This window comes from Crocuta crocuta, unplaced genomic scaffold (genome assembly GCF_008692635.1).
Source record: "Crocuta crocuta isolate KB4526 unplaced genomic scaffold, BGI_CrCroc_1.0 scaffold1, whole genome shotgun sequence".
Classification (NCBI taxonomy): domain Eukaryota; kingdom Metazoa; phylum Chordata; class Mammalia; order Carnivora; family Hyaenidae; genus Crocuta; species Crocuta crocuta.
The window spans coordinates 2,027,744-2,099,832 of record NW_027527930.1 but is presented as its reverse complement, the minus strand read 5'-3'; the positions used below and the strand labels follow the sequence as shown (position 1 = coordinate 2,099,832).

General features: G+C 36.5%; 1 protein-coding gene across 1 annotated transcript; it reads left to right on the top strand.

Annotated features, from left to right (window-relative positions):
* The first annotated feature begins 21,994 nt into the window (after nt 1-21,994).
* LOC144220466 (transmembrane protease serine 11E-like) lies at nt 21,995-52,692 on the top strand. The gene is made up of 10 exons (XM_077750700.1): nt 21,995-22,101; nt 23,519-23,643; nt 28,421-28,542; nt 30,692-30,759; nt 33,584-33,747; nt 37,533-37,571; nt 39,451-39,628; nt 40,803-41,062; nt 41,648-41,790; nt 49,086-52,692. Exons 1-10 carry the CDS (start codon nt 21,995-21,997, stop codon nt 49,245-49,247), a joined length of 1,368 nt encoding a protein of 455 aa, XP_077606826.1. The 3' UTR covers nt 49,248-52,692.
* The last annotated feature ends 19,397 nt before the right edge of the window (nt 52,693-72,089 follow it).

Genomic DNA, 72,089 nt, shown 5'->3' with positions numbered 1-72,089 from the left:
ATTAAAAAACTTATAAAACTCAACACCAAAAAAAAAAAAAGAAAAACCAAAACCAACCAAACAAACAAATAAACATTAAAAAAAGAAAAAGAAAAAAATGATTTATTAAAAAATGGGCAGAGGACCTGAATAGATAGTTCTCCAAAGAAGACATACAAATGGCCAATAGACACATGAAGAGATGTTCAACATCACTGGTCATCAGAGAAATGCAAATCAAAGCCAAATGAGACATCATTATACATACTGTCAGAATGGCTAGAATAAAAAACATAAGAAATAACATGTGTTTGAGAATATGTAGAGAAAAAGGAATCCTTGTGCACTTCAGGTAGGAATGTAAATTGGTACAGCCATGGTGGAAAACAGTATGGAGATGTCTTAAAACTTAAAAATAGAAATAGTATATCATTTAATAATTCCACTATTTAGTCTTTACCAAGAGAAAATGAAACACTAGTTTGAAAAGATATGTACATCCTATGTTTATTGCAGCATTATTTACAATAGTTAAGATATGGAAGCAATGTGGCCATTTGAAATCTAGCCATTTGTAGCAACAAGGATGGAACTTGAGGATGTTATGCTGAGCTAAATAAGTCAGGCAGAGAAGGACAGATACCATATGTTTGCACGTATAGGTGGATTAGAGGAACTTAACAGAGGACCATGAGGGAGAAGAAGGGGAAAATAGTTGGGGAGAGGGAAGGAGGCAAACCATGAGAGACTCTTGAATGCTGAGGACAAACTGAGGGCTGATGGGGGTGGGAGAGAGGGGAAAGTGGGTGATGGGCATGGAGGAGGGCACTTGTTGGGATGAGCACTGTGTGTTATATGGAAACCAACTTGATAATAAACTATTTAAGAAAAAAAAAGATATGGAAGCAATGTAAGTGTTCATCAATAGATAAATGGATAAGGAAGATGTGGTCCACACACACACATGAATACTATGCAGCATACGAAAAGAATGAGATGTTGCCATTTACAACATGGATGGACCTAGAAGGAACTATGCTGAGTGAAATAAGTCAGAGTGAGAAAGACAAATACCATATGATTTCAGTCATATGTAGAATCTAAAAAACAAAACAAATGAATAAACAAACAAACAGCAGAATCAGACCTATAAATACAGAGAACAAACTTATGGTTGCCAGAGAAAAAGGGGGTGGGATGATGGGAAAAATCATCAGTAGCAGATGAAGGCTTCCAGTTATGGAATAAATAAGTCATAGGAATAAAAGGTACCCATTGAGAATATAGTCAATGATGTTGTAATAGCATTGCATGGTGACAGATAGTGGCTACACTTGTGGTGAGCATAGCATAATACACAGAGTTGTTGAATCACTAGGTTGTACCCTTGAAACTAATGTAATGTTGTGTGCCAACTATACTCAATTTTTTATACATTAAAAACTTTAAAATTTTTTAAAAAGTTTATAATAAATACCATCCCCTTTGCTGAGATGAAATAATTTAAAAATAATAATATTTTTAAAGGTTATGGTGTAATATAAATTTCCTGATGAGTATATTTTAAATTTTGCTTAAAAAAGAGAAACTATGGTATATCAATTTATTGAAATACTATTTAGCCTTAAAAACGGAGGAAAATCTGAAATATGTGACAACATGGATGGACCCTGAGAACATTATGCTAAGTGAAATAAGCAGTCACAAAAGGATAAATACTACATGATTCTAATGATACAAGGTATCTAAAATAGCCAAACCCACAGAATCAAGAGAATGGTGGTTTCCAGGGACTGAGGAGGAGACACAGGGAGTTTACTAATCAATGGGCATAAAGTTTCAGTTAAACAAGTTGATTAGCCTAGCGATCTGCTCTGCAATATTGTACCCACAGTCAACATAATGTATATTCAAAATTTTGTTAAAAGAGTAAGTTTCACATTAACTGTTCTTACCACAATAAAATAAAGATTTTTAAAAATTACATCAATCCTTTGTATTATAGTTCCCTTGTCTGCAAGATGGAGATAAAAATGATGCCTGCTTTATAGGCTTGTTGTGAAGATTAAAATATGGATGAAATGTCTGGAAGAGGATATGACACAGGTAAGCATTTCATAAATGTTACCTATTATTATTTTTTACTTGAAGATAAAAACCTGCTACCTAATTAAAGCAGTAGCCTCATATTAGGATACAAAAAGACTGGGTACAAAGAAATGCTCAATAAATAATTCAATCAACAAATATTTTTGAGTGTCATGTTTCCTGTGCTATCTAGGTCTAAGGATACAGCCAAAGACAATGACACAAAGATCTTAGTCTTAAGGGTTTTCATCTTAATGGTGGAAACTGTAAATAATTTTAACTATTAATAAATATTTTGAAGAAAAAGAAGGCAGGCTAACAGGATGAAGAGAGATGGGAGATATTAGTGACACAGACTGTTTTAGATGGAATTGTCAGGATTCCCTTGAGGAAATAATATTTGAGCATAGACATGAGTGAAGTGATAGAGTAAATGCTGGGAAAATCAATGAAAATTCTAGGAAGTGGGAACAGCAAGTATAAAAGCAATGAGGCAGCACACTTTCTATTTGCTCAGGGGTCAAGAGCAAATAGAAAGAGTGACATCTAGTATTTGGAGATAAGGTGGGAGTAGCCAAATAATTTTGGATTAAAAATAGATACCTGCAATTGATCAATAGAAATGATGGAACTGATTTAAAAAATATTCCAAGAAGCATAAAATTTATCCAAATTGGGGGCCACAATAAGATATGTTTTTTACAAAAATTTTTAATGTTTATTTATTTTTGAGAGACAGAGAGAGACAGAGCATGAGTCAGGGAGAAGCAGAGAGAGAAGGAGACACAGAATCTGAAGCAGGCTCCAAGCTCTGAGCTGTCAGCACAGAGCCCGACGCGAGATCATGACCTGAGCTGAAGCCAGACATTTAACCAACTGAGCCACCCCGGTGCTCCTACAATTAGATGTATTTGCAAGAAAGACTTTAGGATATTGAATAGAAGGAATTTTTTTTGTTGTTCACAACAAAAAAAGAACTAAGTAACAGCCTTCCTATGAGAAACTGGAAAGAGATACCAAAAATTGGGGCCAGACTCTGGCCCTCACCAAAAGTAGACACACTGTGAGGTGAAAGAACTTGTTCTCCTAACAGCACTCAACTCTCAACATGCATTAAGAGGAAACTAGGGGAGAGTGGTGAAAGTCAGCAAACTCTTGGACAGCACAGTGTTCATAGGAAAAGGTTATTCTTCTTTCTCTTCCCAATGATAAAAGCTCATTGGGAGAATCATATGTAAAGATCATGTGTATGTGCATGTACATGCAAGTGAGGAGATTGGCTTCTCCTTCCTCAGCTGGATGGATGATAAGCTATTGAACACACAAGTCTAACTGGAGCTTCTATGACAGTTGTGTGGTGAGAGTCTTCTTCCAGAATTTAAGAACTTGCCACCTGAATTTGGGGAGCCACTTGTGAGTCAAACATAGCTGCTCACTTCTAACTTCAGGTTTTTGAAGAAGAGTTCACTGGAGTAGCTCACACTAACAGGGTAGGAAGGGATTGCTGTCAAGAATTTGTTCCTAACAGGGATTAAATAGCCTCCTCTACCTAATGCTGCTATCCTGTGGTTCTTGAAGGTTCAGAAGGTGATCTCAATGGTTACCGTAGCAGCTTGAAGGAAAGGAAAAGGCAGGATAACTTCTTTTTCATTTATTTACTTTTGAGAGACAGAGACAGAACACAAGTAGGGGTGGGGCAGAGAGAGAATGAGACACAGAATCTGAAGCAGGCTTCAGGCTCTGAGCTGTCAGCACAGAGCCCCACATGGGGCTTGAACCCACAGACTTCGAGATCATGACCTGAGCCGACACTTAAGACTGAGCCACCCAGGCGCCCAATCTTGTGGAATTTTTAAAACATTGAAATGTAAATTTTCATCCAGCTCCTCAGTTTTGATAAAGCATTGATTCTGTGAACTGTCTTTTTGGTTTAACAAAGTAAATGTCAACTTCCCTCCAGCAGTAACATATAATATTAACTCTCCAGGCCTTTGTTAAGGCTATAAACTCAGACTATTTCCTTTTCTGTTCATTTAAAGGTTCTCTGAGAGGGATGCCTGGGTGGCTCAGTTGGTTAAGTGTCTTGATCTCAGCTTGATCTAAGCTGAAGTCATGATCACAGCGTTCGTGAGACGGAGCCCCCAGACAGGTTCTGTGCTGATAGTGTAGAGCCCGTTTGGGATTCTCCCTCTTCCTCTCTCTCTCCCCCTCCACTGCTCACTCACTCTTTCTTTCTCTAAAAATAAATAAATAAACTTAAGAAAAAAAGATTAAAAGTTTTCCAAGAGAAATGATATTTCAGAAAGTTCATCTAAGGAACATGGATATCTCTAATCTAGGTACTTTGAGTTCTACCCTTGGATCAAGCTAGGCCAGTGGAAGTATACATTCATGACCCATAAATATATCTCTTATAAAAATTCATCACTGACCTTAACTTCAAAGTTATGTTCTCAGTCTTCTTTGAATTTATTATAAAAAAATAGTTATATAATATTCTCTTCTAGTTCTTGATAAAAATATTGCTAACATTATTCAATGCATTGCTCAGTCTAGCCCTCTCTGGGAAATTTCTTCATCAACTTAGTGGCAGAAAAAAATCTCTCTGGATGTGCTTTTTTTCTTCCAAAGATGAGAATTGTAAAACTTTCTAAGTTTCCCTTGTTTTCCCTGTTGCCAGGAAGTTCAAAGCCGTTTTCAGCTCTATCAGAGCAAGTATGTTCAACAATATATAGAACATATTTGCATTTGTACTTTTTCTCGAATTTATCCCTATTTTTGCAATTTAGTGTCTATTTTGGGCAATGTCTACTTGTAGAGATGGAATATAGCTAATAGCTAAATAAATTTACTTCACATCCCAGAAAGAATTTGTTTAGAAGACTGAAAGCTGATCTCCCAACATGAAACCAATTAACCTTAAAAATGCTTTTCAAAGACTAGCTGCAAACAATTGTTTTAAAATGAAAATGGGTCCAAAAATCTTCATTCATTCACCAGTTTAACAACACTAACTAGTTTGTACTGTATATTCTAACAAATTAAACAATGAAAAGGTTGTTTTAGTGTGTTATTGTGTATTAATTGTAAAAACTCATGTCTGGTTTGTGTTGTAAAGCTTAGCAAAACCTCACATCAATACCCAGAAAAATTATCCCTAGCATCATGAATATAGTTCTGTCAGATGCAGGACATTGCATGGAGGAATTTATTTTTTCATTTTATAATGTTTTTTATTTGAAAGAATTTGCCTTCTTTGTGTATACTGTAATGTTATATTCTCTACGTATTTTACAGGGATCTAAAACATCTCTCATTTAAAATATTATCCCTTTAAATAAGCAATTTAAGGGAAAAAAAGATATTGTGAAACTAAACTTAAAAAAAAATCCTTTGGCTAAACACCTCTCAAACAAAAGGTTGATAATAAGATTAATCTGGATTAATAAGATTTCTTGCCTTCCTAACTACAGGACAAATTTCTTGTCCTTCCCCTTCCTCAAAAACACCTCAAAAAACACGTAGAAACCAAGCTAGAGATAAGGATTCTTCCCTGATGCAGTTATGGGACAGACCAGAAATTTCTTTGTCAAACAATTCCATCTCTGGTCATTTGTGTGTGTCTGCCTTAATGCCAGGAGTGCAATACTGGGTTAAAAGCAACCCCGGGCTCGCTGATGTCGACTTCTCCATTGAAAAAGTAGTGGATGAGATAGGCTGAGAAAGAACCATAGCTATATAGTGACACTCAAAAGAAAAGGCTTAGAGGCAAAAAAGGAAGGCTTTCACAGACAGGTACAGATGAGTTAATGAAAAACAAATCACATTTTGGCTAAGAAAATAAGACTGAGAAAGGAGAGTTGGTGATCCACCAGCATGTTTACATGATCTCTTTACTGAAATAGAGTCCAAAGGTTATTGTATTGATGTTCCTTGTTTTCTCAGCTTGAACAAATTCGGGTGAATGAGTACCTTCAAAACAATACATGATAGGAGGAAACGGATCCACAAATGACAATAGCTGTGTGTACTCTGATAACTCGCTCATTCACTGGTTTAACATTGGTCAATCTGTAATGCTAACCCAATAAATTGACCAATAAAAGGATTGCTTTAGCATTACGAAGACATGACCTAGGTATAACTTTGAGGGCTTCCCTAGATTAATTATATTATTATGCATAAACATCACTATATTATCAGGCATAAAAGAAGTTGACTCAAGCTAGGGGATATTTAAACAGTGATAAAAATCACCCATGACTAGCCACACTGGCACTAGACTTCTTCAGCATACTCATGCTTATGGCTATTAGATGCCTCATTGCTATGACATTGCTAAGTATAGGAAGGACTACGGAAAAGTTTGTTGGGTGGTAAAAATACCTGTGGTTCAAGCTGTTATTTTACTAGTTATGCAATATAACGTATCTACCGTGGGTTTCCAGGAGACTCAAGTCGACAAATATATTCCTCCTGACTCTGCCTCCACATTGCACAGAAGGACTCAGGGAAGACAGACTGCTCTGATCTCAGTCATGAAGAGGAGGATAACTCTTTGAATACATCTTCTTTATGCCGCACTTTAGGGCCAACGGATCACAAAATAAAATTTATGATTTTAGGAAAACAGCGATGAAGAATAAATATTTGAATAAAAAACTTTTGCCCTAAAATCTTTTTGTCCCCCTCTTAGAGATCAATTAACTTAAACATGATTGACTTTGCTTTTTTTCCCCTACAACTCTAAGAATAACTATTAAAAAATGCCTAAATACATGAAATGCCCCATTGTGTGGATAATTTAGTCTCATGTTTTATTCCTCCCTCTTTCTCTGTCATCCTTCAAATGTCTACTAAAGTATAAGCAATATGGGGCGCCTGGGTGGCTTAGTCGGTTAAGCGTCCGACTTTCGCTTAGGTCATGATCTCGCGGTTCGTGGGTTCGAGCCGCGCGTCGGGCTCTGTGCTGACTGTCGGCTCAGAGCCTGGAGCCTGTTTCAGTCTGTGACTCCCTCTCTCTCTGACCCTCCCCTGCTCACACTGTCTCTCTCTCTCTCTCCTAGAAATAAATTAAAAGAATAAAATAAAATAAAGTATAAGCAATATCATGAAAGTTGATGACACATACAAATGCTCTCTGAGTCGCCTGAATGAAAGTCATTACTATAGGAAGGGTGTACTTAGAATTATCTTTTGGTTGACATCCATTCATCCTCTATTCACGCATTCTTAATCTCTGGTTTTCTATAATTCTAGCATTTATCCATAGGGGTTTTTAAAAAATCAGGAAGCCCTCTCATTTTCTGTATCTACATCTTTAGATGTACATAACCCTAACTTTGCATGACCATCGGACCTTATAAAGAACTTATTTGAGTTTGGAATTTGGATTTTAGTAAAGAAAAAAGTCATGAGATTCTATTACCCAGGCGCCCCATCCAATCTTCCTTCTTTATGGTGATTTTTAGGACTGGTCACACATCTCCTCCTCCTTCTCCTCCTTCCTTCCATATATATTTTTGAGATCCCATACATGTTAGGAATGGGGTTACTGTCTATTAAGAATTCAGTCTAATGGAGTGGAGATACAAGTAAACAAAAAATTCTAGCTCAATACAGTAAGTGTTATGATACCATGAAAGCACAGGCAAGATACACCTAACCTCATTTATGGGGATTAGGGAAGGCAATTTAAAGATTATACCTGACACAAGTACACAGATATCTGTATTACATGTATGAACACACATTTTTTGATACATCATTTACTTTTCCGAAGCAAGACAGTAATGACTCAGTGCTGGCTGACATGCCTGTGTCCAGTATAATGAAAGACATAAACTCTCTCAATTTGGGGTTAATATTTATAAACTACTTGGCTTTTCTAGAAGAATGATGGCACATAGTTTTAAGGTATTCATGCTTTTCTAATCTCTATTATTTTTTCAACAGATGACTTACAGTCAATACCAAAGGAGGACTTTCATTACATGCATGGTAGAGTGGAAAACGTGTTAGATAAATTAAAAAATAATGCTGTTCCTCCTGAGTTGGTGTCATAAACAATGTGATTTTGACCAACTCATTTAACTTAATTAAATCTGTTTCTTCATTGAAAACATGAGGAGGCTGAGCAATATGATTTTAAAATTTCTTCCCAGATTTAAACATCTGAACTTCACAAAACCTCTGGTGCACATTAACACTTTTAAGCTATTATAATCTCAAGGCAGTAGCTTTTAAGTCCTCACTCTTAGAAAGTGCTTATAATTATTTATGTTCTATGCTCCCTATAGAATTGACTTAGTCCTGCTCCTCATACAAACAGTCCCCACCACACTCACCAAGACCCGTCAGACTGGTTCTATTTAGATCATTAGTGACTTGTTTCTTCACCTCAATCCAGCCCACAAAATTGCTGATATAGCCTGGATGCACACACTCGATCATCGACCTCAGTCTCCACAAGACTCTTCCCTGCTGGTCAGCAATGTATCGGTGAGTTCCCTTTTTCTTTGTCTTACATTAACTTGTAGTTCAAAATGCCATAAACCACACCTCAGAATGTGTAGATCTCTAATTTATTATTTGTTTAAGAAAATATTTTTGATTTTAACATGAAATTATGCTGAGAAATACGTTTCTCTTTTTTCTATATTAGTATTCCCTGGCATGTTAGGTTTCATCCCAAATATTTTTAAATATATTTTCAGATGGATTCAATAAAAGATAAATGTAGATGGGATTTGACAGCTGTCTTGTAGTTAGCTTGTTAGTTAGTTTCAAGAATAGAATGTGTTCTTAGCTGGGGCTTTGTTTTATTCAGAAAATATTTTTATTTTGAAAGGTTTACATGAGAAAAAAGAAATCTTAAATCACGGAGATCAAAATTACATTCATTTCTAGAAGTAAATAGTTTAAATTTTAAAAGTTATAGATGTTTTGAAAGGATAAGAGTAATATAAGGAGACAGTCTGATTAAATTATTAGGGTTGGATTTTAAAAATAAATCCAATGATATACTTGGCTATAATCACTCTAACAGATAAATCATAATTATTTTGAGGTTGTTTTCATTCAAAGTTAGAATCTAAACAGTAACAAAGTTTCTATGTACTAGTTTGGACTGAAAAATTTTTATCTTCAGATTAAGATTTTATTTTCTCTAAGTGATATATTGGCATGTCATTTTTTTAAAAATTCTACTTTTAGAAGAAAACAGTTTGGAAAAACGTCCAGTAGAATCTTAATAGGGAAAAACACTCAGGTTCTGTCATTGATAGAAAGTTCCACATACTTGTTATTAAAAGTTTAATACTCTTGTATACACATTAATGAAGTAACTAAGAGCTACAGACATAAATTGAATCAGACTTCAAGGCTCCCTACCATTTGCAAGTACTTCTCTATAATCCATGATGATTCTTCTCTCCTACACATTTTACTACATTATCTTTAAGAATATTACTGTAAAAAAGAGTGCTTTTATTTAAACATATAATCTATCAAACTCAAGATACTAAATAGATTTCAGGCTTTGTCTATGCTAGATAGGAGTGAGTCTAGAAATTCTGTAGAGGAGCTATAATGCAGGGGTATTGGAATGTATTTTTCTTAGTAGAGTCTCTAATTTGAAGGAAAAGATGTACCTATTTTTGGGTCCTACTTCAGAGCAGAGGGAAGATACCTCTCAGGTAAAAATAAAACAAACAAAAAACTCCTTCCTGATCTAAAATGGTAAAAAACGTGGAGTGTATCTCTGTCAGCCTAGGGGATGTTAAGAAAATGGGCTAGAATGCAAAGGGATTACATTTACTATGCACATTTGCACGAGGAAGTGCACCAACTGGAATACTTTGAAGAGAGAGGTGTAATTGAAATACATAGAAAATTTCTTTTTAAGGACATTCATTCATAGCTGGGAAAACAGAAAAAATTACTGGAGGGTTTTATCAAATGGCATGCTCCTTCCTCTTTAACTAAACATCTGAGAGCCTTCTCCCTCACTGCACCTGTTCTAAATGAGAACCACTATTTTAGAGCTTAAAGATAAGAAGAAATTTAAACCAGGTAAATATCATTTTTCATATGCTACCATTTCTCCCAAATTCTTATTTCATACTATTCTTTGAGCACAAAGGGAATAACAGACGGATTTTATAAAAACACACACAGAGAGCGGAAGGTTAAAGAAAAATTTACCAGGAATAAGTTCATAGGGAAGAGATTGGGAAGAAAAGAATGTATTAAATATAATTTAATAATTAAAGAATCTATTAAATATATTTATTGATGATGGGGATGTATGCTAACTGTAGTTACCTGCAATCACTAATAAAAATGAAAGATAAGCAGACTGAATTTATAGACAATATCTACACAAATTTAGATGCACAAAGACAAGATGAGTAATATTGAAATTAAAAAATGTACAACTTTAATTTTTACTCAGTAGGGTGACAACCACCTCTCAGTTTGTGTGTAGTCCATGGACCCCTTTCATTAGATTCAGTGGGTGCTTATTAAAAAATAGAAAAGCCTAATTCTCATCCTAGAAATTCTCATCAATCTCTGGTTGAGCCATAGGAATCACATTTTTTTAAAAGTTACACCGGGGGTGCCTGGATGGCTCAGTTGGTTAAGCTTCTGACTCCAGCTCAGGTCATGCTCTTGTGGTTTGTGGGTTCGAGCCCCGCATTGGGCTCTGTGCTGACAGCTTGGAGCCTGGAGCCTGCGTTGGATTCTGTGTCTCCCTCTCTCTCTGCCCCTCCCCTGCTCATGCTCTGTCTGTCTCTCTCTCTCTCTCTCAAAACTAAACAAACATTAAAAAATTAAAAAAAAAGTTACACCAGGTAACTCATATTCACATTTAACTTTGAGAAGTACTGATACAGTGTAAAGCTGTAAAAAAGAAGGGAACTTGTAAGGCAGAATGGAATTAAAGCACAAATGAAATAGGTCAGCTTTTAATAGAGGGTTAGCCCTTTGTTTTATTTAAATTGGTATAATTATATCATAATGGGAGGTGATCTCTCCCTAGTCACTTTTCCCTCTAAGGGAGAAGAGTACTCATTTATGCAATGTAGTGATGATTAAGGAAGAGAGGATCATTTTAGAAGGTATGGGAAACTGAAGGGTGGATACAGACATGATTTGAGTAGTTTGTCTTCAACAGGGAGGGTCTTAATATGGATCAAAAATATGTTTGTTTACAGAGAAACCTTAACATAAAACCAATCAAGCATATCCCCCTCCCCCACTGCCCATCCCAAATCATCCATAGATAGTGATATTGAAAGGTCACCAAATTGATGTTTAGGCCCGGAGTTGCTATGGGATCCTGAACAAAGAAAACCATCTGTTGAGCACTTATTATGTATTGTACATTTTGTAAAATACTATCTCATTCTATTTTGGAAATGCCTTGAGAAACACTTACTGAGGGACACCTGGGTGGCTCAGTTGGTTGAGCATCTTTCTTTGGCTCAGATCATGATCTCCCAGTTCATGGGTTACAGCCCTGCATGGGGCTCTGTGCTGACAGCTCAGAGCCTGGATCCTGCTTCGGATTCTGTGTCTCTTTCTCTGTCTCCGTCCCTCCTCACTTGAACTCTGTCTCTGTCTCTCTCTCAAAAACAAACAAACAAACAAACAAATAAACAAACCCAACACCCCCCCTCCCCTTATTGTGATTGCTCCTTTAAGAGATGAAATAAATGTGGCTCAGATTATCCGGGGTTAGTAAGTATTGAATTTAGAATTTGATCTTGGTCTTCTTGGCTCTAAAGTCTATGCTTTACTGCCATAACACATTGTCTATCATGTGAAGGGAGCTAAAAGAAGAGTCTTTGGAAAGTTTGCATTCTAACAGAGAAAAGGGAAAACATGCACACACTCACATATACAGCGCCGGAGAAAACGTGCATGTATGTGTAGGCATATATGGCTATACAATGTCCTAGGCAAAGAAACAGATTGTATGCAGATTGATATGAAATAATGTACACATATGCTTAAGGAAGAAAGGTGGTGGCATGTATTTTACTTTCATTGATACATTTTTAGAAACACTTGAAAGAATGCATGGACTGCCCTTATTTAATTTTCTTAAAGCTATCTTTGTATTTGAACTCAGTGAAAATGTGACCTAACTTTTCCACACTATCTCAAAGGTGATCAGTGACTGAGAGTATAATACCTCAATTACATCATCACTGTTTTCTAAAAACGATTACAACATTTGCTGTTGCATGAAAATCAAGTTCAATTCATGCAGCATATCATGGAAGGAACTCATCTGTCTGTAGTAACTCTGTCTCAGTGGCCCTTTGTTATTTTTCCATTGTTGTCTGCTTTCCTTCAAAAATATGCCATTGCTTCAATACAAAGAGGGGATGAATAGAAACATTCAAGAAAAAAAGCAACATCATGTGCTTCAATGTGAGCATTGAGATTTATGAGCACGCCTGATGGCTTTAGTAATTGAGAGCGGGGGTGAGTCGGGCAGCTGTGGGGCAGGTCTTCTAAGATGGAAGGTCATGAAAGGGTGCTCTGGCTGCCTTTCATGGCTTTGTCAGCATTAGGATTTAGAGGAACTGCATGAAGAACTTCTTAAAGCACGCTCCTTTGGACCTATTCTCATCAAAGACAGTGGGTGAGTATTAGGAAGAACGCCCTCACAGTTTTAAGCGTAATTTAATATGCTTGAAATGAGTGGATTAGAGAATAGGAAAGTTTTAAGAGGTTGAGGGAAAAAAACTGGGTTGCGGAGACATCAAGTTATGCCAGAACCTGCAAGCCCAAACTTCTCCCACTTACATACATGGCCTGTGTGCTCCAGCAATTTGTGAGATTTTTAGAATGGTAATTCTGAAGTATTAGAACTAAGGGGAATATGAAGTATCATACATCATCACTAAATTCTCTCTTGCAATCTTTTGTCTGAAAACGTCAGGTGATATCTCTTTTTTGAAGCTGTAAAAGCAGATACAGAAGAATTTAGCACTTTGTTTGAAGTCAAACTGTGAGTCAGTGAAGAACAAAATAATAATTGCTGTCATTTGTTTTTCCATGTCCTATGTGCCAACTACTGTTCTAAAACATCATGAGTATTTAATCTTTATAACAACCTATGATTATATTATTATACCCATTTTACAGATGAAGATATTGAGGCTCAGTTGGTAACACATTTGCTCAGAGGTAACACATGGCAGAACTGGGAGTTAACCTAGGTCTATCTGACTCTAAACCTATGCTCTTAACCACAATGTTGTACCCTCCTCAAGTCTCCGTATCTACCACAGTGGTTCTACTACAGGGATGATTTAACTGTCTCATTGTGTCAAAAGCTAAAAAAGCTAAATTTACAAGCAACAATGTTATTATTCAATGGGTAGTCTTCTCAGTTTTCCTCCTGGCAAATAGGAAGCATTGCTATCTGTGTTCTATAAAGTAGGGGATACAATGTTCAAAGATTAGGTAATTCGCATGTGGTTACAGGAATGAGTGAGTCAGTCAATACTAGAGATAGAATCTGTTTTTCCTGTTCACCAGTAAAGTGAATCCAATATTGTGAAGTAGAAGAGTTAGATTAACACAGGTGTCTACATGACCCAGGAAATACTACTGTTGTTATTATTATTACCATTTGTATATGTATAGAAATATATGGCCTTTTAAAAATTAGTTGTTCACTTTAAAAGCTTGTCAGGTTGCATTTAGCAAAATTCAGAGAGGGTACCTATAGCAGGGAAAATATGTGTATACTCTGTATAGGTGATTCCACCAGATATTTTCTTATTTGGTACTTATCAACTACCCTGTAAGGTAGATAATTTTAACAGTACCATGAATTTACAGGTAGGGAAACCAAAGATTAGGAAGACCAAGACTTCCAAATCTCCGAGGAAGTGATTGGTAGAGCTGGAGTTTAAACATACATCCTTATGAACTGAATTTCTTTTTACACGTAAGGCCGAAGCAAAGCCCTGATACACAGAGCAGAGTTGTTCTGGGTGAAGTGGCACTTAGACTCAGGAGCCTTACTTCCTCTGTCTTCTGCTTATCCCCTTAGGCATGTGTGAGACAACTTGAGGGCTTTTACAGCCCACTTTGAAAACAAATTAATTTCTCATTATTATGGTGGAAATAATGAAAGAGCCAACAGTTATTATGTGCCTGGTCTGAGGCCAATTGTTCTAGAGGTGTTATTTTGTCTAATCCTCAGAAGAATCCTATACTTAGGTCTATCATTAGCCCAATTTATAGGTGGGGAAATGCAGACCTAGAGAGAGTGAGTAATTTCAGAGCCACCTAGCTAGTAAGAGGCAGAGCCAGGACTAAATCCAAACTCATTGATGCCAATGAGTTTGATGCCAAAGCCCAGACATGGAAATGGAAATCATTTGTTTAAAGTCATAGAGCATAATCAAGAGTATCTTAAAATCAGCTGTTAGAGAATATTAGCTAAAAATATTTTATCATCTTTCCCGCATACAGAAACTATAAAAAAGTTAGTAATATGTTTCTTGACATTCTCTTTTCACAAAGATAATTACATAAAAGTGGCAATTTACCTTGATTGCAATTCATCTGTTTTGCAGATTGTAATAGCATCGGATTTAGCTATGTAGGAGTGACAAGAAATTTAGGGTAACAAAGGCTTATATAAAGTGGAATTAATATAAACAGGTCTGGGAGCAAACAGGTAAACCTGTGAGGAGATTAACAAAGTAATCAGGAATCTAAACTCCTGCTGTGGTGCTGTCCCATCAGCAATGAATAGATGTCCTCTAAATCACAGTCCAATATGATTGCCGAGCTCCAACTAGCATATATGCATTCTAGCTATGAAATGCACATCAGGATTCCACTCACTGGAATAGAGACTCGTTAGTCAGAACTTACCCACGTAGTGACTCCTATGGACAAGAGACACTATTCTATTTTCCAGATGGCCATGTGCTCAATCAAATACCAAAAATTCTATTATTAGAAGAAAATATTAGGGATAGACATTTACAAGTATCTACTACAGACATGTTAAGTTTGAACAATGAGAGGTGTATCCTATTGTGATGAACAGCAGGCAGTAGATACATGGGTCTAAAGTTAGCAAAGTGATATGAGCTACAGTTATGGATTTGGTAGCCATCAGCATATAGATACAAATTAAAGCCATGGGTGTTGGTAACTGAAAATATTTGATTCTTTTGGATAAAAAACACTTTCCTTATAATTTTATGATATTGATGTGGACAGCAACTTCTACCTTATTCTAATATGAATCTGAGCATATTTCATTATATATTATCATTAAAATGGCAATATATTAAGGTATTATTAAAATAAGTATATAAATCCTGTGCTCCATTCAAAAGTTAAGATCCAATACTTTCATATATTACAGGTCAGCGACTGAGGCAGGGAATTCATTAATCAAGAAGTCTCACATCTGTAAGAATATTTTAAACATTAAAGGAATCCATAATTTTCCAATTGTCCTTCATTGACAAATTAATTCAGACAGGGTTTTATTATAAAGAGGAGTTTCTAGACTACGGGAGGGATTCTTTGATTGTGGCTTACCATGTTTACCAGGGAAATAGCAACCTGGAGGACACCATAGAGTCTTAGCATGTGTTTTAACAGACACATTCCAATTTAAAGGCCATTACTGTTTTACATAAAATGAAATTTCATAGGTCTAGGGATTTTTAAACCAGCTTAGGAGGCAGGCAATAAATACGCCTTATGAGTTCCTCTTATAAAACTTGGGTTGTTTTCAAATCACTTGCAGTCCCTTACTTTGTTCCACTTACCTGGAATGTGGCAACCAGAGCAAATTATTAAATTTTAAATTGAAGCTACTTGTTTGATAAATGCTGAATTTTCATGATAAAAATATTAAGCATTTTTAAGTCACGTGAGACATGGAACACTAACTTTGGTGGAAATTAAAGAGCATTTAGATCAGTTAAGTCCCCGTTGTTTTTTTAACAAAGGAAGAAAATGAGAGCACGTGTAGCATGGTACAAGTTGGGGATTAAGGGATGCTGGGGCTTGTGTGATGTTGGATATGCTCTCAGGTTTTTCAGCTGAGAAACTTCAGACTTAGATGAAAGGACTTTATCCTTAGATTTTTTTTAAATTTATTTTTTTGAATGACGGAGATAGAGCTCTAGTGCAGGAGGGGCAGGGAGAGAAGGAGACACAGAATCAGAAGGAGGCACCAGGCTGAGCTGTGAGCACAAAGCCCAATGTGGGGCTCGAACTCATGAATCACAAGATCATGACCTGAGCTGAAGTCTGATGCTTAACTGACTGAGCCACTCTAGCATCCCAGAAAGGACATTATCCTTAAGCAAGAACCCTCAGGACTAAGATGCAGGTCACTGGTCTTATATAGTTCAGAGCTATTTCTATTTCATGCCAACTCTCATAGGAGGTATCTAAACAAAGTCATGAGAAAGGTTTGGTAGGAAGATATCTAATGTTGTAAAAAGTTTCTGAAAGTCTGTATATTAACAGCCTCAGAAGGGCCCAAAACTGAGGTTTCTCAACTATTTTTCTTCTCATACACCTCCTGTTAATTCCTATTTTCTTTTACACTTTAAAGTGTGAACAATTCCTACCACTAGCTACAGTGGCATCCCTTGTCAACATTTCTGTGGGAAACTTGCTTTTTGAGTTCCTTACTCAGATCATGCCAATTTATCATCCTGAAGTGGAAAGAGTTTGAGGAAAAGAAGGCAAATGTATTAATGGAATTAAAGATTAAAATAGCTCAATTTATAGGTTTATAAACCCATACCTAATTACTTATTAATATCTTTAAATTTTGTTGCACCACATCCACCTGTGATTATATATTTCTTGAGGTCAGGCAAAGTGTCAACCTGAATTTCAGTTTGTAGTTTCCTGTGCTGCACCATATCTGTCTCAGAACTTAACAAATACCTTGATGATCACACAATGGAGATCAGAGACATTCCTTACTGTTGAGTTGCCACTAATACTTGCCACTAATATAATACATGTATTTAGCAGAGTTTAATGATCACATATGTGATCTTTAAACTTCCTTTTAAATTAAGTGCCAGAAAAAACATTATCACTTGAGTTTTATGGTTGGTTAAATACAGGAATGGTTAAGCTATGGGTTTTGCCCAAGTTTACAGTTAATGAGTGGTAGGGTTTTCTGTCACATTGTTTATTCACAATGTCTGTTTAAAACTTCCTACTGTACTAAGTGCTGTATTTATTACTATACTAATACTATGTTTTTATGCCTATACTTTCAATAATCTTAAGATATTTTATCATGTGAAATCCCATTATGGAGCCATTTCAATAAAATTAAGGATGGATTGTTATATATTTTTAAAAATTATCATAGAGCTTGGAATGAATGATTTTACACTGCTCCCCTCCCCCCATCAAATTGCTTTTACTAAATAGTAATTGGTGTCATCTGCCAATCTGCTAAGAATGTTATAAGACTAATTTTTGTTTCAATGCTAGGAATATTGTGGAGATTATAATTTATTATATTACGTAGTATTTTTTGGGGGGTGAGGAAAATAGTTGTATTGCTACTGAATAATTGCTCAGTGTTTATCTTACGTTTGCCATGAAGAATGTACCTGAACATGGTTTGCTTGTTTGCTTTGTTTATTTTTATTTTTGAGTTGGCTGCTGGTCAGCTACAAATTTTGTGGCCTCACTCATGTTTTGCCTTCTTCCTGCATCTCTAAATTTAAAACTTTTAAAAATTGCTTATTTTTGAGAGAGAGGCGGGGGAGGGGCAGAGAGAGAGAGCGACAGAAGATCAGGCTCTACGCTGACATTTGAGAGCTCAATGCAGGGCTCAAGCTCACAAACTGTGAGATCATGACCTGAGCTCCAATTGGACACTTAACTGATTGAGCCACCTAGGCGCCCTTTTCATCTCTAAATTTAATACCATATATACTATATTATACCTATGTCTATATAACTATATCTATATCTATATCCAATGTCCTTTTCAGTTACCTTAAGCCAATCTAGAACAAGATGGAATATAAATAAAAACATTTATAATAAAAACAGTGAGCTTCTCACCATTTATCTTAGTGCTGTGAAAAGAAAATGGAAAATGTTTTCTGGTAATTAGACTACCACTTTGTTGTAATTGTAGCTTCTCTAGGAGGATTTTCCATAGTTATCATTCTTGAGAATGCACACATAATTCAGTCCAAACGTCTGGTTGATGTTGTTAGACACTTTCTAGACTTGTGTAACAGTTGACGGCACAGAAATATGTTATCTGTGATTTTATAAGAAGTAATTTGTATTTCTTTAAAAAAAGCAATAAAAACATATGACCTATGCACACATATACAAATGTTAATTCCACCCTGTATATTTTTATATTCTCATTCTACAAAGTATAAGAAAAAGTAAAGATCTCTCCAATGCCTATTAGTAGGGGTCTTCCACAGAGGAGAAAGCACCTGAGGTATTTGTGTGGATAGGACAATCAGGCACAACTCAATAAGCTAAAGAAATAAGTGGGTGCCAAAACATAATAAAGATTGAATAAATATTTACTAATTGATATTTGAAATCCTGAGTGCTGATTTAGAGGATTAGCAATGTCATAAGGTACCTAGTTGTTACTTTATTGTGGTATCTTCCTTTATGCTTTTCTTTTGATGTTGTAATATACAGACATTCAATAGCCCAAATAGCATGTTTCCTGAAATTAATGTCTCTCATTTGCATTTATCACTTTCTGTACTATGGTAATACTCTACAGTGGATAGATCAAATCACAGTTGGAAAATCCTAAGTTTTCATGTGAAGTAGAAATATTAACCACAAATATTTGTGTAATGGCTTGCTCATTATATAAAGTGTTTTATGGAAATCAGGTTTTACTTAAATAGTAATTATTCTTCACAATGTCTGACCTGTCTTTCCTTGTGTGTGAAATGCCAAGTATTCTCAGACTAAGGCAGACTAGAAGTGCTTTGAGAGAGAGTAAAACCTACACTAAGGTACTGACAAACAATCAGTTTAATTTGGTTTACTCAACTTCCATTCCCTCTGTGAACATATCTAGGTCAGAGAATACAGAGATAAGTAAGGCTCAGTCCCTATCCTCAAGGAGCTCAGAATAGATACTTCAACATGATGCTCAGGAGCAGAGACATAGACCTAACTGAGGTGGAGGGGACTATTTGAACTGCCTCTTAAATATACATGAGCTTTTATGATGCAAGCAGAGCATAAATTCTGTTACTCCACCTAGGAGGCAGCAGAAGCAGAGGCAAAGAGTCCAAAAGCTCATGGGAAAAAGGGGGACTGTCAGGCTAACTAAGGCCAATCTGGGTGGCTAGTAGTCTCAACCATTGGCTATATCACTTCTAGAGAGATAGCTTACTGAAATGGAGAGTGATTCAGAGATTGGAAAGACAGAAAAGAAACCTATTGTTAAGATGCAGGAAAAGTTTTAATGAGAATTCCAGAATAATGTCAGTGACAATGGGATTGCAGACAGATTACATTAAATTTGCCATGCGGATGAGACTGGAAAATGAAAAGATTATCCTATCTTCCCAACACAATTTGCATTGACTTGCAGGCTATTGCTTAAGTCAACCATCAGTAAATTATGGGCCACGAGCCGAATCTGGCCCACCACCTGTTTTTGCACAGTGCTTGAGCTAAGAATGCTTTTTATACTTACGTGGTTGAATACAAATCAAAAAAGGAAAAATATTCATGACAAGTGAAAATTAATATGAAATTCAAATTTCAGTGTACAGAAATAAAGTCTTATTGGAACACAGCCATGTTCATCTGTTTATAAATATTGTCGATGGCTGCTCTGGGGCTACAGGGGCAGAGCTGAGTAGTTGCAACAGAAAATGTGTGGCCCAGAAAGCCTAAAATACTTTCTATCTGGACCTTCACAGAAGAGTTTGCTGACCTGTGGTTTAAGTAGTTGATAATAATGCTTTGGAACCACCAGCTTTATAGATGCCGTGTTCATTCACATGTTCATTCAAAACATCTCAGCTGGACTGGGCTGGTTAAACATGCAGACTAAGAATATCAGTTCTGGTCACTGTTACAGAGAGTGAGCAAAGGGTTTGAGATCCATTGTTAATCAGTCTATGATGGTGGTGTTATGTGGGGGCTTGTTCTGATAAACTTTCCTTTGAAGCACCGTGAGCCCTGACTTACTCTCCAGTGCTTGCCATGAGGTTTATTTGCCTTAGTATCTTTTTTGTGGCCCTTGCCTTTTTTGTTGTTATCTCTGCTTTCCTCTTTTAGTACTATTCTAAAAATGACACATTAGGAAGTGATAATGGTAATACAACTCTGGACATATTATTTGTCTTTTGGCAATTTTAGGCTTATAAAAGTATACCCATATTTTGTCTGCTATATTCACTTGTCATATTCATTGTCTAATCACCCATGTCCTCAAACTGAAAAGAAAAATCATAGAAAAAAGGAAACTTGATACCACTGAAACTAATCGAATTTATCTGGTCTCTTAAGGTGATTTTACATGAATAGATTCAGATAAGTTTCAACAGGCAACAATAATGATTGGACAAGGATTTATGTACACGAGGAGTTAATTACATTAAGTCTATTTATTTTTCCATGTTACCTATTTTCTTTTGAGCATACTTCAACCACGCATAATTAGAAATAATTCAGTATTGAGTCTCTCGCTGAGAGAGCAACAAAAAAGTAATTAAGAAACAGAGTAAATCAGTTTGAAAAACAATGCCATACAGACTGGGAAGAGCAGAGATAATGTTTCAGATGACCAACATCTCAGCAATGTGGTCATTACCATTATTATTAATAATGAAAATAATGATAATAATAATAGTCCTTGCTGACTATTTCCTACTTGTAAACCCAAAGTAATAAAAAAAAAACTTTATCATTTTAACCTCTATATAGCTCATCACATTAGGTGGGGTCTGAAATTATTCTCTCTCATTTTGACATGGAGAAAATAAGAGAGAGAATTGAATCTATTGGTACAAGATTATAAAATAAATAAGTTGGTGGCAGGACTTAGAATCAGACTCTCTTAATTGTTTATTCAAAGTGTTTTTGATAGATTCCCTTTCCTCCTTGTGCTGTGCTGTCTCTGTTGTCTCCTTCAAAGTCACCAAAGACAGGGCATCACCAAAATCTTTGTGAATCATGGAGATCAAGACAGTACCTTGAGCACTATAGTGATGAGAAATCCATAAAAAGACATGTATAATCTTGTTAATTTAAAAAGCTCACTCTTTTGTTTAATTCAAAAACTATTATGTTTCTGGTTTTAAAAAATGAATGTATCATAACACAAAAAGTAAATAAAATGAAAGTTTCTCTCATATTTCTCCTATTCTACTTCTTGCTATTAGTAATTTTGTGTCTCTTGCTCTACATTTTGCTATGCACACACGTAGTTTCATTACTTAAAAAAAACGGAACATAGAATGCATGTTTTTCTACAACATTTTTTCATTAAAATATATCGATTATTTGAATGTTAATACTTCTAGATTTACCCCATCAATTTAATGGCTGCATTGTTTTACTTTTGTCTTGATTAAAATTTATCATAGAACAATGAGAACTTCTGCCATATTTCACAACTCTACCTAGCGATCACATATTTTTGATAGCTATAGCACATTTCCAACAATTACAAATTCATATTCTTCACCTGACATATTTTGACATTTGTTGAGAAGCCTTTCCTTCCCCAGATTCCCCCCAAAGTTTTGCTTACGTCTGCTGTATTCATCTCCTTTCTTCTGCAACAGATGAATAGCAAGCATTCAGAAATGAAGGTACAGGGATCAGTTTTTAGGTTTAGGAACATTTGCACATAAAAAATAACAACCTCCTCATGGCGCAGTCTTTTTATATTGCAGTAATTGCTGTTCTAGGATCAGGTGTTTGGATATTACTCAAGGGAGAACTGAAGATTGAAGAGACTGGGGAGAGGAAGATGAAGTTTCCTTGACTATAGTCCCAGAGGAAAGTCACAGGAACAAGGGAGGAGACCAAATAGAATCTCTGGAGCCTTTCCCTATATCTCAGTGTCTTCAGGAGGGGCAGATGTAGCCATGATGACAGTACTGACTTCTGTGACAATGTTCCCACAGAATAAAACATCGAGGCAGAGCCAGGGTGTGATGAAGTATGATAGGGACCAAAATGATATCACTTCCTCTTCCTACATAACTGGAAACAGAGTTCCCTTGATTCCTGTAAGCAAAAATTATTTATTGCAAAATGGTTTCCAGTTTGCAAGAAGTTTTCACATTCATGATATCATGCAGGATTCTACAATCAATCACGTGCTTTAGATAGAATAGCTACCTTGTCCCTTATTGATGAATGGGGAAATTAGTTCAGAGTTTAAATGATTTGTCCAAGTAGCATAGCTGCTAAGGAAAGAGATGGACTCAGAATCCTCCTTATTCTGATTGAACTTCCTGTGTTCCTCCAGGATAGCACCACACTTTGTCGCCAGTCCTCACGTACCAGACAGTGCTCTGGAGACAGGCACTCATGCCAATGATTCTACCACTATCTCAAGAAATTTAAAATAACAGCATCATATTCAAACTCCTTAGCCAACTCTGACTTATTATTTTATCTTCTCCAGCTTCGGAGTTTGCTTAGCAACTTTATAACACAAGGGAATAGCAACTATGCTTAAACAAAAACCTGGTTGACAAACAGTTTTCTGAAGGAAGAAAAGATGGGAGAGGTTGAGGGAATCTTATACACAAGGGATTTCTTGTAGGATTACTGAAGTTTAGAGTCAAACAGGTTCTTTGGAAGAGAGTTCTAAGTATCTTTCATATGTATCCTCAAAGTTTGTTTGGAAATAAATTAGAAAAATGGAAGGAGAATAGAATTAGAAATTCTATCTGAATTAGTATAGATCAAGCTGTAATATGTTTCATAGGCCATTTAAGATTCTAGAGTGGTAGAAATACGCTTTAAACATTTTCATAGCCCCTACAGTACCTAACTCAGTATTTTGAACCTAGCCAGCTCAGTAAATGATAGCTAACACTTAGATAGCACTTTCTACATGCCAACAGTTAGATAGCACTTTCTACATGCCAGGCACTGTGGTAGGCACTTTATATATAGCAATTCATATAATCCTTACAACAGTCCAATGAGATCTGTACTATCATTGTCATCTTCACATTATGAGTGAGGAAACAGGCACAGAGATGTCAAATTACTTGCCTAAGGTCAGGCAACCAGAGGCCAGGATTGGGACATGTTCTAAACCAAAATAGTACTCTACCACACGAGTGTCCTGAATTCCCCAGAAATGTCTGCTTTAACTAAGGAGCGGGCGTGGCACACACTGTGATATAACCCATTTATTTGCTTTCTTTCTCAGGCCAGCTGTGGCGAAGGTCAGGAAGAGAGCTTGTTTGCAGCCCTGGGTTATTGGCCTCATCACCTTTATATCCCTGATTGTCCTGGCAGTGTGCATTGGACTTATTGTTCATTACGTGAGATACAGTAAGTATGGGCTGCCCTGGCATCATGTGATTTACCCCAAATCAAATATTTCCTCATGTGCATTCCAGTTTTGATTTGCCTTAGGCCTATTCATTCATGACTACAACTCATTTGTATAGCTGGTACAAAGAATTCTTTACCTACCTGTCTCTTACTTAATCCTCACAAGCCAAGAAGGATTCTTTCATCTATCTTTGATGTAGCAATGCTTCCTCCTGGGAATAGCATGCTAGTTTTTGATATTCGTTAATAAGCGATAATCAAATATTAAATAGGGAAGACCATAGGAGAGCTTGAGTCCACTGTGTTGAGTTGTTTGAAGACATAGGGCAATCACCTTGATTTAAAATCATTCCAACTTATTGAAATCCTGAGAGCTCAATAAATTAATTACATAATCAAGGATCAGAGAGAAGTAGGCTCTATTCTGTATGAGTAAGCTAGAAATAAATGCTCATAATGATATATTGTTGAATAAGTGCCTATTTCTGTTATTTAAAATCTCCTCTTGGGAGATTTACATGTGATTAAAGAGAATAGGATAGGCTGAGAAGGTTAATTAAAAAGAGGCTCACTCGTAATCAGGTGCCTCACAGCTAGAAGAACCATGAGTGTGCTATGTTATTAGAAAGGCCCCCATGGTGCTTCAGGACTATTCTTTCAGGGTATAACAACCCTTCTGAAGTTTCCCTCTCCTTTGCCCAGGGTTGTAATTGCCTGACTCCACTATGACCTATTGGCTTAATACCTCCCTTAGTGACTGGCTAATTCTTTGATGTCAAGACACTGTGAGCAAAGAAGCTAATCACTTGATTCTAATTTAATTGGAAATTTGCACAAGTTGCTTTCCTGTAAAAGAGACAGTATTGTAAGCAGGATTCTCACACAGAGAGTCATGACACCGAGGCTTTCCTTTCCAGGAAGTAACTTTATTCCTGCCAGCCCCACTCAGTTGGGTTCGTACCCAAAGAACTGAGCCACGAATGCCATGTGGCATAGTTTTCAGTATATTTTTTACTTGTCTCCCACATATGGTAACATACAAACATGTCGTCTGATTAAGTGGTCTCATGTTACAAGGTTGGGAGGGATGTTGTCAAGTACATGAATAGCCAGGTTGCCTTGAGGGTTTTTGTTTTTTCTTTCCTTAGGGAGGGGACCCTACCACAGTATGATCTGTAAATTGGTTATCTTCTTCCACCAACAGACATAATGTCAGTTCCAATCTCAAATCCAATCTCAATTTCTACAACAAGCTGGATCATTTCTGGGTAGTTTAATGTATAAATATTTAAAGTAAATACTTGTTTTGGTAGAATTTTCCCACACACAAGTCCTTAAATTTGGAGTATCCATATTTTGATGATTTCTCTGGAGCATGTTTTTAATAAAAAAAAAAGAACGGATAAAATAACTTTATAATTCTATAGTTCTGTTATGAATATATTGAGTCTCATTAAAAGTATCATTATTTCTCTCTACAGATACCTAGCACTATGTTTGGTTCACTTTTGTATTCCCAGAACTTAGCAGAATCCTGGCACATATTAAATGCTTAATATTTAATGAATACTGAATGATAAAGATTAGTGAGGGGCTCCTGGGTGGCTCAGTCTGTCAAGTATCTGACTCTTGGTTTCAGCTCTAGTCATGATCTTATGGTTTGTGAGTTTGAGCCCTGGGATGGGCTCTGTGCTGACGGTGCAGAGCCTGTTTAGGATTCTCTTTCTCCCTCTCTCTCTCTCTGCCCTTCCTCTGCTCATGCTGTCTCTGTCTCTCTCAAAATAAATAAACTTAAAAAAAAAAGATTAGTGAATCATATGTATGATATCTTCATGGGGGGATTCTTTGGTTTGTCTGAATTAACATGGAATTCCTAGTAATGCTAGATGTCTTATCACCTCAGTGAGAAAGAAAATGTTTCTTACTATTTCTCCTTTGCTTCTTCCCAAGCCATGCATTATAAGGCTTACAAATCTTACTCACATGCATAAAATGAAAACCTGGCAAGATTTTTCCAGTAACCTATTCCTGGATCCTATTATTTGGATGATCAGTGCAGACAGTAATATGGAACACCCAACGTCCACTGCCCACACAGCACACCTGAATAAATAGCTATTGTTGTGATGTGTTACTGTCTTACGTGTATGACCTGTCCTCTGTTTGGAGATATAAGCAAAGGACAGAGTGGATATAGCACATGAGCACTGAGGAGTTGGCACACCTAGATAACTAAACTAAGCCAAATAATCACAGAAGCAGACAGATTAAGATGGAGGTAATTTGACTTGAAAAAAACCATCATTTTGGCATAAAGCCCAAGACAGCATAGAATTGCGTGAGCAGCTTCTGTCCAGTGGCCTTTGGGCCTGCCTTTCTGCTCTTTTGAAAATTGTATGACAGAAGGTGACTCTATTATGAGCAATATCCTTATAAGTTACAGATTTATGAACTTGTTAGAAAATGATCAGCAAACTAGTGTTCATCCTTATTTTTATTACTTTCTGTTAATATTCCTCAATAACATTTTCCAACAGCTACACATGCCACATAATTCTGGCAATTGGGAATATATTTTGATGCTTAGTGACCTATTTGAGTCTCTTGAGCAAAGTAAAATATTGACTATGGATAAATTGTTCATTTGATTGAAGCATATGAAATTGTTGGCATTAGACCATATTTGGTTTATACAAATGGCAGTATCAAAAAGTCAATCCAATAATTTAAAGAAGAATAAGACTGATATGTAGAAGTCAGTTCTCCTCTCTAGATACTTACTTTTCAGTGAGGGGTTGAGTACCACCACCAGTAGCATTACATGGGAGCTTGGTAGAAATGAAGATTCTTAGGCCCAATTTAGGCCCAATGTTCAATAATTTTATAAATTATAAACTTTACTTGGGATTATGTATATTTCCAGGGACCTGTCTTCATTTCAGGTCACTCATGCCTTTCAGGGAAAGACCATTCATTGAAAGGAAGGTAAGGAAAGAGGGAAATAGGCAAACACTCTCTAGCACCTCACTTTGGTGTCTAATTTCCAGGAGGTCCTGACTTTTCAGGCTGACATCCATCGTCTTTTGCATCATGGACCATTCCCTAGCTGTCCCCTAGCCTTGTCAATCCAACCAAGTCCTTTGGATGGCTAGGATGTTCTGAAATTTACCAGTAGTTTTTTCCCCCCAAATTCTGATGTATGAGAAGCTTCTACAGTTTCAGTGAGTGGGTTTGGTTTTCCCACTCCAAGAAGTGGTAGGAAAATAAAGAAAGTAAAGAATGTAAAGAAAGTTTGTGCTTTGAAAGTTAGAGCTTGACTTGAAATCCAGTTCTGTCTTTTCTGGCTATGTCATGTTAGAGTTGGGCAATTTACTTACATTTCTGAGACTGTAGTCTTTATCTGTTAAATGTGGACAGACTGCCTTCCCATGGGGATTATGGTAAATTAAATGAGATATGTGAATATGCTTGGGGCACACATGCTCAGTGTTAGTTTCCCTTTCCTCTGGGGTTCAAGTGAAGAAGGAAAGAATGAAAAGCAAGAGGGCAGAAGAGGAGAGAAACTGAGATTGGGTGAAGCACACTCCATTATCCTACAATAACCACACACAACTGTCTTGATCACCATTATATTTTAAATACTCAACACAGAGTCTTTCATAGAAAAGGTAGTTGGCATTAATATTTGTTGAATGAAAAAATCTTCTTAAGGTTCCGTGCTTGCTTCAGGTATAGAAAGGTAGATGAATACTGCATTAATTTTCAGCCACCCCAGAATGCGGGCTGCTTAAACTGATGCAGAAAGTGTAGACAATGGCTAAGGAAACAGGACAATCCTTGTGGCTGGTGGGAGAATATAAATGGAGTGACAAGGGAGCCAGGTGAAACCAAGTATCCCTGAAAGGTTATGCCAGATAGCAGCTCTAGCTCCTTAACTGAAAACCAAGCATTTTCATCCCTACCCTCATTTCCTTCTTTAGCCTGAACACATTTTCTTACCCTCTAGTCCCTGTGGCCAGAATTGATATGCAGTCTCCTGAATTGGAAGAAATCTACTTTTGGAATATAAAAGTACATTTACTTTTTGGAAACTTCTGAGTCCACTTTATTTTTTTGACTCTTTTTTAAAAAAAAAAGTTAAATCCAAGTTAGTTAACTTCTAGTTTAATAGTGGTTTCAGGAGTAGAATTTAGTGATTCATCACTTACATATAACACCCAGTGCTCATCCCCACAAGTGCCCTCCTTAATACCCATCACGCATTTCCCATCCCCTCACTCAATACCCTCTCAGCAACCCTCAGTTTGTTCTCTGTATTTAAGAGTCTCTAATGGTTTGCCGCCCTCTCTGTTTTTATCTTATTTTTCCTTCCCTTCTCCTATGTTCATCTGTTTTGTTTCTTAAATTCCACACATGAGTGAAATCATGTGATGTTTAATCTTTCCTGACTCTGAGTCTATTCTTGTTTATATGCTCTGATGGTGTGACTTGCTGCCTCTTGTGGCTAGTTCAGAAATGGATAACACATGACTAATCAGCCCACAGGAACATGAAGCATTTCTTACAGGTTTTACACTCTAAATCTTATGATGATGAATGTTCTTGTCTTTTATTCTGAGATAACTATGAAGCTCAGGGCAAGATGATGGTGATGACGACCTGGGATAGGACACTCCTAGTCTGTCTTTCCAGCAACCACCAAAACAGGGAAATAATGATGCTTCATACACATCTGATTAAAACTATGACAGGTTTTTTCCCTCTCTCCTCATAGACCAAAGGAAGACCTACAATTACTATAGCACATTGTCATTTACAAGTAACAAAGTATATGATGACTTTGGAAAAGAGGCTTCTAAAAATTTCACTGAAATGAGCCAGAAAATTGAATCAATGGTAAGCACTTTTTTCTCCATTTCTAGGGCATTTGCGATCATTTTATATCATAAGTTTTGATACCTAGCTTCCAAAACATCCATTCAACTGATCTTGTGTATCTTTGAAAAATGGGAAGCAGCCCTGCCTGAGAGTTATAAAACAAAACTGACAGTACATGGTTTGGGAGAGCACATCTTGCAGGGCCGAGGCAGGTGAATGTTAGCCTTTCCTTCATGTCCCTCCCATTTACTCTCCATCAAGATCTACAATCTTGATCAGCAAAGTTCAGAAATTCTGGGAATGTGAGGGTGACCCAAAATACGATTGTTGTATGCTATGGAAGACACCTTGAGCAAAAGACCACGAGACTGAAACTACTTAGACACATACTTGAATGGTGTTTTGGTATCCAAAAACATCTGACTGTGGGCTGGTTTTTGGTATATAAGTCTATAGGAAATACATGGATACTCATCTCTAACTTTAAGGCATTAACATTCAGCCTCAGAAATGAATCAAATATGGAGGAGGACACTCATGGGGATGAGCACTGAGTGTCATGTGGAAACTAATTTGGCAATAAACTATTTGTAAAAAAAGAAAAAAAATTAAAATCATGCTGTAATTATAAAAAAAAGAAATGAATCAAATATTTTAAAAAGTGGAAAATTATCAGTATAGGCCAAGAGAACAACAGCCTGGGTGATGATTCTAATCATTATCAGATTACATAGAGAATAGTTTGGACTTTTCTTGACAGTCTATAAGGTGATTTGTGGCATGATGTGGTGGAAAATACCCTGAACTAGAAGTTGGGACACTTAGTTTTAGAATCACCTACTACCAATTTTTATTCTGGGCAAATTTTCTTTTGTGAAAATTAAGGCATTAGACTAGATAATTTAAAAATTGTCTTCCATTTCCAATATCCTGAGTAAGAACATAACGGCAGTTACCCACATAGAAACTGCCTACTAGACTAGAAGCCTGAGGATTTAAAAACATTGGTAAGGAGGGGGTCAAATCCTTTTTGAATTTGTACTTACAAACAACAAATCAGGAAAATATATAAATACACTCTCTTCTAAGACATATATATATATATTTATATAATAAAGGAAAGAAAATGGAACTAAGAAGGTCAAGAAAGGATGCAACTATTTGCCTTGTTTTTTGTGCCATTCACTAAAATAAATTTTATAAGATCCAGGATGATTTATTCACATATGAAGGAATATAAGTAGGACTCTTGAACACTCTTAAAATTAGTAATAATTTTGAAATGATTTGACTAATATAAGCCCATAAATAAAAATAGAAATACCCAAGTGAATGTTGTCATTAGACACCTCACTTGTACTCTGCTGATCCGTCATATAAGTGAAGTAACTTCTCTTGGGCACAAAGACAGAGGCATCAACAAAAGATATGAAAGAATAAAAAGGCTCATTGTTTCTGTCAGTCAATCACCAGCTTGTAGTAACTGTGGTTAATATTCACACACTGAAACCAAGAAATACTTGATATGTTTATCTTGACTTCTAACTTAAAATTTTAAGTTGGCTAGAATTTTTCATTATAGTAGTAAGAAATATCTTAAGATACATTCTTCTATCTTATTAAAGTAAACTTTATAGAACATACCAGGCTAAGTATCCTAGTTCACATGGGCCTTTTAAGAGCATTTTGAGTACTGAAGTGGGTGCACATAATGCCAGGATATTTGGCAACCTCTTCAAAAGATTTAAGAACGACAGGACATTGTCATATACTCATTATCTATGATCCAGCCATCGGTTGGCAGAATTATTCAATTTCCTTTGTTTACCTACACTAGAAGTCTGTATCTCAGGGTATGAATATATACTCTTCCTTTTCATAAAACAGTGTACTTATTCCTTTTTAGTATAAGTGTACACAGCAGATGTTATTCTTGGCCTCACTACTATGGTTCCCAGATACTATAACTCCTAAGGCAGAGTTCAGTTGAAATCACTGAGTAGAATACCAGAAAAGATTTTTGGAGATTCTTCAAGTTGAGTGCATTGTGAAATGTTGATTAATGTTTCTTGTTTGGCTTTGTTTGGGTTTTAAATTTTCCATAGAGCTTTACATTGACTTGCAGAAAATTGTTCTTGCTGACATATTTTGAATATTTTTGAAACAGGTTAAAAATGCATTTCATAAGTCTCCATTGAGGGAAGAGTTTGTCAAGTCTCACATTATCAGGTTCAGGTATGTAGATCTGAAATGCTGACTTCTGAATACAATTTAAAACTAAAGCTGTTAACTTGCCAGTAATAAATACTATTGGAAATGTTAATGATATGATATAATGTAATTAAATCAATGTTCATTTGACAACTGTTCTAAATCATGGATTATAACTTGTTTTACTCATTCTCTAAATCCATAAGAATGCATTTGCAGTGTGATGCAAGGGACAGGTGTTATTGGTGGCTATATTCTTGCATTGTTCTTTGAGAATATAATTACAAAAATAGAAACCAAAACCATATCCCTTAGTTTAATAACCAATTGTCCCCTCTGTAAAATAGTGTAGTAGATGAGGTTGGTCTTAACCTCTTCATTCTCCTCTTTATCTATTTTCTTTACTTTTTTCTTCTCCACCCTTCTGCTCCAAATATTTAATAAAGAAAATTCCAGATCTGATCATCTGCCATCAATAAATAGAAGCTCAGGGCATAACATTTTAAGCAAAATACTGTCTAAGTATCTTAAATAATATATTGTCTTAATACAAATTATTTGTATTTTTTAAAAACAGAATGATAGCTGTTGCCAGTATTATTTCAATGACAAAAACTGAGAGTTACCTCTCAGTCTATCACTTGGCTGACATCTCTGAGGTGTCTATATTCCCTGGCATTTGAAATACTATTCTTTCTTGGATCTATATCTACTTCTCCAGTCCTTAAATTTTCACTTTTTCACGGGGATTTCATGCACCCACATGATTTTATATGCTCTTGAAATCCAAATTTCTTTTCCAACCTAAACTGGTTTTCTGATTTCTGGAGCTGTATGCCTGCTCATGCACACATCCATGGGTAGGTTCCACAGAAAATTCTAGAGCTCAAGTAAAACCCGATCACACTAGCGGAAAACCTGGACATCAGCCTACGTTCCTCCCTTTCCTGGGTCCCTCACATTTTATGAATAACCACGTTTTACCAGTTTTACCTTCCAAATCACTTTTCAATTGGTTTACCTCTTCACCTTAGTACTCTTCCTACTCATTAGTATTTCTTCTGCAATCAGTAAGAAGAAATGCAAGTTTGTAGAAAAGATGAAGTTAGTCTTAGAGATGTTGAGTTGAAATACTAGGGGACCACCTGAGCCTGAAATATGAGTCTTACTTAGGGGGAGGAAAAGGGAACTGAGTTGAAGATATGCCTTTGCTCAGTCTCCATCAAAGTACTAGAGACTGGATATAAACAGAAATTTTCAGAAAAAGGATAATGCAAGGAAAAAATGATGATGAAGAAAGCCTGAAGAAAATAATACTTAAGGAGATGGGGAAAAAATAGGAGTCTAGGAAATAGGGAAGGAGAAAGAAAAAAAGAGATATCATGAGAAAGACACCACTGATACAAAAGGCAAAAACTTTCAAGCATAGAAAGGTCAGCATTGACAAATGCTCCTGAGAGACCAAGTAATATGACTGGAAAGAATTAACTGGGTATGCCAATAAAGAAGTCATTTAGTGTACAGAAAAGACTCGGTGGAATGGAAGGGGAAGAAGCAGACTGCAAGGAAATAAATATGAGGCACAGTGTAATTTACCCTTTCAAGAAGGTTTGTTGTGATAAGAAGGTGAGAGTTAAATTGAATAGCTGGGGTAGAGAGAGAGCTTTGTTTGTTTTTGTTTCTATTAGTCAGCCAGCATAGGAATAGTTTAAGAGAAAGAAGAAAGAATGCGTATCTGTTGTACAGTGTTGCTGAGTCAGTGAAAGGGGGTGAGATACATAAAAATAATCTCATGAAAGTCCTATTTGTATTTTCAGATTACAAAGACAAACAAAATTATATAAAATCCAAATAACATAGTATTACATAAAATAGAAATCAGAAACTCCCTCTCTAATAATTCCATTTGCAGAAGTAACATATCTTCTTAACAACTGGTTGTGAAGTCTACTAGTGTAGACACTACAAGTATGTGTCATTGTTGATTTAGCCAGTGCCCTTGTGATGGACACTTGTGTTGTTACATATTTCTTCTGATTTAAAAACAAGGTTATGATAAACATTTGTATAAATCTGTTTGCATACACAAAATTATATTTGAAGAGAGTGTTGTATAAGAGAAATGGGTCATCAAATGTATAACTGATAAACAAAACTAACTTCTAATTATAAGGTTCTAACTTATATCTCCATTTACAGTTTATATGAGAAGTCAACACACTGTATAGTGAGGAGTAAGTTTCTTTGAGAACTGATTGTATGTGGAAAAAAAAAGTGGTAGAGTAACTGACAGAGAATGAGAAAGTCAAGGATGATTCCAAGAAGTAATTCATTCAAACAACACTAAGGCTAATTAATGCCCTATCTTGAAAATATAATCATATGCAGTCAAGACAATTTGGTCAAACTTTATTTTATCCCTAGGATTAGAAGTTGTTTAGGAAAGCATGAAGCTACTTAGGAGATTTCATTGGTTTTAAGCCACTGGGAATTAAGCCTGAAAGCCAAAGCCAGAGTTGATTTCACATTGACCATACATTATATTTGATAGTATTGAATGGTTGACAAGAGAGTATCTTTTTATATTAATAACTAGATATTTGGCATTAAGGGAGACCATGAGCATACTGTCTTATTCTCAGGGAGGCTAAGTTGGAAATTTTATATGTTGAAAATAATAGGAATATAGAATGAAACAAATGGGATCTTTTAAATTACATTATGGATTTGTTTTGTGTGTGTGTTTTAAATGGATGATAAAGAAAAAATAGATTGTGATATTACCATAAATTTAATTTTGAACTATATCTTTAAAATCTATTTTTCTTTTTTTCTTTTTGGTCCACAGTCCAGAGGAACATGGAGTGTTGGCTCATATGCTGCTGATTTTTAGATTTCGCTCTACTGAGGATCCTGAAGCCATCAATAAAATTATTCAACGTGTTCTACCTGAAAAGCTTCATGAAGCTGTGGGACCCCTTAAATTAGATCCAGAATCAGTTGAAATTAAAAGTAAGTTTATTTCTCTTATTTAGTTTAATTTTCTTATGTAGAATAGCTCCATGTTAATTTTGGTCTTAGGCACTGATTTTTTTTTAATTAATTAATTAATTTTTTTTACTTGTGCCTTGTTTTTTATTTATTTATTTATTTTTTTACAAATAGTTTATTGTCAAATTAGTTTCCACATAACACTCAGTGCTCATCCCCACAAGTGTCCTCCTCCATGCCCATCCCCCCTCCCCCCCACATCCATCAGTCCTCAGTTTTTGTCAGCATTCAAGAGTCTCTCATGGTTTTAGGCACTGATATTTATCTATCTATCTATCTATCTATTTATTTATTTTAAATCCAAGTTTNACGAACAGCGAGATCATGACCTAAGCGAAAGTCGGACGCTTAACCGACTAAGCCACCCAGGCGCCCCTCTTAGGCATTGATTTTTAAAAACTGTTTTGGATGTCCTTTAATTATGGAGTCTTGCCACCAACAGAAAATTTCTTTGAATATGATTGGTTCTAATGAAGTATTTTAATTTTAATACTACCTATACTTATGCACTTCTCTAACCTTGGGCCCCTGTTCCTTTCCTGTATTGGGTCTTACGCTTCAGTTCTAGCATCCAGTTATACATGGAGAAAGTGGCTTTGTACATTCTTCTTCTTCTTGTTGCTTTCATTTTATGTTTGGAGAGTATGATGTATGGAAAGGTTCATGCCATTCACGTATTTGCCTTCAAGTTGCATTGATATACCTTGCTATAGCTTCTTTCCTTAGACCATTTACCAATGACAAATTTATAATTTGTTTCTATTTATTTTTTTATATTTTACAACTAATTTAAAAAGTCTGAGCTTTTTTGTGGAGGATAGGGGAATGAAATACTCAGGGGTATTTCCTCATTACCAGAATGGAAGAAGAATAGGCGATTCTCAGTGGAAATAAAAGTTTGACTAAAAGTTAAGTTGTATGCTACAGAACAATGCTAGCCATAAAAAAACCTTGTGAGCCAACCCTATGATCTTAAATTTTCTAATATCCACATTTAAAAAACAATAGTAAACATGTGAACTTCATTTTAATAATTTGATATTTAACCCAATATATCAAAGTATTATTATTTCAACAAGTCAATAGAAAAATCATTCACGAGATATTTTATATTCTTTTTTGTTTGTACTAGGGCTTCAAAATCTATTGTATATTTTGTATTTAAGCACGTTTCAGTTTAGACTAGCCTCATTTCAAGAGCTACTATGCACATGTGGCTAGTGGACACAGTATTGTATATGGCAACATTAGAAAATAGAGAAGACAGAACAAATAGAAAGTATGAACATAAGGAGCTAACAGAAAAGCTGATAGACCTAACTAGCAGCATGACCTAATGGTCACCTACCCTACTTGCTTAGGAAGAGAGGCTTGGGTAGTTAGGACCGGCCACATAATTTATGGAGCCTAGTGCAAAACGGTGGACTCTTTTCATAGAACAACAAAAAATTATCACTAAGAGTATTAACATATAAAACTTTTTCTTCTGTAATCTCTCTTAACTCATCATTCTATGTGAAAAAAATAAATTTTAAATTATTACATTGCATTGTATCGTTCATTTTCATATTGTAAAATATCAATTTCAAATGTAAATGTAAAAGCATTTAAGTATGTGGAATTATGAAAATTATACAAGAGTATTTCATAGCTCACACATGCATGAATTTGGCTCTAATCAGATCAATAGAAACACTATACAAGGCTAGCTTGACAGCTTTTTCCCTTCTTGATGTGTGCACATCTTACCAATGTTCTCTACCTTCAGCTTAAGTAAGAAAGACCTGAAAAGCTCTGTTATGTCATTACCTTCAGCAGAAGCTGTTGGCTAATATAGAAAGGTAATGGGAAGAAGAAAGAATATAATAGGGGCCTTGGGAGGTTTGTGTCTAGTAGAATGCTATTGCCTTCTTTCTATGTTCTAAGCAAGTCCTGCCTTAAACAGAAAACATGGCCTCCTGGGACTGTCACTGCTTCCTGGTTCCTTAGTGGTAAGCATCAGACACTTGTCTTGTACTCACTTTGAGTCTGCTGAACGTGTGGATCCACTGGAATTCTGAGTTCATTGGGTATCACAAATGATATATGTGAATGGGGTGCCAAGAACCCATGGACACATATATTGTGTGTATCTCCTCTGCGCATGTCATGCCCCATTGTTCTTCAGGCTTCACTTTTATTGATTTTTATTTTTAAGTTTATTTGTTTATTTTGAGAGATGGGGGAGGGGCAGAGAGAGAGAGAGAGAGAATCCCAAACAGGCTGTGTGCTGTCAGTGCAGAGCCTGATGCTGGGCTTGATCTCACAAATAGTGAGGTCATGACCTGAGCCTAAACCAAGAGTTGGATGCTTAACCACCTGAGCCACCCAGGTGCCTCTAGACTTCACTTTTAAAGCACAAGTTATAAAATAAAAAATATTAAGAATTTCAAGATGGTGAGCATTAAACCAAGTGCAAGATCATACCGAGTGCAAGGTCCAATGTAGATGTACACCCATTAAGATGGCCCTTTAAGTAGTATCAAGAGGAAAGCCAGAAATTTCTCTAGGAAGATTTTGAGATAGAGAAGAACAGGTTATTTGAAACAGGGAGATCAGTGGTGATGATATTTAATATTTATAGGGAATAAATAGTTGATTCTTTTTTTCTTTTAACATTTATTTTAGTTTTTTGAGAGACAGAGACAGAGTATGAGCAGGGAAGGGGCAGACAGAGAGGGAGACACAGAATCTGAAGGAGGCTCCAGGCTCTGAGCTGTCAGCACAGAGACCGATGCAGGACTCGAATCCACAGCAGTGAGATCATGACCTGAGCCGAAGTTGGGCGCTCAACCGACTGAGCCACCCAGGCGCCTCAATAGTCACTTCTTTATTTGAGCCATTCCCCCCAAAATAGGCCAGAATGGAGAAAGTCAGAAAGAAGCTTTCTAGAATATAGATTTCTGACATATCCATACTATTAAATACTAAAAGAAAAATTAACATTAACATTTTTGCATTTAGAACACCTGTTCTGCTATGTTCAAAGAGAATAATTTTGGTCATTGGAAATCTACTGAAACAGGACATTTGAGTGCATGAAGTTTTATGTATCTGTTGGTTGGCAGGGTTAGGGCCTGATTGTTGAGAAGTAAATAAGCTAAGGAACCATGGGCTAAAGTTGAAAGGAGGGCAAATTGTCTTTCTAAATTTCAGCAGAAAGAAAAATTAGAAAGGGATAATGTTTTTAAATGAGAGTGAGGATGGATTTATGGACCTGCCATTCACATATGTTATACAAATGGGACTATGCCTATGAATTTAGTGGGGAAAAAATCTGAAATAATGGTCAGTAAAAATATCATTGCATTTGAGGAATCAAAACTATGGTTCCACAGAAGGGGAATATTCTTATTTTCTGGTATGAAACTCAGATTCCTGGGTTTCATCATAAAACTACTGAATCAGAATTACTGGGAAGAGGAACAGGAACTGACAGTATAAAGATGCTCTCTCTGTGACTGTTATCTAGACTAAAGTTTAAAAACTAAGGTTCACTGTTCAGATTTCCTTTTTCCCAAAGGCAATGAACATGTTTTGCATATGTTAAACTAACTGTGTTGCTTTTATTGTTTCTTTTTTTTTTTTTTAACAATCCAGAGGTTCTGTCTTATAACAGAATTAACCAGCCTTTCCTATTTGAAGCACTCAGAGGCATTATGAAATTCTGATGGCCCTGTTCTATTCACCATTTCTGTGTATTTCAGAAATCAACAAGACAGAAACAGACAACTTTCTGAATAGTTGTAAGTGTAATATATTTCTTAAAATTGCATTACCTGAATGTAAAAAGTTAACACTGGATCATTTAGGCTTACTTTGTGTGATGCTATAGGGTCAGAATAAAGTTTGGTTTATCTGTGCACAGCTCATGGTGCTTTATCTTATCTTTGAAGCACATTTTATTACTAAAGAGCAAAAAAAATGGAAGAACTTTGGAGTGGATATGTGGGTGCCTGTGGCAAAGGTATAGTGGAAGTGAATTGTACAGTTGTTAAAGAAGAGGAAAAAAGATTCAATGTTCTGACTGCAGATATCTACAATATGCTCTCACAAATGTTTTCTAAAGATTATATAAAAGTAAACAGCATGTTAGCCTTTTTCAGCTATAGGCAGAAACTTGTTACTCTACACTAAAGAAAATCTTCGTGATGATTGTTAATCCCATACTATGGAAATTTCAGGCAACTATGAAGTTGCGTATATATTGATAAAATTACTGAGGATTCAGATAGTATTTTTTTAAAGTTTATTTATTTTGAGGGAAAGAGAGTGCATGAGCAGAGGAGGGGCAAAGAAGGAAGGAGGCAGGCAGGGAGGGAGGGAGAGAGAGAGAGAGAGAGAAAGAAAATCCCAAGCAGGCTCCATGATGTCAATACAGAGCCAGACATGGGGCCCACACTCACAAACTGTGAGATCATGACCTGAGCTGAAATCCAGAGTTGGACGCTTAACTAACTGAGCCACCCCAACACCCCACCTATATTTTAAAAGTACTGACTCTAGGCCTAGTATTTCCCTTCCCCTACAGCAGAGTACCCCACCATGATTTAGAGGATATATTTGATAATTATGGAGTTAGTACAAAATATATTTATCTTAAACTATGGAAGGAAATGTGCTACTTACCAGCTTAGACTATCATTTAGTTCACAAACTTGACTAAACATGAAGCCAAAGAATAATCCTGTTATGCAAATGGCATGTATTCTTGCCACCAATATTTATTGTGAGACTGTTGTGTGCTAGTGGTGTATTAAGTAACAGAAATATAAAATGGATGGAATATAAACCCTGCATAAAGCAGCTCTTACTCTAATGAGACTAGATATATGAGATTAATGCACGAACACATAATTCTCAAGCAATAGGTCTCAGGCAAGAGCAATTTTGACCCCCATGGGATCATGCCCTACTGTGACTTTGGATATCATGGTTGTGTGTGGGGGGGATGCTACTGGCATCTAATATGTAAAGGCCAGGTATTCTTCTGAACATCGGATCATGCATAGGATAGCCTTCTACAATGAAGAATTATGCATCTCAAAAACATCAATAAAGCCAAGGCTGAGAAAACCTTGTATAAATAATATATATACACATATATAATATTATACATGTATACGTATAAAATTAGTGTATATATCATTAGTGTATCTATATATATATAACTAGTATATATAATAAACCCTGTTATAAACAATGTTTATATATAAATAATATGTATAATTAGTTTATATATGATAACTAATTATATATATAATTAGTACTGGTAAGTATGCTAGCATATATACATGTATATATACACAGACATATATACATATATATGTATATATATACACACACACATAGAGAGAGATGGTGATGATGGTAGAAGTATGAAAAAAGCCATAACTAATCCAGTTTGGAGACAGAGGAATTGTTAGAGAAGGCATCCTAGAGAAGGTAATGACTGACTTAATCTTACAAGATGAATAGTTGTTAAATTAATGAACCACTATAGTTCAAGGAAAAGTAAGGACAAGAGAAAATGTTTGGAGCACAAAGTATGAAAAAAATTGAGATAGTAACACAATTTGATACTTAGAAGTAACTGCTAAGTAAGGCCTTGTCTCTCTTTGGCAGGCTGTGGGACACGAAGGAGTAAAACTTCAAGACAGAGTCTCAGGATCGTTGGCGGGATACCGGTGGAGGAGGGCGAATGGCCGTGGCAAGCTAGCCTGCAGTGGGATGGGATGCATCGCTGTGGAGCAACTTTAATTAATAGCACGTGGCTTGTGAGTGCCGCTCACTGCTTTAGAACGTAAGTCCTGAAACTTGTGAATGACTGGGGGTAAGCAAAGTGCACTGGTGTTTGGCAGGAAGGAAATACTTTGCAAAGTTTGAACCGGATGCATTTAAAATGAAGATAACATACACAGCACAAAGAGTGGGATGCTCATAAACCTTAGTAAGAGGTTTAATGGTCTGGAAATGGAAATGGCATCAAAGTACATGTAGAGAAATAATCCACTGATAAAGAAATAATAATAATTTGTCAAAGCAAGTAGGTGTTTTAAAGAAATTTTAAAAGCATCTTTGGACTGTGAGCCTGATGTCAAAAGGCGATAGGTCCCTGCTGTGTATCTATCAGGGATGGGGGCTGGGTGGATTGCAGATTTGACCTCAGTGGGGGAAATTCTACAAGGCAAGAAATAATTAAGTATGAAGAAATTTGGTAGTAACAAATTATACAACTGAATAAGTATTCCAAGGAATGAAGACCTTACAACTCAATGAAAAATGCCTTTGTATACAGGATAGTAATGTTTTGTTAAATCTATGTGTAGCCTTTTCAGTTTTCAGAGAAATGTATATGTTTGCGGGTAGAGAAGATGGTACATGGAATACATTTAGTTCCTGCATTCTGTACAAAATACGCTTTCTGTATGTCTCTTGGAGTCACTTATTGCTAGAAATATCAAAAGGCCCTAGGATCTGGAGTAAGCGACTCAGATGCAGAGTGGCATGTATTTCCTAAAAACCATGCCACTGTGGCATTTCTACCAGATCTTACTCCTGAGCCTGATTCTCAGATTGAAAAGAGTTTATTTTTATACATAGAAACTGTAACTTTATTTTTATTTTTTTAAAGGTTTTTTATTTAACTTTGAGAGCGAGAGGGGCAGAGAGACAGAGAGACAGAGACAGAGTGCAAGCAGGGGAGGGGCAGAGAAAGAAGGAGACACAGAATCCGAAGCAGGCTCCAGGTTCTGAGCTGTCATCAAAGAGCCTGAAGTGGGGCTTGAACCCATGAACCACAAAATTATGACCTGAGCTGAAGTTGGATGCTTAACCGACTGAGCCACCCAGGTGCCCAGCAATTGTAATATTAATAAGAAAACTTATGTTGACACAAGCAGCCTAAAATGTGTAATCTAAGTCCTTCCACTGGTAGGGTGGTAAAGTGGAATTTACTCTTCATACTTTTTCCTCAGGTATAAGGACCCAACCAGATGGACTGCTTCTTTTGGAGTAACAATTAAGCCTCCAAAGATGAAGCAAGGCCTTCGAAGGATATTTGTCCATGAAAAATATAAGTATCCATCACATGACTATGACATTTCAGTTGTAGAACTTTCTAGCCCGGTTCCCTACACAAATGCCGTACACAGGATTTGTCTCCCTGATGCATCTCATGAGTTCCACCCAGGCGATGAGACATTTGTGACAGGATTTGGAGCACTGGAAAATGATGGTGAGCATCTGAAGACAAATTAAACCATAGTAACCCAATTTGGTATTCTAAGGCATTTAAAGAATGGAATGCCATTATGCCAAAATATGCTGGTGCATTAGTTCTATGGACCTGAGTAAGTCAGGTCCTATTTGTAAATTGCCATTTATAAGACACAAGATTCCTTCATTGCTTTAGGTTACCATCAAGTGCCTCATTACTACTGTAGTGATGGTGCTTGGTAAGGTGTCTGAAATAGTAAATATGTCTGAATTTTTTTACTAAAGATGTAACTGCATAAGAGATTAGGAATCATTAACATACTTAATTCTTAAGATGAGACAATCATAAAGCCACTATTCTCTCTACAAAATTACATTCTAAGTTTCACAATGGGAAAGAAGTCACTTAAACAACATGAGGTTCTCTCAGAAGTACCTAAATTTTCATTTAAAGTATTTAGGAAATCGTTCTTTTCCCAAATATTACTGTACCTGAAAAGACATGTATCCTAAATTGCCATTTTATCCAACAATTATGAAAGATTTTCTCAAAGTTTATAGGTTACATGAATATCTACAAACATAAAGACTTTTTTCCCTTTAGGTAGTGGTCAAAATCATCTTCGGCAAGTACAGGTGGATCTAATAGACACTAAAACCTGTAATGAACCCCAATCTTACAATGGTGCCATCACTCCTAGAATGTTGTGTGCTGGCTCCTTGAAAGGAAAAAGAGATGCATGCCAGGTACGTGGTTTGACCAATAGTATGCTGTGTAATTTTTTGTTCACTTTTTATTTTGAAATCATTATAATTCACAGAGGTTGACAGAGGGGTCTCATGTATTCTTCACCTCGTTTCCCCCAAATGTTACATCTCACATCCTATAGTACAATAGAAAAGCTGGGAAGTTGACATTGGTACAATGTGTGCTTCTAGTTCTATGGCATATTTTTACATGTGCAGAGTTGTGTAACCATCACTCCAGCTGAGAACTCTTCCATCACCACAAAGATCTCTTTTATAATAACACTTACTTCTTTATTGTTTTCTTTTTTATCTTAAGTTTTTATTTAAATTCCAGTTATTTAGCATATAGTGCAATATTAGTTTCCAGTGTACAATATAGTGATTCGACAGTCTCATGTCACACCCCGAGCTCATCATTACAAGCGCACTCCTTAATCCTCATCACCTATTTAACCCATTCTCCCACCCACCTCCTTTCTGGTAACCATCAGTTTGTTCTCTATTGTTAAGAGTCTATTTCTTGGTTTGCTTCCCTCTCTCTTTTCTCCCTTTGTTCATTTGTTTTGTTTCTTAAATGCCACATCTGAGTGAAATCATATGGTATTTGTCTTTCTCTGACTGACTTATTTTGCTTAGCATAATACTCTCTAGCTCCATCAATGTCATTACAAATGGCAAAATTTCATTCTTTTTTATGGCCAAGTAATATTCCATTGTATATATGCATGTATGTATGTATGTATGTATGTATACCACATCTTCTTTATCCATTCACTAGTCGAGGGACATTTGGGATGTTTCCATGATTTGGCTATTATAGATAATGTTGCTATTAGGGGAACATATACCCCTTTGAATTAGTACTTTTGTAAACTTTGGGTAAATACTTAGTAGAGCAGTTGTTGTATTGTAGGGCAGTTCTATTTTTAACTTTTTGAGGAACCTCCATATGGTTTTCCAGAGTTGCTGCACCAGTTTACATTTCCACCAACAGTGCAAGAGGGTTCCCCTTTCTCTACATCCTCCCCAGCATCTGTTCTTTCTTGTATTATTGATTTTAGTCATTGTGACAGGTGTGAGGTGATACTCAAATCAAAACTACAATGAGTAGTTTCCCTGATGATGAGTGATGTTGAGCATCTTTTCATGTGACTATTGGCCATCTGTATATCTTCTTTGGAAAAATGTCTATTCATGCCCATTTTTAATTGGATTATTCATTTTTGTGTTGGGTTTTATGAGTTCTTTATATATTTTAGACACTAACCCTTTATCAGATATGTCATTTGCAAATATCTTCTCCCATTCTGGAAGTTGAATTTTGGTTTGTGGGTTATTCCCTTTGTTGTACAGTAGCTTTTTATTTTGATGAGGTCCCAATAGTTTATTTTTGCTTTTGTTTCCCTTGCCTCTGGAGACATATCTAGAAAGCAGCTGCTATAGTGGATGTCAATCCTCTATCACTCTTTCATCACTAATATCTACCAATCATTAATCAGTTTTCCATCTCTATAATTTTGTAATTCCATGAGTGTTATATAAATAGAATCATACTGTGGCTTTTTTAAGAATTCCATTTTGATTTAACTATTATTGTTTTTGTTTTTTCTTCTTTCATAGTTTATTGTCAAGTTGGATTCCATATAACAGCCAGTGCTCATCCCAAAAAGTACCCTCCTCCATGCTCTATCAGTGTTTTTGACTAGGCTATCTCTGTGGAAAAGGTTTTGTAGTTCCTCTAAGTTGTATACACATAACTTATCACAGTCTACTGGTGTTGAGATTTTACTGGTTTGAATGTAGAGTAGAATAGAAAACTTACTTCCCCTTAAGTCTCTTTACCCTTCTCCATTTATAATGATAATATGAATAAATATAAATTTCAATATTTCCTCTACATACATTGAGAACAACATTAGATAATGTTTTTCCTTAAGTTCCAAACATAACTTAGAAACTCAAGAGGAGAAGGAAAGTATATTTATTCATAGTTTTATTCTTTATTCCTTCCTGGTTTTCTAAGATTATTTTTTATTATTCCTTTTATGTTTTAGGAACTTCCATTAGACATTTTTTTTTTAATGTAAATCTACTGATGGCAAATTCCCTCAGATTTTCTGTCTGTGAAATTCTTAATTTTTTTATTCATTCCTGAAACATAATTTTGTATGTATGCAATAACATTCTAAAAAAACCAATGTATCTACCATAATTTAAAAATACTGTATTGCTAAAACTTGCTAATCATCATCTGAGCTTTCAGTGAGTTATAATCTTTTTGCTGGTCGGTGGGGGGTTCTTTCCTCAATGTTGATGGCTGATTACTGATAAGGGTAGTGGTTGCTGAAGGTTGAGGTGTCTGAGGCAATTTCTTAAAGTAAGATAACAATTAAGTTTGCCACATAGATGGACTATTCCTTTCATGAATGATTTCTCTATAGCATGTGATGCTGTTTGATAGCATTTTATCCACAATAGAACTTCTTTCAAATTGGGATCAATCCTTTCAAACTCTGTCACTTTTTTATCAACTAAATTTATATAATATTCTAATCCCTTGTCATTACAACAATCTTCACAACATCTTCACCAGGAGATTCCTTCTCAAGAAACTTTCTTTGCTCATCCATAAGAAGCAATTTCTTATCCATTAGAGTTTTATCATGAGATTACAGCAATTCAGTCACATTTTCAGGCTCCACTTTTAATTCTTGTTCTCTTGTTATTTCCATCACATCTGATATGATTCCTCTATTGAAGTCTCACACCCTAAAGTCATCCATGGGGGTTGGTATCAATTTCTTCCAAATTCCATTTACTGCCAATATTCCTGAATGTTCTTAAAGGCATCTAGAATGGTAAATTCTTCCCAGAATATCTTTAATTTACTTCACCCAGATCCAGCAGAGGAATCACTATTTATGGCAGCTATAACCTTACCAAATGTATTTCTTAAAAAAGTAATACCTGAAAGTCAAAATTAGTCTTTGGCCCATGGGTTTCAGAATGGGTGTTATGTTAAGTAGGCATGAAAACAACATTAATCTTTTTTTTTAATGTTTACTTATTTTTGAAAGACAGAAAGAGGCACAAAGCACAAGTAGGGGAGGGACAGAGAAAGAGGGAGACACAGAATCCAAAGCAGGCTCCAAGCTTCGAGCTCTCAGCACAGAGCCCAATGTGGGGGCTTGAACTCACAAACTGCGATATCATGCCCCGAGCTGAAGTTGGATGCTTAACCGAGCCACCCAGGATCCCTGAAAACAACATTAATCTTGTTGTGTCTTCAGAGCTCTTGGGGAGCCAGATATACTGTCAATGAACAGTAATATTTTAAAAGAAATATTTTTTTTGAGCAGTACTTCTTGACAGTGGACTTAAAATATTCTGTAAAATATGCTGTAAACATGTGCTGTCATCCAGGCTTTGTTGTTCCATTTCTAGAGCACAGGAAGAGTAGATCTATAATAATTCTTAAGGTTCCTAGGATTTTTCAGAATGGTATACGAGGATTGGCTTCAACTGAAAGTCACAAGCTGCATTAAATCTGTAACAAGAGAGTCAGCCTGTCCTTTGAAGATTTGAAGCCAGGCATTGACTTCTCTTTAACTATGGAAGTCTTAGGATCTTTCTCTGATAGAAGGCTGTTTCATGTACACTGAAAATCTGTTTGTTTAGTGAAGCAGTCTTCATTAATTATCTTAGTTCTTCCGGATAACTTGGCGCAGTTTCTATATCAGTATCTACTTTGTCACCTTGCACTTTGATGTTATCGTGACAACTTCTTTCCTTAAACCTCATGAATAAATCTCTGTTAGCTTCAACCTTATCTCATGCAGCTTCCTCACCTCTTGTAACCTTCCAGAATTGAAGAGAGGTAGGGTCTTGCATTGACTTAAGGGAATGTTGTGACTTGTTTAATCTTCTATCCAGACCACTAAAACTTATTCTATATCAACAATAAGGCTGTTTTGTTTCCTTATCATTTGTGTGTTTACTGGAGTAGCCATTTTTATTTCCTTCAAGAAATTTTCCTTTGTGTTCACAACTTGGGTGTTTGATGCAAGAGGCCTAGCTTTCAGCCTGTCTCAGCCTTTGACATGCCTTCTTCACTAAGCTTAATCATTTCTAGCTTTTGGCTTAAAGTGAAAGACATGCAGTGCATGTGGGTGGTTCAGTTGATTAAGCGTCTGACTCTTGATTTGGGCTCAGGTCATTATCTCATGAGATTCAGCTGGGCGTCCAGCTCTGTGCTGACAGTATGGAGCCTACTTGGGATTCTCTGTCTTCCTCTCTCTTTTTCCCTCCCCAGATCATGCTCTCTCCAACTAAATAAATAAACATTTAAACAATAAAAAAGTGAGAGATATGCAACTTTCACTTGAACTCTTTGGCCATTGTAGGGTTATTAATTGGACTAATTTCAATATTGTTATGTCTTTGGGAATAGGCAGGCCTGAGAGGAGAGAGAGAGAGAGAGAGAAAGAGAGAGAGAGAAAGAGAGGCAAACAGCTGGTTGGTGGAGCAGTCAGAACACACACAATATTTATTAAGTTTCCCCTCTAATATGGACACAGTTTATAGCACCCCAAAACAATTACAACAGTAATATCAAAGGTCACTGACCACAGTTCACCATAATAAATATGATAATAATGAACAAGTTTGAAGTATTATGAGAATTACCAAACTGTGACACAGAGACACAAAATGGAAAAACTTCCTAACAAAGGATTGCCATAAACCTCCTATTTGTAAAAAAATGCAGAATCTGTAAAGTACAATAAAGTATAAAAAAATAAGCAAATGCCTGTATCTGTTTTTCCATTTTCAAGTTTCTTCTTTATTTTATTGGGTTTTATTATTCTTGAAGTCTCTTTTACTTTTATATCTTTTTCACATACAATCAATTAAGACTTAGGAGATATTTCCCCCCTTTACCATATCTTCCAAATTTATCGCTGTCCCCATTCTTTCTCTTTAACATCCTAGTCTATTCCTTCACTCTTTCATCTCTTAACCACTAAAATTGCTTCCTGGTTTGGCTCTTCTAGTTTCAGAAGTTTCTGTTATGATATGTACATTCCTGAATAAACTTCCTGTTCTGTTCTCACTAAACCTCTCATTAAAAATAACAGGACGTATGGGGAATATAGGACTAGAGACAGAGCAACAGACCCTTCAGAGGCTAGACAACTTTGTAACCAGAGAATTAACAATACAAGCAAAATTTTGCCTTGAAAAATAACTTGGACAGTGTGGACAGTCAGAATGCACAGTGGGGCTGGCACCAACTTAGGGTTTGATAAAAATGCACAGAAACAACAGAGTGGAAGTATGAGCTTGCTGGGGCCGAGACAATGAACATGAGAGAGTATTCCTGAGCCAAGGAGAAAGTGCAACCTGCCAGGATGCATGAACTAAGTGAGGCTGTGGTATTTCTCTGGCAGAGGGAGTCCAGAGCACAGACACTTTTAAAATATTTTCTTAAATATTTAATATTTAAATATATAAATAATATATACATATTAGTATTGAATATATAAATATTAAAATATTTTCTTAAATAGAGCCCCAAACACTTCTACCTGTGCAACAGCTCAGTTGAGAGCCTTTTTCTCTTTTTCTGAATGTCATAATTTTACTTCCATTATTCTGGCTTCTCTGCCCAAGACAAAACATGTATAAATCATCACAATTTCCATCTTATAATGACATAATTCCCCAATTCACCAGTCATGTGTGAGCTAATTAGTTTCAGCAGGACAGACTATCTTTCTCTTTAAAAAAATTTTTTTAATGTTTATTTATTTTTGAGAATGACAGAGACGGAGTGTGAGTGGGAGAAGGGCAGAGAGAGAGGGAGACACAGAATCTGAAGCAGGCTCCAGGCTCTGGGCTGTCAGCCCAGAGCGAGATATGGGGCTCAAACTCACAAACCATGAGATCATGACCTGAGCCAAAGTTAGACGCTTAACTGACTGAGCCACCCAGGAGCCCCGTATCTTTCCCTTTTTGATACCTGCTGGTGGACATCACCTGATGCACCTTGTAAGGCTGTTAGCTATCCTGCTATCTTTTTCCTTCCATTGCTTTATTCTCAGACTCATTTCTTCTTGTCTCTTAAGCAGATTTACATTTTGTTGTCTCTTGAATCTTCTATTTCTTCATCCTAATCTTCTCTACCTTCATATAGGCTTGGGTTTCAATTACCAAAATGTTTTATCTGTATGCTACCTGTGTTTACACTCTTTTTATATCTCCTACTGCATACGAGGCTATAGATTAACACTTACTGGTAACTTGATTTAAAAATTACAACATATTCCAATTTCAGTCATTATTAGTATTAGTTAATGTTTTTACATAAACAAAAGAAAATGCAGAAAGAAGTTAATATAATGCAGAGGGGAAAAGCTGAATGTCTGGATTAGAGCACTCTGGATTCAAATTCAGTTCTCCACTGAATACATGTGTCATCAGGCAAATTACTTAATTTCTCAGAGTTTTGATTTCCCTATTGTAAAAATGGAGAAAATGAAACCTCACTCCATATTTTGTTGTCAGAATTAACATGAGTTAGTAAGGTAATATGTTAATTAAGAGCTCCATAGAGCGCTGAACACTTAATGGCTGGTCGGTACTAAAGACCCTAGGATTTTGAGGAAAAATCAGCCTGTACCTTGTTTTTCTGAGCTGTATAAAGAAACATCCCTCAGGAGTTCACAAGGCATAAACAGTTGGAATTAGTGGTTTTAAATATGTATTTACTAAGTTCTGTTTTATGCCAGGCTCTATGCTAAGCACTTTATATTTACTGTCTTGTATAATCTTCAAAATTATCATCAGAGGTAGGTATTATTAGGAGCCTTACAAATATGTAAATTAAAGGTCTTAACCAGCTGGAAGAGCCAGACTTGAGATTTAAACCCAGGTGTCCGACTCTAGTGTCTGTCCTTATATCAGTAATAGACTCTTCACCCTTCTTTTGGGAGCTATGTCACACAGATAAAGAATATGAGGAATTATTTTCTCAGATGTACCAGATAAGAGTTCTCTTCTCCAAAGTGATGGCACCTTTAATCTCAGTGCACCGACCTCTGAATCTAAGCCAGTGCTGCAGGTGCTGGATCTCCTCCCTTATGTGAATTACTGACACAGGGCATCACTTCTGCATCTGAGCGCACTGAGTTTTGAAAACTGCCCCTTTCATTAAATTCAAGTTAGAAAAATAACAAAAACCGCTTTAATGAACTGAATTATTAATCACCAATCTCTCTCTTCTCCTGTAGGGTGACTCCGGAGGACCACTGGTTAGTCCAGATGCGAGAGATATCTGGTATCTTGCTGGAATAGTGAGCTGGGGAGATGAATGTGGGCAACCTAATAAGCCTGGTGTTTATACGAGAGTGACTGCTTTCCGGGACTGGATCCATTCCAAAACTGGTATCTAAGAGAGAAAAGTCTAGTAGAATGGAACACATTTTTGTGTCTAGGCTGTTCTCAAAGATGCAGAATGGCAGAAGTCTCGCAGGTCGCTCGGATCTGACCCATCTAACTAATCCGTTTGTTTGGTGCATGTATTTCCTTGCTAGCGCTGCTCCACACTGAGCGTCCTGCTTCTGCCAGATAGATTCTGTCCCAATGTGCATTCACTTGTTTTCTAGAAATATTCTCATCGAAATTTTGGCTTGTTGATGTACATTTCTTATGCATATATACAATTGGAAGCGATTCCTTCTTTCATTTCCCCAGCTTCTCTCATCTTAGTAAACCTGTTTTCAAGGTGCAGGACAAAGGGTGAAAGGAAACGTTAAAAAGGAAAGAATTCTATTTTTATGTACAAAAAAGTATTAGGAGTTTTCTCCTTAAAGGAATGAGGAAAATGATCATATTCATGATGACAGGTCAGCCAAACAGAAAGCAGAATACCAAATACTTAATGATGGAGAAAGAATGGGAATTAAGTTAAGGAAATACAGAGAAACTAAGATACAGTTTTATTTTCATTTCTAGCTAACAACTAGGGTGATAAATGTGGGGACAATTGTGTTTTCCTGTGGCCTACAATAATTATACAGACTCTATATAATGTACTTGTGCTAAGTGAAAGCAAATAACATTTATTTAACCTTGCACTGCTGAAGATATCAATATACTGTAACGAAAACATCATCCATTTACTTGATATGATGATAGTCCATGAAGAAGGGGAAGATGGAAAAATACCACTACTCAATTCTTTTAAACATCACCACTGCAAATTCTTTTAAAATCTGAGGTTATGAAAATTGAGAACAACCAGTATACCTTATGTATTAAGATTTGTTTGTGGTTGAATAAAAGAGAATGAAGAGAGAATCAGTATTTAATGAAATGGGACTCTCACAAAGTGCTTGTGTCATGTGTTTAAAGCTTTTCCAGCTACAAAGCCTTGAGGGGAATCAGGCCCAGGTGTTAGTGGATAGTTGTAGTCACACAAACGGAGGTCAGACCTCCATTTTGAGATGATTACACATCTTTGCCTGCTACCTGCTTTCCCAGCCCGTGCTTGGGCCCCTGGCCTCAGACTTCTCTGGGCTTGGATGGAAGATATCCCAGGAGGTCATCCTGGAAACAGCCTCCCTTCTCTGTCTAGAATGGCACTGAATTGCCAACTACTTCCATACAAAACCGAAAAATAAAAGCCAAGTGCCAGCCATTTTCAGAATTCTACTTTCGGTAATTTACTAAGCTGTGAGAGACATAACACACAAGTGATCTGCCATTATGAAGTTAGAACTCATGCCGTGTCAATGGTGAAATTTCACTAAACTTTTCATTACCCTTACCTCCTTGTATACAGCTAGTCACCCAAATTCTCTATTGGGCCATAACCAGTTTGAAAACCACCATCAGTAGGAAAAATGCGACTTCTACTGACCCAAATAGTGTTAGCATGTGAACTGGTAAAATTTAGGCACTTGGCTGAAATAAGCTGAAAACTGACATGAATTGACAGTGTTTGATATTTTGCACAAATTATTTTTGTTTCATTTAATATTCTGAAAAAAATAAAATTTGAGGCGAGTGATGAGTTTTAAACAAAGATTTAAGTACATTTCAAACTAAATTACTCTCAGTGTTTCATTCAAAATTGATCTCCCTGTTTCAGTACCTTCCGTAGTTGGGCCTCTAGATGGCGCCTGCAAGCTGTGGGAAGATAGAAAAAGATGTCTGGATCTTCAAGTGGTAAACATGGTAGTAGAAACTCTGTTTGAGGGTCTTATAAAACCAAAAGAATACAAGTCCTCTCTTTGAAGGCATTTGATTTATAAATGAGTACATGTAAATTGACATCATGATTAATATTTCCCAGACTTCTAGAGGTGAGTTTCCAAACTAAGAATTTATAACGTGTGATGTGAGGCATTTCTTCTCCAAGCCAACTGGAAGAGATTTAAATTAAGGAGAAATGTTAGAAGTTTAATGTTAATGGCACCACAGGCCTCAGAGAAATACTTTTTATACTTTCTTTTACAAAATTAGACAAACAGAGGTTGGGTCACAGTGAAAATATGAGTAGTAGTTCAAACTTTAAGTGCACAGAAAAATAGGTAATATGATGTCATACTTTTAAAATAACTTCTTTTGAAAGATAACATATAGAGGGTTTCAGCATTTTTGACCATGTCTATTTTAACTATGCCATTGGAGAAAGTTAAGAAACCATAACTGGAATAATATTTATTAATTGTACAAGTGGTAGGGAGTTCTTTTTATATCTTTTATCTCTCTTCCCACAGTACCTAGGAAAGTACTCTGTATGTCATAGTCTTTCAATAAGTGTTGCTCTATATTTTTATTATGCAGAAAACACAGCTGTATTATTGTTTACACATTGACTTTAAGAAGTAATCCAGATTTTACATTAACTGTGTGATTTAAGCCAGGTGATTAAACACTCTAAACCTCAATATACTCACTTATAAGACAGGGATAACAATATTTACCTCAAATACTTGATTGTAGATATTAAAATGAGGTAAGATTTGAAAGTGCTTAGTAGAGTTCTTGGAACATAGTAGGTGCTCAAGAAATGGCAGCTATTGTAACTATTAATGTAATTAAACTACAATCTTGTTTTAAACAATTGGCACTTGATCATAATAGCTTGAATAGACGTTTTTGAAATGAAGAGATAATTAGAATAATAGAATGGGCTGATTTCTTGTTTAGTGATGACTTCTCCTGGAAGCCTTCCTTGACTCCCTCAAGTGAATATAACATCCTCTTTTCTGAAATCCTTACCATCTAAAAAATACACTTGAAAAATTTTTTCAGATAATCATAGATTCACATATAGTTGTAAAATATAATACAGAGAGATCCTGTGTATCACCTACCTAGTTTCCCACAATGGTAAACATCTTGCTTAGCTATAATATAATATCACAAAGTTGACATTGACCATCCATCAGCCTTATTCAGATTTCCCCAGTTTCCAAAACATGCAGTTATGTGGGTATGTGTGTATTTAATTCTGTAATTTTATCACATATGGATTTATGTAACCACCACCATAGATGAGGCACAGCATAGTTTGATCTCAAGTATCCCTCGAACTACCCATAGCCACCTGGCTCCTTCCCTATCCCTGTTCTCAGTCTCTAACTCTTGGTACCCATTAAACTGTTCTAAATGTTTATGATTTTGTCAATTCAAGAATGGTAATGGAATCATACTGTATGAAACCTTTAGAGGTTAGCTTTTTCACTCAACATAATTCCATTGGCATCAATCCAGACTATGTGTGTCAATAGTTCATTCTTTCATTGCTGAATAGCATTCTACGGTATGGATGTACCTCAGTTTGTTTAAGCATTCACTCATTGAAGGGCATTTGAGTTGTGTACAATTTTTGACCATCATGAATAAAGCTACTATAACATTTGTGTGTCGGTGTGTAGATTTTGTGTTCATTTCTTTGGGACTAATACCCTAGACTGCATTAATGGTCATATGGTAAGCACATACTTAGCTTTTAAAGAAAATGTTATATTCTTTTCAGCTGGCTTCTTACCATTTTTTTTAACTTTTCTGTACCTACACTCTCTCCTCACGTTTTCTAAAACGTTTTTTTAAGTTTATTTATTTTCAAAGAGAGACAGAGACAGAGACAGAGGATAAACATGGGAGGGGCAGAGAGAGAGAGAGAGAGAGAGAGAGAGAATCCCAAGCAGGCTCTGTGCTGGCATGGCAGAGCCTGACATGGGACTTGATCCCATGACCTTGAGATCATGAGCTGAGCTGAAAACAAGAGCTGGATGCTCAACCGACTGAGCCACCCAGGCATGCCTCGCCATGTTTTTTAGATATGTGTGAGTAGACCTGATTTCAACAACTAGACCATAAGCCCCCTTGGGTGGGGACCATGACCGTTCCATTTTATAAGCTTTGTAGTTCTTAGGAAAGTATAATATTTATGGCACATACTCAATAAAGATTTATTAAGTAAACATTGAAGACAGTAATAAAAGGAAGCAAACAGCAATACATGAGAAATTTTACAAAAAGAATTACTTTGGGTTGAAAAAATGAACAGTATTGCCTTCATGAATGCATTATGCCATAATTTTTTATTTCTGGATTTTACTACAGTACCTCCAAGTATCTCATATTGCTTGATATATAATCTTGCTATCCACATTCTCCCACATGGTATACAATCAAATACAGACTAAGAGACATGGATTATATAATGATCTTATCCTTGTGCCTGTTTATTTCCTGATACATAATGTATTTGATGACTTTCTAATGCATATGTATCAATTTCTACACTGTACTAGTGGAGTGGATTCTAGTACAAGGGTATACATCATATGTACTTGTTGGTATTAATTTTTATCACCCTGACTATAATTTTTTTGCCCTAATAACATTTTTTATTGTACAACTCTCAAGGTGGGATGGAAGACAAGCCTGTGAGACGTAATTAGATGTTCCTTAGTTGACGCCGATCCATTAATCAATACTTTGGCACAGCTGTAGCCAGTTTAAATAAATGCCACTGTCCATCACTGTAATCACTGCCCTGCACAAACCTTTGACTCCTGCTCCTCATTCTTGCTTCACCACCCTATGACATTTGCTTTTTACCACAACCCTGATAAAATCCATATCTCCACCTACTCTTTTTCTATATTGTGCCACTGAACATGTTTGGAGAAAAGTGCAAAACCACACTGACAGGTCTAACTTCAAATCCATGATCACAAACCTCCAGGACACACTCAGGGCTTCCTTACTGTTCACCTTCCCATTCTCCTAGATTTCTTTTTCACATTTTTCCACTCCTCAACTCCCCTATCACCTCCTTCTGCATTCCCAATTCTCCACTGATGATGTTGCTTCTCACTTCCTTCGCTGAAAATTGAAGCATTCTGAAGAAGCCCTCCACCACCTCTATTCGTGTGTCAGCAGCTGCTCCCGCACGCCTGGCTTTCCTACCTGTTGCCTCATGTGCTCTTATTAAAACCCAGTCCCTCTACCCATACACTAGATCCCTAGTAATTTTCTCACCAATGTAAGTAATTCACTCCAACAACTCCATCCTCCCACTCCTATATCAAATTTTCTTTTTGTTATGTTCTCAATCTTAAAACAGACACACACACACCCAAAAATGATCTTGACTCAGCTTTTTCTACCAGTTGCAGCTCCAAGACTTTGCAGGAAAGCTTTTTGAAAAAATCAGTCTATATTTACTACCTGTTTACTACCTCCTATACCTCTGCTTCTGTTATGCCTTAAACACATTTCAATCAAATTTTGGCTCCATAATTTCACTAAAATTGCTCTTCATAAGGACATTAATAGTCCCAGGTTGCTAAATCTAATGGGGAGTTCTCATCTTACGTGTCTCATCCATAGCATTTGGCACAGGTAATCCCTACTTCCTCCTTCCTAGACCTTCTTTTTCTGTCAGGTCACTTCATATTCCCGAGTTCCTGCTACTCTCAGACTTTGTACTCACAGACAGTCTCATTTTCTGGTTGCCACCCTAGTCCTTGACGTCCTAACGTTGGCTTACACCTGGGCTAAGACCTTGTTACTCTTCCTTGGTGATCTCATTCAGTCTCATGGTTTTAAATATCATCTACATGATGACATTTCCACATTTTAATCTCTGGCTCAGACCTCTCTTCCCAAATCCAAACTCCTATGTCCAATTGCCTATTGGTATCTGCATTATTGGCATCTCTATTAAGGTGTCTAATAGCCATTTCTTTTTTTTTTTTTAATATTTTTATTTATTTCTAGGAGAGAGAGAGACAGTGTGAGCAGGGGAGGGTTCAGAGAGAGCGGGAGATACAGACTCTGAAATAGGATCCAGGCTTTAAGCCGGCAGTCAGCACAGAGCCTGACGCGGGGCCCGAGCCCACGAACCGCGAGATCATGACTTAAGCGAAAGTCGGACGCTTAACCGACTAAGCCACCCAGGAGCCCCTCTAATAGCTATTTCTTAAAAAAATGTTTTTTAGAGCTTATTTTTGAGAAAGAGACAGAGCATGAGCAGGGGAGGGGCAGAGAGAGAGAGGGGAGACACAGAATTTGAAGCAGGCTCCAGGCTCCAAGCTGCAGCACAGAGTCTGAAGTTGGGCTCAAACTCATGAGCTGTGAGATCATGAGCTGAGCTGAAGCTGGATGCTTAACAGACTGAGCCACCCATGCGCCCCTCTAATAACCATTTCAAACACAATATGTCTTGTCTCCAAACATGTTGTATTCACTGTCTTCCCCACTTCAGCCAATGCCATTCTTCCAGTTGTTCAGGCCCTAAACCTCTTGGCTTCTCTCTTTCTCTCACATCCCACATCTAAAATTTTCTAGTATCATAATATTCTCTAGAATCTTGTCTAAACTCAAGCTCACTTGTCAATTGTTTAAATTTATCTCTGCTCCTTTTTGAAAAGAATATCATTTGCTACTTTTTCCATTCTCTGAATCTCCAAAATTCCCAAGACTTTAACTTCAGTAGTTCAGTAATCATTTTCAACTATTCTTATTACAGTGGAAGAGAGTTCATCCTGGAAAAATAAGCATGAAAGCATTTGTAACAGCAGAGTAGCTTCCCAAAATCTTTCTTTCCATTTGAGCTTATGCTATTTGTAATTTAGCCTCCTGTTCACGGTTGTCAAGGCCCCTCAGTTAGCCTGCATCTTAAACTGTTCATTTGGGGGGTGCCTGGGGGCTCAGTCGGTTAAGCGTCTGATTTTGGCTCAGGTCATGATCTCAAGGTTCGTGGGTTCGAGCCCCGCATCGGGCTCTGTGTTGAACACCTAGCTCAGAGCCTGGAGCCTGTTTCAGATTCTGTATCTCCTCTCTCTCTCTGACCTTCCCCTGCTCACGCTGTCTCTCTCTCTCTCTCTCAGAAATAAATAAAACATTTTAAAAAATTGTTCATTTGGTTATTGAAATACAGTTGCCACATAATGTTATATTTAGTTTTAGGTACAACATAGTGATCTGACAAATTTATACATTATGCTATGCTTACCATAAGTGTACCTACCATCTGTCACCATATGACACTATTACAATACCATTTATTTCCTATGCTGTACCTTTCATTCCTGTGACTAATTCATACTGTAACCAGAAACCTGTATCTGTAGCTTACTCTCTTTACACATCAATTGGAATAATCAACTTGTCTGGGCATTTAGTGACGGGAATTAGTTCCAGTGTTTTCAACTGCCAAAATTTTTATTTCAAGCTAAAACCTTTTCAATGAACTCCAGTCTCATATAAGTAATTGCCTATTCAACAGCTCTCCATAGACATCTAAAAGCTCCCTCTAATGGAGCATGTCTAAAAATGAGGCCTTGATTTCCAACTCTCATACCTTAGTTTTTCTAAGTGTTCCATCTCAGTGGCATCACCACGACCCAGTTGCTCAGGCCCCAAAGTTCCCACCACATTCAATCCATTAGACTTACAAAATATACCAGATTTTGGCAAGTTTTTACTGCCTTTGCAGTCCAAATAGCCATTTTTCACACCTAGACAACTACAACAGCCTTTTAACTCTCTCTTTCTCCTACTTCACTCTGCCATTCAGTTTCTTGCCTCACAAAGCAGCCACTTGGAGCCTTTTGAAGTATTTGAACACTGTCCCTCCCCTGCTCTCTCTCTGTCTCTCTGTCTCAAAAATAAATAAACATTAAAAAACCCAACCTTTTAATGGCCTTCCAACTGAGCTTAGAATAAAATTCAAAGTTCTCATTACATTCTATAAGGTTCAGTGTTTTACTTTGGACATTACTTCTATAATTTCTTATCTTTCTACTCTTTCTCTAACTCTTCAACTACTTGGTTACTTTGCTGTCCCTCAAGCATTTCATGAATTCTCCTCCCTCCACACTTTGATTTTTGCTGCTTTTCTACCTGGGAAGCTATTTCCCTAAATAGTCATATGGTTTTCCCTGTTCTCATTTCATTCAAGTCTCTGCTCAGATGTTGATCTCTCAGAGAAGACTACTTTGACCATTGTATCTTGTATAATTGCTTCTGTTACTCATTTTCCTTTTACCATACTTTTACATATCTTTATAGCAATCATTTCTACACACACACATACACGCACACACATGTATACACACATACACACACTCACACAGAGTATAATCCTGTATAATCTCATTTTAATTATATCTGCAAAGATTATTTTTCCAAATAAGGTCACAATCTTCTGGAAAGTTGCGAAAATACTAAACAGTGTTCCCTTATAGTACTCACCTCACCATGTCTAATGCAAACATTAACCACAGTACAATTACCAAGAACAGGAAATTAACATTAGTGCAATATTATTAGTTAACCTACAGCCCTTATTTGAGTTATTAAAAAGTGGCAGTTGGGTGCTGAAGGGTATACTAATGATTTCTTTTACTACTTTCGTTACATGCCTAAAACCTCTGGTCTCATCTTTTCAGGATTAAAACTCTTTAAAATTTTAAAGGAAATACAGTAACTTCTTTAGCTCCTAGAGTTTCTTTTTGTTATAACTCATTTGAATACTCTTGGAACAATGGTTTTCAGACCTTGGTGTCTATAAACTTACCAGGGTTATTTGTCAACAATTCGTCTTGGGCCCTATCCCTACACCTATATACAGTTGGGCTGGGGGAGCCTAGGAATCTGCAGTTCAAACAATCATTTGCTGATGGGTCACTCTTTGATGAACATAGGAGTAAAGGCCAATTTGGCAGAAATCAATGTGGTATACTGAAGGGCTTTTGAAAGATCTTTCATCAATTAGCTTTCAACTTGACTTTTTTTAAAATGACTCACACACAAACATGAGTTCTTATATTTTACTATTAAAGCATGCATGCATTACCTGGAGGAACACATAGGTTACCTGTATTTTTTTTTTCCTGATATAAAATGTCATCCTATCTAGTAGCTACATCACGCAAGAGAGAATGGGAACAAGATACAGGATAGAACCTCAACAGCCACAAACCCTGTAAATTATCCTCAAGGCAGTAAAATCAGTCCTATTACAACCCAGCCTCTAGAGGTGGGGAAGCAAATAGCTCACACACACAGAAAACTGTATTGACTCCAGTTAGCACAACACCAAAATGTTTGTACCTTCCCATTTCCCCCCCAATATTATGTAATTCACTATGCAAACATACTTCAACTGTCAGCCCTAACCCTCTTTGGTGCACAAATTCTACATTTACCACCGCCTCTGCTGCATGGTCCTCCTATGTACCTACTGGCCACTTAGAAACTTTGTAGGGCCAATCATATATTCTAATACATTAAGACATGATATTAATAATAGGTCTATTATCTTAATTAATATATTTTTATGTACACATGTAGACTTTAGTAATTAAATTTTGTGACGTTCAAGAAATTCAGAAAACAGGGGCGCCTGGGTGGCTTAGTCGGTTAAGCGTCCGACTTTCGCTTAGGTCATGATCTCGCAGTTCGTGGGTTCGAGCCCCGCGTCGGGCTCTGTGCTGACCGCCAGCTCAGAGCCTGGAGCCTGTTTCAGTCTGTGACTCCCTCTCTCTCTGACCCTCCCCTGTTCACGCTGTCTCTCTCTCCTAGAAATAAATAAAAACATTTAAAAAAATTAAAAAAAAAAAGAAATTCACAAAACATTTTCTTTTTTTTTTTTTTAATAGTTTATTGTCAAATTAGTTTCCACATAACACTCAGTGCTCATCCCCACAAGTGTCCTCCATGCCCATCCCCCCCTCCCCCCACATCCATCAGTCCTCAGTTTTTGTCAGCATTCAAAAGTCTCTCATGGTTTGCTTCTCTCCCTTTCCCCCACCATTTCCGCCCTTCTTCTCCCCCTTGTTCCTCCGTCAAACATTTTCAAAGAAAATAACTTGGAGCAGAAAGCAAGTACGGCTATGCTGTCCTTATCAGCACTAGAATATTTCTCTTGCTAGTTCTAGCACTTCTGGTGGTGGAAATGACCACATATTACTGATTTTCTGGTTTCTTTCTGGTGGTGGAAATGAACACATATTACTGATTTTCTGGTTTCTTTCTGGAAAAAGAAGCCATTTGAGAAGACACATAGGCTATTTTATAGTAGATGCTAAATGACCACATAACATCCATAAATGCAGTTCCTTCTTCTCTTAATATTTTGGGTATTTAATTATTTTTCTGATTAAATCTCTATTTCTTAGGTTTCTAAATTATATTAAACATGGGAATAATGAACCAAAAATTTCCAGAATTTAAATAGGAAATAAATTATTTGCTGAAATGTCACATTTCCAGCAGCATCTTTACATATAGTGAAACATACCTTTTTTAAAAAAGTGTTTTATTTATTTCTGAGACAGAGAGAGAGAGAGAACAGGGGAGGGTCAGAAAGAGAGGAAGATACAGAATCTGAAGCAGGCTCCAGGCTCTGAGCTAGCTGTCAGCACAGAGTCCGACAAGGGGCTCGAACCCACGAACGGTGAGATCATGACCTGAGCTAAAGTCAGACGCTTAACTGACTGAGCCACCCAGGCACCCCTAAACATATCTGAAGAGAGTATGGAGGAGGGTAAAACTGCTGCCTATAAATTGGGAAGAGAAGACAGGATTGGTAGAAAATGGAGAGAAGGGTACTAGGGCTTGACAATAAGAAGCAGATACTAGAATTCAGTTTGTCAAATGTGGTTCAATCTAACTTTACTTTGTAATTGGGCCGACTATCTGCATTAGCTAATTGGCTTTATCCAGAGAAAAATGAAACTTTTTATATCATTGTGACAGGAGTTTGTTTTGCAAATAGGAGCAAGGTGCCACCAAAGTTAGGCTCCTACCTTCCCACAGAAACTGGCAGATGGTGGTGTTATCTCTTACGGTATTTACATTTCACAGATAAGCTTCTAAAGTCTTTGAGGAAGACATTCCTGGATCATAAAGCTGACAAAAGGCTTCTCTAGTTTTCTTATGTAACAAGTACATGCAGAGCAAAAATGCATAATAACTCAAATATAATAGAATTTTATTTCTTGCTCACATGATTGTACAGGCTGGTGTTCCAGATCATCTATTGGTCTCCACAGTGTTCCAGGGACCCAGGATGATTCCACCATGGAGCTCTACCATCCATTAGGGAAACTTCATTCTTTGGATTCAGCCTGCGGAACAAGAAAGTGATCATGGAAGAGGCACACTTGCTTTTGTTAAAAGCCCTGCACTGGAAGTGCAGTACACACCAGTTCTACTCACATACCACTGGAGAGTAAATCTGTCACATATTCACACTAAAGTACAACAGTAGCTGGAAAGTATGCAGCCAGAACAACAAAATCAATTTACTGGATATCTATTAGTCTCTGCCAAAATAATTGTAATACATTTTTTATGGATATTTGAAAATATTTATGTAGGATTGATACCTAGAAATGTGACTGCTGGGTTTTGATATATACTGTAAAATAATCCTGTAGATAGATTTGAACAACCTGAAAAGGCATGATAATCCTACTTTCCTTGAATTCTCTTCAACCTGACATTTTTAACACCCCATCTGATAAATAAAAATAATCTCCTAATTGTTCTAATTTGCACTTCATTAACTATTAGGCTTTTTCAACTCAATTAAGGCAAAATAATTTCCCATAGACTTACTGTTCAATGTACTTCTGTGAACTGTCTGTTTATACTGCTTATTGTTTTTTTTCTACTGGATTATTTGCCTTTTTCATATTGATATGCTGGGTCTCTTTGTATATTATGGAAATAATCTTTTTTCTTTTACACATGCAGTAAGTCCTTTTTTTCCAGTCTGTCATTTCTTTTTTAACTTTTAAAATTAATCATATTGCAGCTCTACATTTTAAGGGTGTTAAACTCAATTTGACACTTTATTTATTTTTTAAACATTTATCTATTTATTTTGAGAGAGACAGAGACCATGAGTCAGTGGGGTAGGGGCAGAGAGAAAGGAGAGTGAGAATCCCAGGCAGGTTCCACGCTGACAGTGTGGGGCTTGATCTCACTAACTTGGGGCTCTATCTCATGAACTGTGAGATCATGACCTCAGACAAACTCGAGTCGGATGCTTAACCAACTAAGCCATCCAGACACCCCTTCCTTTATCATTTTTAGGCTTTGCATCTTGCTTAGCAAGTCTTTTACATTAAAGAATGTATAAAGTTTTCTACATTCTTTATTATTATTATTATTTTTTAAAGTTTTATTTATTTACAGNAAAGTCGGACGCTTAACCGACTAAGCCACCCAGGAGCCCCTATTATTATTTTTTTTATAATTTTATTTTTATTTACATTTAGATTGTAAAATTTACTTCGGTGTGAGTAGACCTCAAAGTTTGGCCTTCAAGCGGTCAGAAAAATATATAAGTGTTTGTTGTTTTTAATGAACACTACCAAAACTACCTTGGATCAAACAAAGAGAAGTTATTAAAAGGTACCAGGAAGACTTGATTATCTTGCAATAATTTTCTTGTATAACATGCCAAACTAAAAAGAATTCTGAAATTAAAATCTCATTTCAGTTGACAAAGGGTGCCAAAATTCTTCCCTGATAGATACTATTCAGTTTAGAGAATGATAGAGAAATATGTTTATATTTTTGCCAGAAACCTAGAAGACAATCATTACATAAACTGAAATAAGTTGTAATTAAATTTTTTTTAATGTTTATATATTTTTGAGAGAGAGAGGGAGAGAATGAATGGGAGAGGGGCAGAAAGAGGGAGACACAGAATCTGAAGCAGGCTCCAGGCTCTGAGCTGTCAGCACAGAGCCCGACACAGGGCTCAAGCTCATGAATGTTGAGATCATGACCTGAGCCAAAGTCAGATGCTTAACTGACTGAGGCACCTAGGTGCCCTGAAATAAGATGTAATTTGTAAGAATTATAAAAAAATAAAGAAATATGCTCAATCCATTATAAAGCAGAAATAATTAAAGCAAATTAAGCATAGCAAAACCATAACATTGGCAAAAACAAGCTTAAACGTATGAGTAATTATAAAAAATATAAATGAGTTAAATTCTTTTATAAGTTAGAGATTCTGTCTCATGAGTTCCTAGAAAATAGACTCTGTGACAGAGATTCATGTATATGTGTTCATAGGATAGTGCTCACTGAAATAGTGTCTCTAAGACAGTGAAGTAAGCAGTCCTGGGAAAAGGAAGAAGTTGCAACAAGGTTTTCAATCAATGCCACACAGAGTTCTGAAGCTGACATAACCCTTTAGACATGACATGCCCTGGCTTCTCCAACATTTCCTAGATTGAAGCAAAGATACTATGGCTTTGAAAACAACTTCCTCCTTACTCATTGGCCAGTTGACACTTTGGTCTGCTATAACAAAATACCATCGACTGGGTAGTCTGTAAACAACAGATATTTATTTCTAACAGCTCTGGGAGCTAGGGGGCCCAAGATCAAGGTACCAGCAGATTTGATACCTGGTGAGAACTCACTTGCTGGTTCATTCACTGCCCTCTTCTCATTATGTCATCACATGGTAGAAGGGGAAAGGGTCTCTTCAGGGTCTCTTTTATAAAAAGTCATCAATCCCATTGAGGAGGGCTGTGCCCTTATGACCAAATTACCAACGTAGACTGCTACAAATACTTTGTACATGAGCTCTCTACATCCTCTCTTACTGGCTTCCTCACTACAGCCCTTCCTTAGGCAGGGTGATCTTCCTAAAACAAAAAATTGATCAGGTCATTCCCAGGTTTAAAATATCTGATAACTGTACCTTGGTTTTAGGATTAACAAATCCTTAACATGGCCTATCAAACCTAACAGGATCTGGTCCCTGACTATCTCGCAGCTTTATTTCAGGCCATTTTCCCTCACTCTTAATGCTAAAAAACACACTAGCCTTCCTTCAGAGGCTCTAGGGGAGAATCCACTCGCTTCTTTTTACAGTTTCTTGTGGCTACCACACACCTTGGCTTGTGGTCACATCATTCCAATCTCTGTCTCCATCTTCACATGCCTTTATTCTCTTCTGTGTGTCCAGTTTCCCATGTCTCTCTCTTATAAGGACACTTGCAGTTGGATTTAGAGCCCTCTTAACTTATCAAGGATGATGTCCCCACGCAAAGGTCTTAACTTAGTCACATCTACAAAGACACTTTTTAAAAAAATATATAATTTGAGGCACCTAGGTGGCCAGTTGGTTAAGCATCTAACTTGAGCTCAGGTCATGGTCTCACAGTCCATGGGTTCGAGACCCGCTTCGGGCTCTGTGCTGACAGCTCAGAGCCTGGAGCTTGCTTTGGATTCAGTGTCTCCCTCTCTCTCTGCCCCTCCCCTGCTTGCTCTCTGTCTCTGTCTCTCAAAATAAAGACATAAAAATTTTTTAAAAAGATATTATTTATTGTCAATTTGGCCTCCATACAAAGAAACTTTTTCTTGATAAGGTAACAATTCCAAGTTCCAGAGATTAGGACCTGATATTTATTGCTGGCCATTATTCAGCCTGCCATACCTTCCACATGAAACCAAAATATATCTCATGCAAATTGTAGCACACAATTTGATTTTGGGGAGCAGGGAGAGATAATGTTTGGAACTGGCAACAAGGAGCAAGGAAATATCCTCTCTACCTATATGGACAGTGGTAAAAGGGATAGGAAAGAAAGAATATCTACCACCTGAAATGGTGGCAAAGAAATCTTTATGCTGGTAGAAAGGCTCCAGTTAGAGCATGAAGGTGATGTTTGGAGAAGAGATTGAGGACATGAAGATTTTGTAGAAATCATGCTGTGACTTCCAAAGAACACCTCTGCAGGCTTTAGAGAGCTGGAGAAAGGAATGAGAAGGACTCATTTTAGAGAATGGGGTGAGCCTGAGCTGGGGGTTTAGAGGTTCCTGAGATGAGTGATGTGAACAGGGAAAAAGGGCAAGAGGGGATTAAACCTGATGGCCTCCAAAGCAATTTGCGGTCAAAGGTATTTGAGAATTCGGTTAATGAGAAAGAAGGTGGGAGGCTCTCCAAGAATATAGGAACCAAATGTGAAAAACATTCAGAAAAACTGAGTTGAATCTTTATCAGAATCAGGTGAGAAAGAATAATCTTTTTTGTAATTGTTATTAGTTACACATAACATATGAATTTATTACTGTTTAAATTAGCAACACTGCCTACAAAAATGTAATCCTATACTTATAAATAAATATGAGGACAGTAATAAATAAATTGCATTCAGTGTGCCATTTAAAATTGGACATTTTTCCATGGAGAAATATTTAGGTAGGACCAAACAGGAAACCAGGAATGAAAATCTTCCTATTCAAGTGAAATAATTCGGTGAAAACAATTAGGATATCTATGTCAAAAAAAAATTATAAGAGAACTCAATTGCCATTTGTGACTGCGCTCTGAAAACCAAACCAAACCATACCAAAGCAAACAAAACTCATGAAATAGTATAAAAAATAAGTATTTTCAGAAAGCTGAAAATATATTGCAAACCATAAAGAAATTATAGTTTTTATAATTTGAGTAGTTCTTTCTACAAAACTTGGTAAGTATTTGCAACTAAGAAGAAATTTAAAATGTTTAATGGTATGAACAAAATCACATTTATCCACATAAATGTATTTATATATTTACAGCTATAAAGATTTGAAAGTAGAAGTTTGACCATCAACAGTGTATATAAAGTTTTATGTTTTGTTAACAAGGAAATAATGAATATTCATTTTCTTTTTATGAAAACTCTATGTGAAAAGTACATAGAATATGTACCTGTTGTACATTTCAGTTTTCTTGGAAAAAGTCATTTAGTTTTATAATAACAGTATCTAGGTGTGTTAAAAACATACTTGATTTCTTTTATCACATGTAATCTCTTCAGGTGGCAGATAGATTATTTTCTCTATCTTTTATATTTATCTCCATAGCACCTTATAAGGTGCTCTGCAGTATAGTAAACTTTTAGTACATATTGTTGACAGGCTCTTTATTTTGCTTTCAAAAAGAAATGATTCCTTTTTTAATGGCTTATATATTATTCTTTTTCCAGAAATTTTCTGTGGAGTATAACACATATAGAAAAGAATACAGGGGTTCCTGGTTGGGGGGGGGGGCTCAGTCGGTTCCGCATCTGAATCTTGATTTCAGCTCAGGTCATGATCTCACAGTGGTGAGATGGAGCCCATTTGGGGCTCTGTGCTAGGCTTGGAGTCTGCTTAAGATTCTCTCTCTTCCTCTCCCTCTGCTCCTCTCCCACCCTCTCTTTCAAAAAAAAAATACAGAAGACAAATGTACAGATCAATGAATTGTCGCAAAGCCAACACTCATTTAATTGCCACCTAGTCGCGAAAAGTGCATTGCTAGCCCCCCACAAGCCATATCCCATCCTCCCAGCCCCCCAAAAAACTTTCTGCCAAGCAATGTGCCTTCTTCCTCTAAAAACCAAACGTTTCCCTAGACTTTTAACTTTATAATCTAGATCTAAGTGTTTGAATATCACAGAAATGAATAGTACATATTATTTTGTACCTGATTCATTTATTTTTAAATTTTTGAGAGAAAAAGAGAACAAGCCAGGGAAAGGAGGACAATAGAAAGGAAGACAAGAGAAAGACAGAAAATCTGAAGTGGGCTCCGCGAGAACAGCAGAGAGCCCAATGTGGGGCTCAAACTTAGGAACCATGAGATCATGACCTGAGCCAAAGGCAGATGCTTCCCTGACTGAGCCACCCAGGAACCACTGTATCTGATTCTATTATTTGTGAGAGTCATCTATGTTTCCGCAGTATCTGAAATTCTTTTACTTAAATTGCCATAGAACATTTTATTGTATGAAAATGCCACAAAGTACATGGTACCATTCTATTACTGATGGACGTTTGGATTGTTTGCACATTGGAACTATGCTGAATGATGCTGGTGAGAATGTTCTTGTGTATGGCATGGTGCACATATGTGGTAAGTTTAGAATAGGAGTGAAATTGGTTAGGTTATAAGGCATGCACAAATTCTGCTTTAATAGACACTGCAAAACCATTTCCCAAAGTGGCTGCACCAATTTACACTCCCAAGAGCAGTGATTACGAAGCTCCTCTTCCTCACCAACTCTTGGCATTATTATTACTTGCTTTAGTTTAAGCCAAAAATGGTCAATATACAGTGGCTTTAGTTATCATTTCCCTGATGACTAACAAAATTGAACATCTCTTCTTCATATGGTTATGAACTTTGTATATCTCATTTTTTTCCTGAAGTGTCTATTGAATTTTTTTCTTCTCTATTGGGATGTCTGTCTTAAAAAAATTAAATTATAGTAGTGCTTTATCTATTTTAGACATAATTTTTTTGTCAGAAAAATGTATTGCAAAGGTATTTTCCATTATGTGGCTTGCCTTTCACATTCTTTTAAAAAATTTTTTAACTTTTACGTTTATTTATTTATTTTGAGAAAAAGTTTAAGTGAGAGACTGACAGAGAGAGGGGGAGAGAGAGAATCCCAAGCAGACTCCTTACTGTCAGCACAGATCCCCAGCAAAGAGCTTGATTCCACAAACTGCGAGATCATGAGCTGAGGTGCAATGAAGTCTTTTGCTCAACTGACTGAGACACTCAGGCACCCTGCCTTTCACATTCTCAATGACTCTTTTGACAAATAAGAGTTCTAAATGTAATCTAGTTTATCAATTTTTTCTTTTACAGTTAATACTTTTTGAGTACTCTTTGTGTAAAGACCTTGCTTTCTTCAAGATCATAAAGATCTTTCCTAAATTATCTTCTAAAAGATTTATTGTTTTACCCTTTACATTCAGATTTATGATCTCCCTAAAGTAGAAAGCAATATAGTAGTCAAATATCTTTTTATTCCATAAAAATATCCAATTTTAGACATAGAGCATATAGGATGTTGCCTTTCAAAAGTCCAACTCCACCCATGGTAAAGGTTACCAACCACTCTTACTTACAGCAGGTCTGGATTTTATTTTTTTACCCTGTTTCTTTGATACTGTCAGATGCCTCTTCAGCTTTTAAGACTCCCAGAATCCTTTTTCAGAAACAGCAACTCCAAATAACAGGTTAACTTCTTTGGGTTTATCTTCACCTAGATCTTGCCCCTGGAATTCTTCATTGTCTTGTTAGCTCTATGATTGCTTCAAAAGAATTTTAACTATATATTTTATTCATCTTTCCTACTATAATTATTAGAAGCATTGGTCTAAATTGCTTAATACATCATCACTGGAAATTCTCATCCCATTTATTAAAAAAAATTAATGTTGACTTTACTCTTACTATATGTGTGGTCTTTGATAAGTATTTTCAACCCTGTGAAGTTCAATTTCTTCATTTGTAAAATGAGAATGATAGTACCTATTTCAGTTATTGAAAAACTTAATATGAAATAACGTATATAAAAACATTGGAAGAGATGATATAAGGCAGGTATATTTTCAGTAAGTGGCAGCTGTTATTTTTGTTATATGATGATAATAATAATTACTAAGATTAATAATTGTTATATGATGATGAGAATAGCAGTACTTTTGCATAACTCTATCACACTGCCCTAATCTTTTTTTGATATTGTTGTTCTAAATAAATTTTATTATTTATTTATTTATTTAAATCCAGGTTAGTTAAAATATGGTGTAATAATGATTTCAGGAATAGAATTTAGTGATTCATCACTTAGTTATAACACCCAGTGATCATCACAAGTGTCCTCCTTAATGTCCCTTATTCCTTTAGTTCATCCCCCATCCAACACCCCTCTAGCAACCCTCAGTTTGTTCTCTGTATTTAAGAGTTTCTTATGGTTTGTCTCCCTCTCTGTTTGTATATTACGTTTGCTTCCTTTCTCTTATGCTCATCTGTTTTGTATCTTAAGTTCCACATATGAAAGAAATACTACCTTTGTCTTTCTCTGACTTATTTTGCTGAGCATAATATACTCTGGTTTCATCCATGTTGTTGCAAATGGCAAGATTTAATTCTTTTTGATTGCTGAGTAATATTCCATATATATGTATGTATATATACATACATACATACATACCACATCTTCTTTGTCCATTTATCTGTCGAGGGACATTTGAGCTGTTTTCATACTTTGCCTATTATCAATAGTGCTGTTATAAACATTGGGGTGAATGTACCCCTTTGAAACAGCACTCCTGTATCCTTTGGATAAATACCTAGTAGTGCAATTGTTGAGTCATAGGGTAGTTCTATTTTTAATTTTTTGAGAAACCTCCATACTGTTTTCCAGAGTGGCTGTACCAGTTTGCACTCCCACCAGCAGTGCAGAAGGGCTCCTCTCTCTCTGCATCTTCACCAACATCTGTTGTTGCCTGAGTTGTTAATTTTAGCCATTCTGACAAGTGTGAGGTGGTATCTAAAATGAACCAGAAAGCAGAATGAAACTCGAATAAAATTACATCCAGTTTCCCCTAGAACTTCCGTACACTAAGCAGGTGGAAGAACTTGTGCTGTTCTTCCAGGGGATGTGCTTGGAAGGTGCAGCTGGGTGTGGCTTGGTGTAACAGCTCTGTTCTCCAGTAGTTGGCTCTGCTTAGCTTACTGGGGTGGATCAGTGTGGTGAGCATGCACTTGTGCATGTATGTGCACGCATGGGAGAGGTGGGGTTGGTTTCATCCAGCTCCCTAGTCTCTGGTAGAGGAACTTTATACTCTCACTACCTCTGATCAAACACCCCACCTCTCCTTTGTCTCAGGCCTCCATCCACTCCCTGACTCCACCCTGTCTGTGTCCAAGCCCTCAGCCTGCCAGGTGGTACCTCCCTCCAGAGTTTTATCTCTGATGGGGTTGTGTTTCAAAACCCCATACTTCAGAGATCTCTGCAGCCTGGACCTGTGTTGACTCTCTAAGGGAGGGCTTTGCTGAGCAAAGGCAGGGTGCTAGCTTGTCTCAGAAAATGTTCATGTGGTTGTACAGTGGCAGAGGTTCAGAGATTATAGCAAATCACAACACATAGCTGGTGCCAGATTTCACCACACTCTGATCTTTCTGTCCCAATACCAGCAAACATGGCTGTTCTCTGGGGTCCCCTGGGACCTTTGCCTGTGTGGGGACCATATTGTCTCTACCAAATGCATCTCAAGCAGGGGAACCACTTCTCCCTATGTGGCAAATGGACCCCTCAGACCCTGCTGCCTGCTCCTGGGGAGTTGCCCTACTTCCTTACCTGAGGACTGCCAGACACCGGGTTCTGGAACTTCAGGCTCTGTACTCCACTGTGTTTAGAATCTTGGTGTATTGAAACGTCCTCCTTTCTTCCTGTCAGTGGTTTGGGGCAACAGATTTCTTGTTCATTCCCCTACGAGTGCCTTCACTCTTTCTCTCTCTTTCTTTCCAGCTCCTTTCAGGCGAGTGTTTTTCCTGCACTTCTCCCAATGTGCTGCACTCTCCCCATTTCTCTGTCCTTCCTCTGGAGAAACATCTCCCTACCCTCTATGGCTTTTCTCTCCCCCAATTCACCTTTCTGCACCCTGTACCTTCTGAATTCGGTGGTTCAATGTATGCAGATGACTGTGTTAATCCAGATCAAATTCCGAGGTGTGCAAAATGGTTTGGTGTTGATTTAGCTGCATTTCAGGTACAAGACAGACTGAGGGTCTGCATGTTACTCCTCCATCTTGATGACCACACTGCCCAAATCTTCTAATCTAAAGGGGATATAAATTAATCTGACAACACACAGGCTTCAAGTAACAATTGGTTCCAATTTTTAGATTTGCCCAAGCCATACTTTCTAATAATTTATTCTGGATTTCTTAAACCTAAAATTGGTGGCAAACTCATGATTTTAAATATCAACTTTACTCATGTAAAAAATAAATTGTATTATATATCTCTTCTTGTATTTCTCTCATTTTATAATATATCAAAATTCCGTAGATATTAGTTATAATGCTGCAACACTGTCTCTTGTAAGTACTGTTACTAATCCATCTTACAAGAAGACTGAAACTTATTGAACAGCAATTTGGTCTCTTATAATCTTTTTATTAATGTTGGGCTTCAGTTCACTATATTACAAGACTGGCAAAGCATGTCAATTTCCCCTTAATTTTCCCCTGTAGGAACAGATTATATAATCAAATTGTATTTTCAGCAATAAAAATTACCAGTGCACAGGAAATTACATTTTACTCTAGAGGACTTATAGGGAAGCAGGTAGTCAAGTATTAGAATATTTAGTTTTGCTGTATATATACATTGCTTATTAAGTAACAGAACTATTGGCTAAGTTATACAGTTTCCTTGAGAATATGAAACTAATTTTCTAGTTATGGATTTTATACACCGGGAATAGGGTAACTCCCATTCTGAGTTAATTGATATCTTGGTCTGGCTTTGGCTCAGGTCATGATCTCATGGCTCATGGGTTTGAGCCCCTTGTTGGGCTCTGTGCTGACAGCTAGCTCAGAGCCTGGAGCCTGCTTTTGATTCTGTGTCTCCCTCTAACTCTGACCCTCCCCTGGTCACACTGCCTCTCTCTCTCTCTCTCTCTCAGAAATAAACAAAACATTAAAAAAAGTCTCTGTTGGTTTGTTATCTAAGCTAACCCAAAATATTACTACAAATACAGAAGAAAATAGTAGTAAGAAGAACCAAATACTATGTAGGAATAAACAAGCAATAGAAAGAGAAGAGAAGAGGTGATTGCTTCCTGTTGCACATTGTAAGAATTAGACAACTCCTAAGTGTTTATCAAGAATCTGGAATGTATGGAAAATTAGTACAAGATGTAAACCCTATACTTCAGGATTTTGTCATTTATTTGGAGAAATACATATGAAACAAACAGAACAGTAACTAATAATTAGTTGTTATGAGGTGTGAAATTTTATCAGAAAAAAATAAAATTAATGTGGGTCAGAGTTTTTCTGAAAGGTTTTGTAAAATGTTCTAAGGCAGTTTTAAAGGATTTTGAAAATACTTGGATATAGATGCAAATACCAAGATAACGCTTTTGGGGAAAATATAAACTCAGGAAGAGGAAGTGCTGTCATGGGGTGGATAATTCCAGTTGCTGCAGAGCATTTGAATAATTCTTATTCAAGTTGACATTGAGACTTCATGGTTGAATTGAAGCTATGACATGATGTCTGTGGGAGTGTCCTTGGAACAAATGTACATTCCGTAACTCATCATTTAAAGAATGATGATTCAATAAGACCATAACTATAATGTATGTACTTTTCCTTTATAACTGACAGGACTTCTGTGATTATGGGGCTGAAAGGAGAAAAATAGCATGACTACTGAAATTTTGGCTTTGTTCAAAATGGAAGAAGTTTGTCTTGTTTCAGCAGTAACACTGTCCTTTGGTGGAGAACCACACCAGTCCACAGTTTCTATTTCTGACACTTCGAAGCAAATCAAAAGGAAGGAGAGATGCATATGAGATGATTTATATATAATATAAATACGTTCAAATCTTTAAGTTTTGTTTTAAAAAATAACTTGACAGTAAGTATTATACTGCATTTGTATTTGTTACAGATGATATTTCTATTAGCTGTTTCAAGAGATAAATTCCTGAATCTCAGTGGGTTGGTAAAATGGAAAGTTTGTTTCAAGATGCAAAGTCCAAAATTCAATATACTTGAAGAGAACAGGTAGCAGTTCTTATAGTGGTGATTATGCCAGTTTGGACAACTTAAGGTTTTTTTCCTAGGAATCTGTTTACTTCATATAAATTTTTTAATTTATTTGCAATATCACTTCTCGGCCTTTTGGCTAAGATCAAGTGTAAATTTATTTGCAATAAAATAGCTAT

Excerpts from the sequence above, each read along its gene's own strand:
- LOC144220466 (XM_077750700.1), top strand. The coding sequence starts at position 21,995 with ATGGCGCAGTCTTTTTATATTGCAGTAATTGCTGTTCTAGGATCAGGT. Across the intron at positions 28,543-30,691 it reads GCCAGAAAATTGAATCAATG|GTTAAAAATGCATTTCATAA; the intron begins GTAAGCACTTTT and ends TTTTTGAAACAG. Across the intron at positions 33,748-37,532 it reads AGAATCAGTTGAAATTAAAA|AAATCAACAAGACAGAAACA; the intron begins GTAAGTTTATTT and ends TGTGTATTTCAG.